Source organism: Bos taurus, chromosome Y, assembly GCF_002263795.3.
Source record: "Bos taurus isolate L1 Dominette 01449 registration number 42190680 breed Hereford chromosome Y, ARS-UCD2.0, whole genome shotgun sequence".
In the NCBI taxonomy this organism is placed as follows: domain Eukaryota; kingdom Metazoa; phylum Chordata; class Mammalia; order Artiodactyla; family Bovidae; genus Bos; species Bos taurus.
The window spans coordinates 51821027-51893115 of NC_082638.1; the positions used below are offsets into that span (position 1 = coordinate 51821027).

The following is a 72089-nucleotide window of genomic DNA, read 5'->3' on the forward strand; positions in this document are numbered from 1 at the left end:
GGAAGTAGTCAGGGACCATATCACTGGGACCTTTTTATTTGGCAATAAATACAACTTGTACTCCTTAGGAGCATACTTCAGAGCAAACAACAGTAACTGTATTCAAAATACTAAGCAACAATAAAAACATATAAAGAAAACATTTCATATTTTTACTATAGAAATAGAATAAAGGAGATAAGAATGCAATAGTCTGTACATTTATTTATACATAGAGTTTTCACCTGAGACCAGGACACACACACACACACACACACACACACACACACACACACACACACACTTTATACACCTAAAAGTGGTTTAAGCTGACATTTAGCAAAGTGCGTGGGCCCAAGCAAATTAACTGGAAAGGCTTAGTAATATATTCAAAGTGCAAATCAATCAATGAAGCATTGAATAAATAAATACAATCTACTTGTATTTGAATTTGCACTCAGGAAATTACCTAAAATGGAGACAATAGACTTACTACAGCTTAGTCATCTGTAGTCCATCCACTTCATGTCTGAGACGGATGCTAACACCTTGGTGATTACCACTTTCCAGCATTTTGTGAAAGCTTAGAGCATTTAAATAAATTGCGGAGGGGGAAAACAAAAGAGTGGGGAGAGACAAAGAGGAGGAGAAAGGAAGAGGAAACGGAGAGATTTCTCCTGGCATAGATATACAGCCAGGATCCCAGGTTCCTTGAATGGTGCACAGAGATTGCTAGGTACCTGTGCCAAAAGTGGAGAAGGTATGGTATTCAACTCGAGGAGGAGACTCAACTCCAGGAACCCACAGAGGAAGACAAGTGTGCTGATGTTCAGGAACCAGTACTTAGAGGGTACACCACAGGTCTGTGAAAGAGCTCTTGGAGACCCCCAGAAAAAAGGTTTCCACAAGTATAATCACAGACTAGATAGTTGGATAGAGTAGAGGAAGGATAATAACTCTATCACCTGATAATTACTGAAATAAACGAGAAAATTCCTGCACATCAGACTGTGTCAAGTAAGACTGAAAATCAGTATTAGTTTGATAAAATGGTAAATTACACACACAAAGAATTAGCTGTTAACTGCAATACATTCGTGTTCAAGGCAAGATAAGATACAAAACTGAAATCTTCACATGTTCAACTAGGGTAAGATACATGTAACTGGGAAAGGTAAGGAAAGGTTCTATAGAGGGTTTAATCACCCTGGACCCTTTGTATCCACTACATTTACTATTCTCAGACAACTCCATTGTAGCCTAAGGATAAGAGAACTAAATTTAGCCCAATTCATAAACTGAACAGATTCCCTGTGTTTGATCCTTTTCAGTTAAAACTATGGGTCCAGTGCAAATCAAACTGGATGTCAAGGCTTTTTTACTTGGGAATCTTAACTGGCTTTATTACAGTTACTGAGACAGATATGGCTACCTCACTGTGACTAAAGGCTAGCCAAATGGGAAAGGGGATGGAATGAATCCAATTCCCCTTTTGATCACTCAACAGGAGGTCCACAGGCACCAGGTCCCATTCTCTTAACTATCTCTGCTTCTCCAACTGCAGTCAATGATAACACAGGGCCTGCTTGATGCTTGCAGGGGCCTCTCACCAAACACAGGCATTTAAATGGTTGGCTTCCTTGAGATGTCCCTGGGCTAGGTAAAGACACTCTGAGACAGTGTTCCTTCTGCCTTGGCTCCATGGCTGGAGTGAATGCATACCTCTTCCTCCAAAGGGACAAGGAGCCACAGCTCTGCATTGACTAAATCCCATGTCTGGTCCCAACTCACATCATAGCTTCTCCATCAACTTCTCCACACCAGGCTTTTGGAGCCAGGGCCCTAGATCAGCAAAACAGAGACACTTCAGAGAGTTCAGCACCACAAGGGACCATACCATAACAAAGCCATTCTAATCTGGCTATACGAACTCTTCCATATTTTCCCAAGGCAGCTTGAAGCTGCTTCCAGTGCAGCGTGTATGGTGGTGGTGAGATGCCGAGTGGTGAATGTGGAAATTCACAGAAGATCCCAAAGTCAGCACAGAGGTGCACTGGGAGCCTGGAGTGGACACCCTTTCAATGATATGCCTTCCCAGGGTAAGGGGAAGGAGTGAAGTGCCCAAGCAATCTCAAACTCAGTGAGTAAAAGGAGCCAGGGGATGGCAGGACCCATGGAACAATGATTCTGAAAAAGATACTTAATTCACCCTCCCTCTAATTGTATCACCTGGACTTTGGCACTGCAACCACAGCTAATTTGAGGTACATTTGCTTCACTCATGGACACACCGAATCCCCAAATCCACAGTCTCAGGAGGTCACCTGCACATGTCCGACCCAAATTCAGGCTCCACAGCCAGCTTGCATGAGTCTGAGCATCCCCATGGGAAAGGACAGTGTCCTAGATACTACACGACTCTCCCTTCAGGGCCCACCTCCACACCTCCTCTCCACATATGTTTCCGTCAGTTACGCTCATGGAAGAACCTTCCTCCCCAGGGTACTATTTCAGGGGATCATTCCACACATCTTTGCTGATGATCTGCTGGCACAAAGAGTAAGGTGAACCAGCAACCAAGAATTCCATAATCAATCATTAACTGTGCAGGTCTCAAACCACCACTCCTCAACAATCCTGTTCGATTCTGGGCAGTTTTGGCCTGACAATCAGCTGAGAAAGTTAAGGCTCCTAGTGTCCAGCCTGTGGCAGGGTTCTCCCCGTTTGAAGCCCCAGAATCAGTCGACAGGAGTTGAATGACCTGCCCTATACCCTGCAGAAGACAGGAGAGATGGGTGCGGATCCCACAGGTGGATCATCCACACCCTTGCACACCCACACTCTTCACCCCGGGAGCCATGTTTTACAAACAATGTCAAGGTAACCATACGTAGTGATCACCGTGCTCAAGAAGTAGGGGTGGTCCTGAAAGGAGAAGATCACCTTGCAGTGGGACCATGGATGGCTCTGCAACTGCACCTGCCAGGGTAGGGAGGAGGGAAAAGTTTCCTGCTCCTCCTCCTCCTCCTCCTGAGCAGTGGACTCCAAGGAGCAGCAGAAAGGATACAGCTATGGCCCAGAAGCAAGGGATGCCCTGCAAAATGGCGCTCCTCCGAGCCAAGTCAGGCTTCCTCCTCTGATGGTTCTTGCTCATGCACCGAAAGTAGGCCCCACAGTTTTTCTCATGCTCAGACCTCAGTTCCACCTTCAGGGTGGCCAGTGCCTGCAATGCATCTTGCCCCGGAAGCTCAGTCGATCTCCCAGGCCTTTCCTGGCCCTGTTCCTCCACCATCTTCTCTTCAGCTCCTGGGAGGACCCCTATTGCTGCTCTTCATCTGCCAGAATTTCCACCTCCTCCGTGATGTATTCTGCAGGCAGCTGGACCCCCTGCCCAATACCCGCTGCATCTCCATCCACCAGGGGCTCAGTGTCTTCCACCGCCTCCAACCTGAAGAGGGTGGCCTCTTTTCCTGGCATTACAACTGGTAGCTCCAAGGTCCCAGCCACGAAAAGCATCAGGAAGGCAGGCCATGGGCCCCAGCACCCTGAACACCAGGGCTTACAACTAAGATGGCCTGGGGCCCCAGGAAACTCCTGCATTCCTCTGAACGCCTCTGACGCTCCTCTTGGCCCTGGTCGCGAACCCAGGCTGGGGCAGATACAAAGGGATGGGTCATAATAGCACAACAAGTGGTGCACAAATGCGGATCAGGCTGCAGTAATCCTGTGGGACCCACTAGCTCTTTGGGCGCACAGAGTGAGGGGGATGGTAGGGAGGTGGGGCTGGTGTGTGTAGGGTGGACTGAGGCTGAAGAATGGGTTGGCAGACAGCACAGGACATAGTGAAAGGGCCCTGGGGAGATCAGCCAAATAGGCGGGGCACAAGGCTATGAGCCATTCTCTGGCTGCTGGCCCAAATTAGTGCAAAGGCTGAGAGTGTGGTGGGCGGCACCCTTATGGACATGTTCCTAGACCAGACGGCATCTTCGACGGTCCCTGGGCTCCAGCCCACCGATGTGAAATATTCTGCTCCAGGGGGGTAGTGGGTTTTGCATCTGCCACTAGCCCAGGCGCAGTCATTGATCAGGCTCTGGAAATTCCAACCACAGGTTCCTGCTCCACAGTCCAAACAACACACTCCCGTGTCCCTCGGGCCTGTTAATAACTGGGAACTCTCCCTGAGTATCCAAAGGTTAAGCAGGGGCGCCACGTGCCTGGATACTTTTCTCCATGGGATAGAGAACCTGTTGCTGTCCGGATGCTAGAGAAGTAGGGAAAAACCCCACTGTTTGCTACAGTTGATTTTCACTGTTCAGGGACACCAGAGTCTTAGGGTACAGAGCTCAATCTGTGTCTCTTTATCTCTGCTTCTGGTACAGCACTGTTTTGGGCAATCTTTCTATGTATGTACCAAGGGCTGGTGTCTGTGTGTCTCCGTCTCTCCATGTTGTGCTGTTGCTGTCTGGCACTCTCTGGACACCAGCGCTCATATGAGAAGCTAATCCATGGCGTGAAGGCAAGCTCTTCTCCTTCTTAGTGAGTTGCACCAATGGGAGATCCAATTTTTTTAGTCCACGCGTTCAGATAGTTCTTTCTCAAACTTGAAAGCCAACAGTCGGTGGTCAATGCTGAACTGCAGAAGGGGCTTGGACCTTCCTTCCTTTGCTGGACAGATGTGAATGCTGCACAGGCCTGAGGTGGCTTGGCCACTCTTGGCACAGATTGAGAAATGGGGCATGCTCTCCTGGCATAAGGGAACTCCATGAACATCACTTGAAAACCTGCCAGGCAGACGGTAAGGACAGCTCCCCTTTAAGTTCCACGACCCACCGGTGCCAGAGACATGCATGGCTACCCATTTACACTATCGAGGCCCTTTCAACTTGTGCCGGTGTCCAGCTCCAGCACCATTCAGGGATACCCTCAGGAAAAATGGTGTCAGCAAGAGAGAAAAGTAAAGGAGAGAAAAAGAGGCTGATATTCCCTGGTTTACACAGAAAGCCAATAAACCCCTTACACAGGACTTGCTGTGTTCACAGAGGCCACAGCCGCCCTCTAAATGGAGCGAAGATGCAGAGCGCCTTCTCTATTGGGTTTTAGATGCCCAGGCAAAAAAGTGAACTCAGAGAGCCTCTGTGCTCACGGGAATCTGCCTGAGAAAAAGAGAGAAAGAGAAAGAAAGAATGTCTCAGGGAGACTCAGCTTAGGTGAAATGGGTCTGCAGCTTTATTTTCAAAAGGGGCTTTTATACCCCGAGTTACACATTTCCAGGAGTGAAAGATACAAAGTCATGCAGAATCAGCTCAACATTCCATCAGTTTTACCTTTAACGAAACCAGGACATTTTCTGCATAACTTTCCCCAAAAAAGGGTCTTATGTTATGTACATTATCTTCTGGCCCTGTGGCCTGTTAACATTTTGTGACTCTTTCTTGATAAAGTTTGGTCAACCAGAAAACCTGATTTCCCTTTATCTTTCCAGTTTGCAGTCCCCCTCAGGAAACAGAGTTACATTCTCATGAAGCAAAGGTGCAGTGGGTTACAACAAAGAAAGTACTTATTAACTCAAGGGTTTTATGTTGCTAATACCAAGGCTACTGCTTGTTTTTCTTGCATACCAACTATACTAGCTAATGCACTTCCGGCTGCACACTGGGTAAAGGACAAGGAAACTTGGCAACAAACATTGGCTCAACAATGCAGTATTATTCTAATAAAGCTTTTTTTTTAAATAACTCGAAGGTTAGGCTTGGGGTGTTGTGAACAATCATGTACGTTAGTTACAAGAGTCTGGATAAAACTGCCAAGCAAGCTTAAATAGTAACAGAGGGGTTAGAATTAAAATGTTCCTTTCAAGCCCAGGAGAACTATTAACTAGAGCCTTAAATTGATTTTCTTCAGAGAAAGGTGGTCGGGGAGAGCCCCCTGTTAATGTCAAAAGAATTGGTGAAAGGCATGATATAATAAACAGTAGACAGACAGATTTTGGTTTCGGGACAGATGGTTTAGCAGGTCCAGGCAATCCCTCGAGTCCTGATCTGCCTTTGCCTGTCAGATCTTCTCCGCATGACCTTTGTCATGGGTGGGATCTCCCGTTGTGGCTCCTGACATCTCTCCTTTTTGTATTTTTTAAAACAGCCAGATGTAACTCAGTCGCGAGCTTCTGAGTACTCTGACAAAGAGTTCTGACAATACAAGGAAGAATAATTATGAGAAGCAGAATTAGAGTGGCCACAGTGGCATAGCTAAAAATCATAGACAGAATGTTGTTTTCCTGAAATAAGGTTTGAAAATGTATGAAAAATGGTCATTTGCTGCTCCTGTGGCAGTAAAATCCAATCGGGAATGTCCCATGGTCTTTATCTTAGTGTGAAGTTTTCCTAAATCTACACTAATGCTGGAGCTATTCCATACCCCCGAAATATGATTTCTAATTTTCTCCCAGTTATAATCTGTCTCGTTTACTTTCAGGGGTGTTACAAAAATCCACAGGTAGTTGGCATGATAGGACAATGACAATTTTTCTTTAATGCCTGTAATTCAGTCCCAATATGCATTACAACTTCAGGGCATCTACCTCCATTTCTAGTTTCCTATCTATAACTTCCTGACAAAGCTAAAGAGCCATTTTTAGACATGAATGTGAATGTGAACGTGAAGTCGCTCAGTCGTGTCCGACTCTTTGTGATGCCATGGACTGTAGCCTACCAGGCTCCTCTGTCCATGGGATTTTTCCAGGCAATTTTAGACATAATATTAAAATATTGAGCAGTATGCACTTTTTGAGTCAATGATATTGACGCCACAGTGACAGAGGTAATTGCAGTTATTAAAGCTGATATTCTCAAGAAAAGCAAGCTCACAAACCTTCACGATCACATCAAATCTTGTAATCGTTGCAACACAGCAAGACTGCAGTTATCATACCAATAAGTGATTACAGTCACCGGCACTATAAGATAGGGTGGACTTTGCAACACTGCAGAGGAGCAAACATTATATTGAGGGTTCAAACAAGATGAGAGCATACATTGTTCACAAGATACTATGTTAGGTCCACCTGAATAATTTATTTGTATATTAAGTCCTTTGGAGTCATTAGTGAAGAGAAAAACATAGGGAGAGGGTAGGCAAGCTAAAATAAAATAAGTAGACTCATTTTTTGGTCGGGATAGGGTTACATCAATTTGCCAGAGAGCATTAGGCTTAAGGCCTCGGAGATTTACTCCTAACGGTGGATATGGATTAAATAGTGGGCAATTTGAACATAACTTAACTCTTTGTCTAGCTGTTTCTTTTAGGGATATGAAATTCATACCTTAAACCAGCTGCATTTTGATGGTGAATTTTGTGAGAATTTTTGGCTTTGTCCATCTTTTTCTGTAAGTTTAAAGCAATTAATTTAGTCAATGCATCTGCCAAAGCATTTCCTTCATGTAAAGGGCCAGACAAGCCAGAATGGGCTCTAATATGTCCCACAAAATATTTGTTATCTCTGTGTTTAATCTATTTCTGTAAATCAGATAACAAGGAGAATATAGTAGTTTTTTTTTTTTTTTTGGAATATTAACAGTCCCTATATGAGGAAACAACCCTACAATATATTGGCAGTCAGTCAAAAAATTGAAGGTGTGGTCTCTTAAATGTTGAAGAGCCCAAATAACTGTTCATAACTCAGCTCTCTGGACAGATGTCTCTTCAGTTACCTGAACATGGGATATTTTATCAATAATTGTGTCTGCTTTAACGTTAGAGGAATCATCTGTGAAAACTAAAATTGTCCCTTCTAAAGGTTAAAGTCCAGCAATGGTAGAGACGTCTGCTCCAGTATCTAACAACCCTATTTCATTTCCTTGAATTAAAAGGTCTTTTGAAGGCCTAGAAGCTGTAATTTCCTGAACCCAAAAAGCTAGATCACTAGATCCAAATACTCTGTGGCCTCTAGCTTGAGAAGTCAAGTTTTTTACCTTTCTGATAATAACTTAAAAGCAAAAGCTGTGTTATTCTTTGACCTTTATTAATTTGCACAGTTTTGGTAAGTGGCAAGATCAAAACTTTAATTTCCCCAATATAATCAGAACCTACTACAACAGGCACCAGTGAAATTCCTTGAAAAGACAGCGAGCTACGCCCAAGCACAAATCGTACAATACCCTCAGGTAGGGGGCCAGCCACTCCCGTTGCAATTGGAGTAACCAGCATGTCCGGGGTTAATATTGTTGTTAAAACCCCTTACCATTCCGCTTCTCTCCTAGCCTGGGTGAGGCCCCCCTGAGGGGTTTTCTCCAAGGAGTATGCTCTGCATATTGTGTATGCGTATGCTTTAATAGTTCTGTTGTGCAAAACACTTTTTATCTTCTTCAGCTTTAGACAAGACCTTTGCAGGCTTTGGGAGGCGCAAACGGAAGGTGGCGGCGATCACCTTAAATCAGAAAGTGGTAGATAAGTCTTTAAAGGTTTGTGCAGAGGGGGAGGGGGCTCACCAGGGCGCCTGACCGTAGGGTCCTGTAAGCCCCCTCCTGTTCATCAATGGCAGAAAATATGATCTGCGCAAAAGTGGAGACCCACCACCGACCGCTATAGCCTCCCATATAGGCTGTCTAACAGCCTCATGACAAGGGTCCAGGACATTTCTAATCATGTTTCACAGAGCAAACGCATCGAAAGGAATATTTTCTGGCCTATGCAAAGTATAAAACAAACATAGAAATTTAGACAGTCTTCCTGTGGTTTTTTTAATGCCTCTATTGGCCAACATGTGAAGTAATACTTCAATAAACATTTGTCTATTCTTAGATGCAGAGAAACCTATTTTTCTAGATAATATTCTTATTCATTCTGTACCCTCTTCACCCTGCTGGCAGTTAGGCAGGTACAATCCTAACCGCCCCACATTATGGTCTCAAATTATTTACTCTTCAGATTTATGAGCATGATCTAAAGCATCCTTAATCATATTAAAAAGAGAAAGGGTGTCAGTGGTTACCTTTTCTGGGCAATGCAAAGTGTAATAAATTTTTACCTGTTTCCCTACATTTTCCCAGGTATCTAGGTTATCAGTGCCCTCTTCTGGAAATCAAAGACATTGCTCTTGTACAAATGTAAAAAAGGATTGAATACTAGCCTTCTTAACTTTAATTCCTCTTTTATTTAACAATTGCAAGATTACTCCTATAAAGGGTTGTTGTTCTTTTGATTTGTTGTTACCCGTGTCAGTGATTTCTGTCTTCAAGGAAAGATTCAACACTACCCACTCTTCCTCACCCTACCTATCTTATGCAAAGTGGTTTGCAGCACCCTAAGTGGAGTCCTAGCCGCCCCAAAACTGGACAATGGGGAGACTTAACTTCAGGTTCCTGTTCTGGGCGCCACTTGCTGGGGTCCAGCCCCAGCAGGATTCAGGGATACCCTCAGCAAGAGAGAAAGTAAAGGAGAGAAAAAGAGGCTGATACTCCTTGGTTTACACAGAAAGGCAATAAAGCCCCTGACACAGCACTTGCTGTGTTCATGGAGGTCACAGGCACCCTCTCGATGGAGCAAAGTTGCAGAGCACCTTCTCGATTGGGTGTTAGAAGCCCGGGCAAAAAGAGAGAACGTAAAGGAGAGAAAAAGAGGCTGATATTCCTTGGTTTACACAGAAAGGCAATAAAGCCCTTGACACAGCACTTGCTGTGTTCATGGAGGTCACAGGCACCCTCTCGATGGAGCGAAGTTGCAGAGCACCTTCTCGATTGGGTGTTAGAAGCCTGGGCAAAAAAGTGAACTCAGAGAGCCTCTGTGCTCTAGGGAATCTGGCTGAGAAAAAGAGAGAGAGAGAAAGAGAGAGAGAGAGAAGAGAGACAGAATGACACAGGGGAGACCCAGCTTAGGTGAAACGGGTCTTGCAGCTTTATTTTCAAAAGGGGCTTTTATACTCTGAGTTACATATTTCCAGAAGTGAAAGATACAAAGTCATGCAGAATCAGCTCAACATTCCATCAGTTTTACCTTTATCGAAACCAGGACATTTTTTGCAAAGCTTTCACAAACAAGGGTCTTATGTTATGTACATTATCTTCTGGCCCCATGGCCTGTTAACATTTTGTGACTCTTTCTTGATAAATGTTGGTCAACCTGAAAACCTACTTTCCCTTTATCTTTCCAGTCTGTAGTCCCCCTCAGGAAACAGAGTTACATTCTTATGAAGCAAAGGTGCAGTGGGTTACAACAAAGAAAGTACTTATTAACTCAAGGGTCTTATGTTGCTAATACCAAGGCTACTGCTTGTTTTTCTTGCATACCAACTATATTAGCTAATATCCTCCCAGGCGCAAATTGGGTAAAGGACAAGGAAATTCGGGAGGAAACATTGGCTCAACAATGCAGTATTATTCTAATAAAGTTTTTTTTTTTTTTTTACTAAAATATTATGCTTGGGGTGTTGTGAACAATCATGTGCATTAGTTACAAGAGTGTAGATAAACCTGCCAAGGAAGCCAAAATAGTAACAGAGGGGTTAGAATTAAAATGTTCCTTTCAAGCCCAGGAGACTTATTAACTAGAGCCTTACGTTGATTTTCTTCAGAGAAAGGTGGTCGGGGAGAGCCCCCTGTTAATGTCAAAATAATTGGTGAAAGGCATAATATAGTAAACAGTAGAGACAGATTTTGGTTTCGGGCAGATGCTTGAGCAGGTCCAGGTAATCCCTCGAGTCCTGATCCACCTTTGCCTGTCAGGTCTTCTCTGCATGACCTTTGCATGCATGGGATCTCCTGAGGTGGTTCACAGCAAATGTGGTTCTGTTCTCCATGTGAGAACACACCCAAGCCTGCCTAGTTGCCCAAGCCTGTGGGGCCAGGAGCAGTAAGAGGATCAAGCTAAGCCATCCATCCTGTAGTCCTGATACCAATATATGTGTTCTGCAAAGAGTTCAATTAGTGATGTTTCAAACTGGAAGACTCTGCAGGTAGCAGGTCCTTATGCTGCACTTCTGGTCCATCACTGAAAGCACACAAAAAAGGCAAACCTTAATCATGCTCATGGCAATGTCAGGGAAAGTATGCCTGGCACTTCAGAAGGACAGAACGGCCCTTGTAGCCGGGTGGTCAAGGGGTTGTGTGGTCACCCACTTTGGCTTCTTTGTCTGAGGTTGCTGTCTGTTCTGTGTCTTGGAATCTTTGAACTCTCACTGGTCGCCCACAGGCACTTTCCTCCTGCCTCTCCTTTCTGCCAGGCATCCTTGGTGCACCATTCTGATTCCACTTAGAACTTGCTTGCTCGGTGGGATAACAGAGATTGGTACCCTGACTTCAGTGCTTTTGCTGGCTGGAGTCTAGGTGGAGTCTTTCCCTATGACGTTCATGCTTTGCTATTCAACTCCCATTACCTGGTTAGGTCACTTCCGACAGCTCATACTCATAAACGTACTGGCAGGTGGTTCTTTGTGTGCATGTGCATGTACACAGTAACATCCCTGAGAGGAAATTTGCACATATGCAGAAGTACACGCTTTCTTCTCCAGGAACATGAACTTTGGTAAGCACCCAACTTTCTTTGTCCTGGTTATTTTCTTTCACTTGCTCATCTCAGGTTGCACTTCTGACTCTGTAACTTAGCACCAACTGTGTTAGAACCACCCAGACATCACTGATTGACTAAATGCCAAGACTCCCTTTCAGTTGCTCTCATTAGGCCCAGGTAGGTCTTCATACAATCAGGTATATCTGCTTTCCTAACAGCCAAAGTGCCAAAGAAGCCTGTCCCTGGTTGGGCCCAAAGACATCCAAGACAGTCACCTGGAAGGCAGGGTCCCACTGAGTGTCACCTGGTGCAAATCCCCTATGACAAAATCAGAGAATCTGCTCCAGAGAGAGAGCCACAATCCTCTCTCAGATGCAGATGCACACCTTTAACCCTCTAGACCCCAGAGCCAGGGGCATGACCCTAGAGGAAAGAAGGAATTCACGTCAGGACTTTCAGCACACACCATGGGGTATCTTTGGCAGGACCGCTATTGCCTAGACCCTGGACCCTGAAAACCAGCAGGCTTCAAATTACCCCCAGGGGCTTCCCCATCTCCCCTCCCCTGAGTTCCCTTGGGACATGCAATAAGCCCACCACCCTTGCTTCCTCCCTGTTCCCTCCCTCACAGGCACAACCCAGCGGAGGGCCACACACGTACACTAGGCCCTGCACTTTCTTTGCCTACCTGCACTGCCAGGGAGGCTGGAAGTGCCTGGAGGCATGCCACGCTCACATCCTGTCTCTCCTAGGAGGCCTGTCATTTTGCACAGACAGCCTGCCTTACCTTATCTTCCATTTTGTGTCACATTGTGTCAGTGTGTGCCACTCTCATGGACATAGCATGCTGGCTTTTGGGCTGATCCTGGGCAGTACAGCCCAGGACCTTTCCAGTTCTCCTTACGTGTGTGGAACAAGTCTCCAGTGCAGCAGACAATCTGTGGCTCTTTCTCCTTCAGGTCTCTGCCCTTTTCTGCAGGACCTTAGCCTCCTCACCATCCCAGTCCTGCCATAGCCACATCCACCATTTCCAAAGGCCGGCCCATGTGACCACAGGCTGAGGGCTCCAAAGCCAGTGGTCCAAAGCCCTACCCCACCTGATTTGTCCTGGGTGAATCCTCAGGCCATGCATCCCCTCTTCCCGGTCCAAACACACACAACAACACAGTAGAAATGGTGAGCTTGTTTTATATTTGGTCTAATTGCAGATTTCTGGAGCCACGGTCTGGAGTTATCACTGGCCATCCTTTCCCCGTTCCCATCCTGTACAGGGTACTGCAGAGATACGGCGACCGACCACCCTTAGACTGGGGACGCCTCGTGCCTCCTCTTTTGGTTGCTTGGCACCTCCTCTCCTGTCTCCTTCATCTCTGTGTCTGCCCTGGGCCAGACACACACACACACACACACACACACACACACACACACACACACACACATAAACACAGCCGACACAAGCACACACATGTATACACACAAATGCTCGGCACAGGAACACAAATGCAAACAGGAAACTCATGTGTTTCAGAAGCCCGTGTTCCCTGATTGTGTTTGTGTCTCCGTGCCGAGCATGTGTGTGTATACACGCATGTGCCTATGTCGGCTGTGTTTGTGAGTGTGTGTGTTTGTGTGTGTAGCCCAGGGAAGACACAGAGATGAAGGTGACAGGAGAGGAGGAGCCTAGTTACCATAAGTGGAGGCATGAGGTGTCCCCAGTCTAAGGGTGGGTGGTCTCTGCAATATCAGGGATGTAGTCGGTGGGCACCATGCCCTGCCCTTGTGGCTCCCTGTTCATGTCCTCCACGAGCTCTTTCCTGTTCACCTCCTCCACGAGCTCTTTCATATTTTCCCAAGGTAGCCTGAAGCCGCTTCCAGCGCAGCATGTGTGGTGCTTGTGAGCCACCAAGCGGTGCATGTGGAAATTCACAGAAGAACCCAACGTCAGCACACAGGTGCACTGGGATCCCAGACAGGATGCCCTTTCAATGATAGACCTTCCCAGGTTAAGGGACAGGAATGAAGGGCCCAAGCAATGTCAAACTCAGTGAGCAACAGGAGGCCAGAAGATGGGAGGACCCACAACAGGATGATTCTGAAAAAGAAACTTACTTCACCCTGCCTATAGTAGTATCACCTAGGAGTCTTATGCTACAACCACAACTGATTTGAGGGAGACTTGTTTCACTCACAGACACACTGAATGCTCAGGCCCTAGCCTCAGCAGGCGACCTGCTATATGCATGGCCCAAATTCATGCTCCTCAGCCAGCTTGCATGAGCCTGAGCATCCCCATTTGGGAAAGGACAGTGTCACGACTCCAACATGGCTGTCCCTTCACGGCCCACCTCCAGACCCTTTACCACATGTGTCTCTGTCAGTTACCACTCACGGCAGAATCTTCCCTGCTGGGGTAGTACTTCAGGGGATCACCCTACTCGTCTTAGCTGATTATCTGGTGGCAACACAAGGAATGTCACCTCTGGGCTGACCAGGACCCGAACCTTCCCATGAGCAGCCAAGAACTCCAACATCAAGCATCAACTGTATGCAGGACCAAAACTAGTCCACCTCAACAACCCTGTTTGATTCTGGGCAGTTGTGGCCTGACATCCAGTTGAGAAAATTAAGGTTCCTGGTGACCAGCCTGCAGCTGGGTCCTCCCTGTTCAAAGTCCCAGAACCAATGGACTGGTGTGGAATGATGTGCCCTTTACCCTGAAGAAAGACAGGGGAGACAGGTGCGGATCCCGCAGGTGAATCATGCACACCCTTGCACACCCACACTCATCACCCCAGGAGCCACGTTTTATCAGTGATGTCAAGGTAATACTCCTTAATGATCACTGTGTTCAAAAAGTAGGGGTTATACCTAAAGGAAAAGATCAACTTGCTGTGGGACCAGGGATGGCTCGCACCTGTACCTGCTAGGATAGGGAGAAGAGAAAGGTGCAAGCTTCTAGGGACCTCAGCTTGCCTCCCATTAACAGCTTCCACGAAGCCTCTCCAAACTCTCACAGTGTAGGAACATGGATAACATGATCCTCCCACTCCCCACCAAGTCCCATACCCACCCATCTTCAGTCTCCCTCACTGACCTGCAAATTGATCAGGTAGCTGAGAAAGTCTTTATCTTGGTCGCTGATGATGACAGAAACTTGAGGGTGGTTCATAATCTGCTTTAGGTTAAGGAGCCATATTAGCCACATACTAGGCCAAGAAGAGCCAGGAACATCAGCCCTAGTCTGGGGTGGAAGGACACTGGAACAGTCATCATCAAGGATTCTGGGCACTTCTGCTTGCCCAGCCACCACGGTTGTCCTCAGGCCCTGCCATACCATCAGGCACGCTCATGGCTCTGGGTTCCTTGTGGTGTTCTGTATCTGAGGTGGTCTGCATTCCCCAAGAAGGGGCTGTTTCTGATCCCTACTCTTCTCCAGACTTGTGTATGCTGAGTAGTGGCATGTCATTGCTTACGTGGTCAAACAACTTGCAGTCGTTGTAACAAATCATGTCCGAAAGCAAAGGAGTTGGTGTGTGTTTGTGTATGTTTATGTGTGTGTGTGTGTGACTCCCATGTCAGTTATTTTTGGGATCATCCACATTTATAATAACTGTCTGCTGAGGCTGCTCTGGGGTACTGACTCTGGTCATTCCTGACTTAGAGGCTTCGGAGCTGCTCCTCCTCAGATGCAGGCCTGAAGTAGACACACAAAGTCATGACTGCAACACTCACAGGTGAGGCCCTGCCTGAACTCTACTCAGCTGTACCTGTGGAGCCTGCCAATTGCCCAGTACCACACTTCCTTCAGGGTCCACCAGCACGCATCCTGCGCCCTCGCCCCCACCCATCCTCCTGCTCCTGCCCCTGCACCTCCTCCTCCTCCTGAGCAGCAGACCCCAAGGAGCAGCAGAAAGGATACCACTTTGACCCAGAAGCCAGGGATGCCCTGGATAATGGCACTCCTCTGAGCCAAGTCACACTTCCTCCTCTGATGGCTCTTGCACATGAACTAAACTTAGGCCCTGCAGTTTTTCTCATGGTCAGAGCTCAGTTCCACTTGCAGGGTGGCCAGAGCCCGAAGCGCATCTAGCGCCAGAAGTTCATTCAGGCCTCCCGGCCGTTGCTGGCCTTGTTCCTCTAATATCTTCTCATCCAAGTCTTGGGAGGACCCCTGTTGCTGCTTCTCATCAGCCAAAACCTCCACCTCCTCCATGATGTCTTCCACAAGCAGCTGGAACATCCGCCTGATCTGCGCCATGTCTCTGTCCACCAGGGCAGGGGTCCTGTCCAGCAGGTCCCCTGCTGCCTCCACACTGAAGAGAGTGGCATCTTCGCCTGGTGTGACAACTGGTGGCTGCAAGGTCGCAGCCATGCACAGCATCACAAGGGCAGGCTTCAGGGCCCCATCCCCATGAGCACCCGGGCTCACAATTAAGAAGGTCTGGGGTCCCAGGACACTCCGACATTCCTCTGACCACCTCTCATGCTCTTCTTGGCCCTGACCATGACCCCAGGCTGGGTCAGATATGAAAGGATGGGACATAAGAGCACCAAAGCAAGTGGTGTGCAATGGCGGCCCAGGCTGCAAAAAACCTGTGGGGCCAACTTGCTTTTTCGGGGTGGGGAGTGAGAGGCATGGTCGGGAGGCAGTGGTTGGTGTGTCTGTGGTGGACTGAGGCTGAAGAAAGGGGTGGTGGTCAGCCCAGGACGGGGTGAACAGGCTCTGATACATCAGCCAAACAGGCACTGCCCTAGGCTGTGAGCCACGCACATGCTGCTGGCCCAAATCTAGACCAATGGCTGAGAGGGTACTGGAGGGCACCCTTATGGACATGCCCCTAGACCGGAGGACATCTTCCGCGGTTCCTGGGCTCCAGCTCCACCACGTGGCCAGATTCTGCTTTAGGGAGATAGCAGATTTTGCATCTGCCGCTACCCCAGGTGCTGTCATTGACCTGCATTTGGAAATTTCAACCACGGATTCCTGCTCCGCAATCTGAACAACACACTCCTGTGTCCCACAGGACCTTCAATAACCGAGAGCTCTCCCTGAGTATCCAAATGATAGACAGGGGCTCCAAGTGGCTGGATACTTTTCTCCATGGGACAGAGTACCTGTTGCTGTCCAGATGCTAGCGGAGTGGGGAAAAACCCGACGGTTTGCAACAGTTGATCCCCATTGTTCAGGGACACCAGAGCCTTAGGGTACAGAGCTCACTCTGTGTTTCTTTATCTCTGCTTCTGGCATAGCACTGTTTTGGGCAATCCTTCTATGTATGTACCAGGGCTGGTGTATATGAGTCTCTGTCTCTTTAAGTGGTGCTGTTCCCCTTTGCCACTGTCTGGACACCAGCACTCATACAAGAAGCTTATCCTTGCCGTGAAGGCAAGCCCTTCTCCTCCTGAGTGATTTGCACTAACCTGAGATCCGACTTTTTTTTTTTTTTTTAATGTATTTAAGAAAACAAGAGCTGCTTCTTGGAAAAACAAAATCAGAAACACTGATAAAACTGTGGCAATCTAATAAGGGGAAGAGGAGGTTAATTCCAGTACTAGAAATGAGAAATGGAATGTGGTTCTGAAACGATAATGTTCAAATCTGAGTGGAATTACTTTTGTTTCAGGAAAGATCCAGTAAAGCAAAACCCTGGGGAATGAAAAGGAAGGAAAGAAAGAGGAAGAGAGTCAGGGGAAGAAAGGAAGAAAAGGAAAGGAAGGGAGAAAGATAGAAAAGGAAATGTCTCAACAGATAATGTAAACTTCCCAATAAAACAATTCTCTTTAAAATCTAAAAACAGAAATAGAAATTCATTAAGCCATATCCTCATTGCCCTTGATGGTACTAAGAACAAGAAAACCCATTTACACATCAGTGTTTAGAATTTGTGGCAAACACAATAAGATTATGAAAAAAAAATAGAAATATGCCATGTTATTTGTAAAAATATGGACAGCAGAAATATTTTTGTAAAAAACATTTTATTTCTATAAATAGTAATTTTACTTAGAATGTTTTGGCAACATTAATAAAACAATAAATTTTACCTGAAAGAACAAGCAAAGTAGACAAGGAATTCACAAAGGGCAATAACAAAATAGTGATCTTGACAGATATTCAATACATTTGTAAACAAAACAAAGTGTCATTGCCTGAAAAAAATACAGAGGTATCAACAGAAAAACAGAGGAAGCTCCTGAAAGAACTCAACTCACTATTAACTATATTTTATTTGCAGGCACAGAAACTGACTCAAGCTAATTATAAGCAAAGCCCTGATGTTATTATCTCTTCTCAGTTTGTGTGTGTGTGTGTGTGTGTGTGTGTGTGTAAAGTAGGAAATTTAGGCTGGAGAGGTAAGCAGAGAGTAGAGACTTAAAGTGCCTTTAAGGAGGAGGAGGAAATGGAGGGGGTTGAGGATTTCATTGTGTGATTTGAACACCACTGGTGTAGCTCAAACAAGGGAGGTAGCAAGCCATGCAGGCCTAGGGGAAGAGCATTTCCAGAAGAACAGCAGTTGCAAAGTTTTTGGGTTGGGAAGAAATGTATTTGCTTAAGGAAAAGCAAGGCCAGTGTTGTCAAAAACAGGGCACCAGTGGGGAAAATAGTAGAGTAGAACGACAGAGAATGGAAGAGAGGAAGTAGTCAGGGACCATATCACTGGGACCTTTTTATTTGGCAATAAATACAACTTGTACTCCTTAGGAGCATACTTCAGTGCAAACAACAGTAACTGTGTTCAAAATACTAAGCAACAATAAAAACATATAAAGAAAACATTTCATATTTTTACTATAGAAATAGAATAAAGGAGATAAGAATGCAATAGTCTGTACATTTATTTATACATAGAGTTCTCACATAAGATCAGAACACACACACACACACACACACACACACACACTTTATACACCTAAAAGTGGTTTAAGCTGACACTTTGCAAAGTGCATGGGCCCAAGAAAATTAACTGGAAAGGCCTAGTAATATATTCAAAGTGCAAACCAATCAATCAAGCATTGAATAAATAAATACAATCTACTTGTATTTGAATTTACACTCAAGAAATTACCTAAAATGGAGACAATAGGCTTACTCTAGTTTAGTCATCTGTAGTCCTTCCTCTTCCGTTCTGAGATGGATGCTAATACCTTGGTGATTACCACTTTCCAGGGTTCTGTGAAAGCTTAGAGCATTTAAATAAATTGTGGAGGGGGAAAAATAGTGGGGAGAGACAAAGAGGAGGAGAAAGGAAGAGGAAATGGAGAGATTTCTCCTGGCATAGGTATACAGCCAGGATCCCAGTTTCCTTGAATGGTGCACAGAGATTGCTAGGTAACTGTGCCAGAAGTGGAGAAAGTATGGCATTCAACTCCAGGAGGAGACTCAACTCCAGGAACACACAGAGGAAGCCAAGTGTGCTGATGTTCAGGAACCAATATTTAGAGGGCACCCTGCAGGTCTGTGAAAGAGCTCTTGGAGACCGCAAGAAAAAAGGTTTCCACAAGTATAATCACAGACTAGATAGCTGGATAGAGTAGAGGAAGGATAATAATTCTATGACGTGATAATTACACAAATAAATGAGACAATTCCTGCACATCAGACGGTGTCAAGAAAGACTGAAAATCAGTATTAGTTTGATAAAATGGGAAATTACCCACACAAAGAATTAGCTGTTAACTGCAATACATTCGTGTTCAAGGCAAGATAAGATACAAAACTGAAATCTTCACATGTTCAACTAGGGTAAGATACATGTAACTGGAAAAGGTAAGGAAAAGTTCTATAGAGGGTTTAATCACCCTGGACCCTCTGTATCCACTACATTTACTATTCTCACACAACTCCATTGTAGCTTAAGGGTAAGAGAACTAAATTTAGCCCAATTCAGAAACTGAACAGATTCCCTGTGTTTGATCCTTTTCAGTTAAAACTATGGGTCCAGTACAAATCAAACTGGATGTCAAGGCTTTTTCACTTGGGAATCTTAACTTGCTTTACTTTTGTGACTGAGACAGATATGGCTACTTCACTGTGACTAAAGGCTAGCCAAATGGGAAAGGGGATGGAATGAATCAAATTCCCCTTTTGATCACTCAACAGGAGGTCCACAGGAACCATGCCTCATTCTATTAACTATCTCTGCTTCCCCAACTGCAGTCAATGATAACACAGGGGCTGCTTGATGCTTGCAGGGGCCTCTCACCAAACACAGGCATTTAAATGGTTGGCTTCCTTGAGATGTCCCTGGGCTAGGTAAAGACACTCTGAGACAGTGTTCCTTCTGCCTTGGCTCCATGCCTGGAGGGAATGCATACCTCTTCCTCCAATGGGACAAGAAGCCACAGCTCTCGACTGACTAAATCCCATGTCTGGTCCCAACTCACATCATAGCTTCTCCATCAACTTCTCCACACCAGGCTTTTGGAGCCAGGTTATCGTAGATCAGCACAACAGAGGCACTTCGGAGAGTTCAGCAGCACAAGGGAACATACAATAACAAAGCCATTCCAATCTGGCTATATAGTTAATATTGAGATAGTCAAGGCATGAAAACAGTTGAAAATTACGTTGCTAAAACACTCTACAGATTATACGTATAGCAGAGCTTTCAAACTTACAAATAACATGAAATACCAAAATAGGCTGTTACTTTTCCTTTCGCCACCTCTCTCGTTCTCTCTCTCTCTCTCACGCACACACGCACACATACTTTTTAGTGCTAAGACAACTGTATGAAAAAGAGGTAACATATTTTTAAATAACATCTCAATATTCAAACAAAACTATACTTCATGTATTTAAAACAAAAACACATAAATTACACATTGGTTTCTCTGTATTTATTATTGAATAATGCTATAGTTGAATTTTTTGTTTTTAATGGAGTTTATAACTTTGAAATACTTGCTTCAGACTTACTTAAAGTAGACTTAACCGGGTTTTTTTGACCTCCTACTTTTAGATTTGGGGGGTGATGGTTCATAATCAGATGCGTTCACAGTAATGGATGCTACTTCCACCAATCCTGGTTGAAGGGGTTCCAGTGATACCTGAATAACAACTTTTGTTTTAGGAGGTAATCCTTCTAGCTGCTTAGGCTTCTTAAACATTTGATGACACTGGGTCTTGTGCTCCCTTTTCTCTTTACAAGTTAAAAATTGTAGCCGACATTTGGAACACTGGTGAAAACGCTTTGCCCAGTGCTGTCTATAATGACATATGTATAGTGCTTCAGTTTTAAAAATTTGGAGACAAAAGGGGCAAAGTAAGTTCTTAGTGTTACCATGGTATGCTCTGAAATGTGCATCCACATCTGCAAAGAATGATGATCTGTAACTGCAAACCTGGCATACATAGGGCATTTCACCAGGCTTATGATTATCTTTCATGTGCTGTAAGAGAATCTGATCTGCCTCAAAGGACAATTCACAGATTTTACAGACTGTGCAGGGCTCCTGGGAAGTGTGGACACTTTCAATATGACACTGCAGCTGGAAGGGCGTAGGAAACTGGCGGTGGCAGTGCTGGCAGGTGGTGTGGTATTTCCAGCTGTCACCTCTCAGCCTCTCAAGTTCCAAATGGTGCTTCATGTGATTCATAAACTCAACATTTTTTAGAACCTTCAAGCAGCTGTGGCATTTAAAGGCTGTGTGAGTTTTTGGTTCTGGCTGCCCATCTCCTATATGCTGTCCATAGTAGAAGTCACGAAGTAACACAATCAGATTGCCTTCTGTGGGATCAGCAAACTTATTTTGACTTGATACACTTGGAAAGTCAGTTTTTGTCAATACATTTCCCCCTACAGGACTTACAGGCTTGCAATGAACATTGTCCTTTGGAAAAGCTGTTGGACAAGGTTCTCCACTCTGAACATGGCTTAATGAGTTATGAACACTGTCTGGTGTGCTTTGCTGAGTAGTCACTGTATGAAAAGTACCTGAAAGGGACAAAGCTAAAGAATGTTCTCCTATAACTCCATCACTGAGTGTAGACCTTTTGGGACTTGTGCTATTTGTTTCAGAAGTGGAAAGTCGCTTTGATACACGAGGACTTTTATCCATATCTCCTGCAGAAACTGCTGTTTCTACTGGATGCTGCAATGAACTTGTGAAGGTAATCAAAGGAGAACATAACTCTGAAAAGCTATTAGGCATTATTTGTGGTGAAATATTTTTAGAATCTGCTTTGGACAAAGGCTCAATAATAATAGGACTATCTGTTGATCTTGATTCAGAGACAGAAAGTGGCAAGACAGTCTTTGCTTCTGATGTAGGAGTCACATGACTAACAGGCTGTAATTTCTGAGCATTATCTTTCCTGAAGTGACCATACCTATTTCTCCTTGAACAAGAACCTGGGGTAACTCTGTTCAGTATGTTTGAAATGACTGGTTTTGAATTTGAGGTCATCCCAACAAAGATCACATCATCATCCTCATGTACATGTTCCACTCCAACCAAGATGAGTTCAGCATCTTCATCATTTACTAGTTTGGTTTCTCCCTCGCTTTTCTGTGGTTCTGGCTCTTGTTTTTCTTCACATGACATCCATGGTGGTTCCATATTTTAAATACTTTTTTGTTCTTGGAGGGTGTGACCACAAGTCCCAGTGCTTCCTTTAAATAAACTGCCACCTAGGTATAAATATACTACATATTAGTTAAGTACAGAAAAATGTGCTATTTGGTTATCTCCAAAACTCTATGGTAGTTATAAACACCCTTATCTTACAAATAAAGATACTGAGCATCAAAGAGACTAAATGAAAGATGAATAACCTATGACTACAAGTCTACATGACTCAAGAATAATAGCTTTGTTCCATGTTGATTTTAATCTCTTCTAATTAAAAAAAAAAAAAGAAAGAAAAAGAAAAAACAGAATACCACCACTGATCATTAGGAGAAATCACATGTAAAGCACGAGTATTTTTACAACTGCACTATTGTACAGTGTTTAGAAACATGGACTTTGGAGTCAAAGAAGATTAAGCTGGAATTCTAAGTTAATCACACACCAGCTGCATCTTTTTGGGCAAATTTATAACTTTTAAATGTGTTTCCGCACCTTAAAGACAAACATGCTTATTTCTTAGACTTAAGGTTAAGCTCTTTTTAAAAAGCGTCAGCTATTTAATGGCATCTTGTTTTGTAGTAAAATTGGAAAAAAAGTTATCTTAAATGCACATTACAACTGATTCACACATACTAATTTCATAAATGTTAATACAGAAAATAGGTAGCAAATTCAAATATAAAGTATCTATACACAGTTAACAAACAGCATAATTCAATGTCAAGCACTTAACACAGGCCTAGAAAATTGAGAATGAACTCTCTTGATAATCTCACCCCCAAAGCCACACTTATACATCCTAAATTTCTCCCTCTAATCCTGACTAAACTTAAATCCAACAATGCTTCATCCTTCATTCCACATTTCTCTTCCCCACATATCAGGCAAAGTCATGACAGTATTTCTCTAATACCAATATCAGACAGAGACATCAAACACACACACACACACACACACACACAACGGATATTCTGTATGAATACAGATGCAAGAGTCCTCAACAAAATACTTGCAAACAAAACCTAACAACATATAAAAAAGATTATATACCATGATCACGTGGGATTTATGGAGGTATGCAAAGTTGGTTCATTATATGAAAGTCAATCGACATTATGCCATTTTAACACAATAAAGGACAAAAAACACATCTGCCTGCAGAAAAAGCATTTCCCTGAATCTAGCACCTTTTCATAATAGGGGTTAAAGTAAACCACTTAATAACTAAGAACAGAAGAGAACTTTCTCAAAGGGTACCTATAAACGACCCACAGCTAAATCATACTTAATAATGAAACACTGAAAGCTTTCCCTATAAGATTGGGAACAACATAAGGAAGTCTATTCCACACTTTGGTTCAATATTATACTGGCAGTTCTATAACCAGAGCAATCAGGTAAGAAAAAGGAATTGTTGTTGTTGCTTAAAACAAACAAACAAACAAAAAAACAGCCTTCAGAATGGAAAGGAAAAAGTCAAAGTATATTGGAGATACCATACTTTTATATATAGAAAATCCCAAAGAAACCACAGGTATTAGAATTAATAAAAAGCTTGAAGAATATAAGATAAATATTTTAAAAGTCAATCACATTTCTATACAGTAGCAACAAATGTTCTGAAAATGAAGTCAAGTAAACACTTGACTCTACATTAGCATTAAAAATAATACTTAGGATGTCAGAAAGAGAAAGACAAATATCATATGGTATCACTTACATGTGGACTATAAACTATAACACAAATGAACTTATCTGTGAAACAGAAACAGACTCACAGACATAGTGAGCAGACTATGTGATTACCAAGAGAGGAAGGGTGGGAGAGGCATAGACTGGGAGCTGGTGACTAGCAGATGCAAACTATAATGTTAATATATAGAATAGATAAAAAAAGATCCTACTGTGTAGCACAAGGAACTATATTCATAATTTGTGATAAACAGTAATGGGAAAGGATATGAAAAAAATTGTTCGTGCATGTGTGTGTGTTTACATATGAAGGAAAGGAAAGGTAAAAGGAAGGAAAGGAAAGGAAAACTCTTGGCAAGTATGTACAGAAACTGGACCTTGTGTGTTATGGATAGATTTTAAAATGGTGCAACTGCTACAGAAAACAGTCTAAAGCCTCCTCAAAAAATTAAAAATAGAACTACCACATGATTCATCAATTCCACTTCTGAATATAAATTCAAAAGAAGTTAACATGGGGTCTTGAGATATTTGCATAGCCATGCTCAAAGCAGCACTAATCACAACAACTAAGAGGTGGAAGCATCTAAACATCTATCAAATGTGATACATACATATAATGGAACATTATTAAGCCATATAAAGGAAATTCTGCCCCAAGCTACAACTTCATGATCACTTAAGACATCAAGCCAAAGGAAATAAGCCAGTCATAAAAAAGACAAAAGTGTATGTTTCCACTTATATGAAACATCTAATATAGTCAAGCAATAGAAAGGAACAAAGTGGAATGATGGAGTCCAGGGTCCATGGAAACAGGGAAGAAAAGAGGAGTTGTTGTTTAATGGGACAGGTGATGGGTACAGAGTTTCAATTTTGCAAGATGAAAAGGTGTAGAGATCTATTTCATAGCAATGTGATAAGGAATTCCATGATATTTCAGAGGTTAGGACTCCAAACTTTCCTATCAGGGGCCTGGGTATGATTCTCAACCAGGAAACTGTCATTTAAGCTGCATAGAACAGCTAAAAAAATGACAACAACAACAACAAAACAACACTGTGACTCTGTGTGTGTGTGTGTGTGTGTGTGTGTGTGTGTGTGTGTACTTGTGTGAGTTGCTCAGTCGTGTATGACTCATTGTGTCCCCATGGACTGTAGCCCACCAGGCTCCTTTGTCGATGGGATTCTCCAGGCAAGAATACTGGAGTGGGCTGCCATTTCTTTCTCCAAAAAGGCTGATGAAATTGTGTGATATACTTAGCATGTAAAAATGGTTAAAATGGTAAAAATTTAAGTTAGATGTTTGGTTTTTTTACAACAATTAAAAAAAAAATCTAACAACCAGGAAAATAATTTGAATGGACTTTTCACCAAATATGATATGCAAATGGCCAACAATCACAAAAAATACTGCTTAACATGATTGAAAGTGAAAGAAAGTGAAGTCACTCAGTCATGTCTGACTCTTTGCGACCCCATGGATGGTAGCCTATAACGCTCCTCCATCCATGGGATTTTCCAGGCAAGAATGCTGGAGTGGATTGTCATTTCCTTCTCCAGAGGATCTTCCCAACCCAGGAATCGAACCCAGGTCTCCTGCATTGCAGGCAGACATCTTACCTTCTGAGCCACCAAGGAAGCCCGTAACAAAATGTAAATCAGTCTCAGTGAGATACTACTTCACACCTATTAGGTTGCTGCTGCTGCTAAGTCGCTTCAGTCCTGTCTGACTCTGTGCGACCCCATAGACGGCAGCCCACCAGGCTCCCCTGTCCCTGGGATTCTCCAGGTAAGAACACTTGAGTGGGTTGTCATTTCCTTCTCCAATGCATGAAAGTGAAAAGTGAAAGTGAAGTCGCTCAGCCATGTCTGACTCTTAGTGACCCCATGGACTGTAGCCCACCAGGCTACTCCATCCATGGGATTTTCCAGGCAAGAGTACTGGAGTGGGGTGCCATTGCCTTCTCCTACCATTAGGTTGGCTGTAATCAAAAAGAGGAATAATAACAAGTGCTGCAGAGGATGTGGAGAAAAGGAATCTTCATATATTGTTGATGTAATTGCTGTAAAATAGTACAATCACTTTGGAAAAGTGTTTTGTCAGTACCTCAAAAATTAATATAGAGTAGCCATATGATCCAGAAATTTCACTCTTTTGTATATATCCATAAAAAATGAAAATGTTGAGTCCATGCAAAAACAGTGTTCACAGCAACATTATTCACAATAGCCACAAAGAATACACCATCCAAATATTATCCATTAGTTGATGAATGGATAAATAAATGGTGGTATATGCTCACAATGGACTACAGGTAAGCCACATACCATATTGTTATACCATATTCAGCCATAAAAAAAAATGTGCTGCTATACAGCCAAGAAATGGATGAATCTTGAAAATACACAAACTAGGGGACTTTCCTGGAGATCCAGTGTTTAAGACTCTGCACAGGTTCCATCCCTGGGCTAGGAACTAAGATCCCACATGCCACATAGCTAGATAAATAAATATTTGAAAAGAAAACATGGCATCTGAATAAAGCCAGACACAAAGGTCACACATTGTATCTGGAAGAACTGTACATAGAAGAGAAGCAGGAAAGACAAGCATTCTATAATCCAAATGAAACATTTTTTTTTTCCCAGGGAGGAGGAAATGAACTGCTCTAATAAAGGCTGCCAATAAATTAAATAAAATAACAACCTCAGGCTCTACTACAAAGCCACAATCATCAAGACAATATGGTACTGGCACAGAGACAGAAATATAGATCAATGGAAAAAAAACCAGAAAGCCCAGAGGTAAACCCACACACCTATGGACACCTTATCTTTGACAAAGGAGGCAAGAATATACAATGGAGAAAAGACAATCTCTTTAACAAGTGGTGCTGGAAAACTTGTCAATCACTTGTAAAAGAATGAAAGCAGAACACTTTTTGGAGAAGGCAATGGCACCTGACTCCAGTACTCTTGCCTGGAAAATACCATGGACAGAGGAGCCTGGAAGGCTGCAGTTCATGGGGTCGCTAAGGGTCAGCCATGACTGAGTGATTTCACTTTCACTTTTCACTTTCATGCACTGGAGAAGAAAATGGCAACCAACTCCAGTGTTCTTGCCTCGAGAATCCCAGGGCCTGTGGAGCTTGGTGGGCTGTCGTCTATGGGGTCGCACAGAGTCGGACACGACTGAAGTGACTTAGCAGCAGTAGCAGAACACTTTTTAACACCATACACAAAAATAAACTCAAAATGGATTAAAGATCTAAACATAAGACCAGAAATTATAAAACTCCTAGAGGAGAACATAGGCAAAACACTCGCTGACATACATCACAGCAGGATTCTCTATGACCCACATCCCAGAATATTGGAAGTCAAAGCAAAAATAAACAAATGGGACCTAATTAAACTTAAAAGCTTCAGCACAACAAAGGAAACTATAAGCAAGGTGAAAAGGCAGCCCTCAGAATGGGAGAAAATAATAGCACATGAAGAAACTGACAAACAGCTAATCTCAAAAATATACAAGCAACTCCTGCAGCTCAATTCCAGAAAAATAAACATCCCAATCAAAAAATGGGCCAAAGAACTAAATATACATTTCTCCAAAGAAGACATACAGATGGCTAACAAACACATGAAAAAATGCTCAACAATCACTCATTATCAGAGAAATGCAAATCAAAATCCACAATGAGGTACCATGTTATGCCAGTCAGAATGACTGCAATTCAAAAGTCTACAAGCAATACATGCTGGAGAGGGTGTGGAGAAAAGGGAACCCTCCTACACTATTGATGGGAATGCAAATTAATACAGCCACTATGGAGAACAGTGTGGAGATTCCTTAAAAAAAATAAGAAAAAAAAAAACCTGGAAATAGAACTGCCATACAACCCAGTGATCCCACTGCTGGGCACACACACTGAGGAAACCAGAATTGAAAGAGACATGTGTACCCCAATGTTCATCGCAGCACTGTTTCTAATAGCCAGGACATGGAAGCAGCCTAGATGACCATCAGCAGATGAATGAATCAGAAAGCCATGGTACGTATAAACAATGGAGTATTACTCAGCCATTTAAAAGAATACATTTGAATCAGTTCTAATGAGGTGAATTAAACTGGAGCCTATTATAAAGACTGAAGTAAGCCAGAAAGAAAAACACCAATACAGTATACTAACACATATATATGGAATTTAGAATGATGTAACAACAACACTGTATGCAAGACAGCAAAAGAGACACAGATGTATAGTGTTTTGGACTGTGTGGGAGAGGGAGGGGAGAATGATTTGGGAGAATGGCATTAAAACATGTATAATATCATATTCGAAATGAATCACCAGTCCAGGTTGAATGCAGGATACAGGAGGCTTGGGGCTGCTGCACTGGGATGACCCAGAGGAATGGTATGGGGTGGGAGGTGGGAGGAGGGTTCAGGATGGGGAATACGTGTACACCCATGATGGGTTCATGTTGATATGGCAAAACCAATACAATATTGTAAATTTAAAATAATAATAATAATAATAAAAATTTTTTAAAATAAAAAAAAATAAAAATTGACCACTGAGTTAAACATTTGGAATTCACTGGTGACCTTGACAAGAGTGGATTTAAAGGAAAATGAGAGAAATGGAGATAAAAAATTCTACAAACAACTCTGCAGAAGTCCATAATAAGAAAACATAAAATAAAAAAAAGCAGAAGCAGGATGTGTCACAAAAGACAAATTTTTAATGAGAGGTGACATTATAGTCAGTCTGTTTGCTGATGGGAACCGTCCAGAGAAACAGAAAACTTAATCCAGGACAAAGAAGAGACTTGCTAGAATATCACTGAATAAACAAGAATTGAGTAGAAAATGGCAACCCACACCAGTACTCTTGCCTGGAAAATCCCATGGACGGAGGAGCCTGGTAGGCCACAGTCCTGGGGTTTTCGAAGAGTCAGACAGGGCTAAGAGACTTCACTTTCACTTTTCACTCTCAGGAATTGGAGAAGGAAATGCCAACCCACTCCAGTGTTCTTGCCTGGAGAATCCCAGGGCTGGGGGACCCTGGTGGGCTGCTGTCTATGGGATTGCACAGAGTCAGACATGACTGAAGTGACTTAGCAGCAGAAGCAGCAGCACACAAGAAGTGAACACAAGCCAAATAATTTGCTCACAGTAACAAGACTGAGATCATATGCAGAAAGGCTGTCATGGTGGATTACTGGGTATGGTCACCAGCCTTCAAGATGACCCTGTGAATCACATGTCCTGATATTCCCACCCCTATGTAGTTCTCTCTCAAACTATCACAGGGTTGACCTGTGAGACTAAGCAAATACAGAAGTGAAGATGTGTAACGTCTGAAAAAAGACTGCACTTTATCATGGGTGCAAGTTCTTTCCTGAATCACTCATTCTGGGAAAAGACAGCAGCCTCCACACGAGCAGCCCCTTGGAGAGGCCCACAGAAGGAGGAACTGAGGCCTCATGAGTACAGCCAAGTGAGAGAACTTACATTCAATAAGCCAAGTTTTCAGAGGTTGCCAAACCAGATAAAAGCTTGACTACCACCTCAGGAGGGACCCTGAGGCTAAACTACCCAACTGGATTCTAGACCAATAGATATCAAGTGTAAGTTTTTTCAAACTATTCAATTTTGAGATAATATGTACAACACAAACAGTTCGAGGTATAATATCATTCACATCATACTTACACACAGAAGAGTTCTCCTATAAATATGGTAAAACTTAAAAAACACAAAACAAACCAAAACACCTAAAAACAGGAGTTGCCTGGCAGTCCAGTGGTTTGATTAGGACTCAGCCCTCTCACTGCCAGGATCCTGTGTTCGATCCCTGGTTGGGGAACTAATATCCTATGAAGCCACATGTTGTGACCAAAACCAAACATGCTGTCAAGTTCAAAGCTGTACCAGCAATAGATAACTATGCAACAGAGCTGTAGGCACAAGTTGCTGGGCATAAAGCTACCTATCATCTTTTTTACTGGCATGAAATGAACTCAGATGCTCCCCCACCCCCATCCAGTGGAGTTCAATTACTTAATGAAATGAAGCTCTTACAGGTGCAAAAATGAGCAAGTAATCCCATGTAAACATGTTAAATCACAACACATTTTCTTTGAATGAACCACTTTATTCATTTGGCCGTGCTGCTTGGCTTGTGGGGTCCCAGTTCCCTGACCAGAAGTTAAATCCAGACCACTGCAGTGAAAGCCAAGAATCCTAATCTCCAGGCCACAAGGGAATTCCCATACCTTCATTACTTTGCTTTTGTAGCTAAAACCTTAGGATATGTGCATTGCTCCATTTTAGCCTCACCAAGTGGTAGGAGTCAGCTCTACACAGCTTAAAACCCATGGTGCTCTTACTTTTTTTTTCTTTCAAGAATGCAGGAGAAAGCAAGCCAGTAGCCTCCCTGCCTGCTTTTAATGTTTCAACTCAGAGAGCTTCAGAGTGACCTGAAACCATGATTGCCCTGAAGTCACCACCCGCAATCAGGGTCAGCTAATCCCCAGGAGAACTCTCTCTCCACAGCAACATGTCAGCCCATGAATGAAAGGAGAAAAACGGAAGGCAAGAAAGACACAACTTTGTTCCTTATTGTAAAAATGTCTGTCACCTTACCTCAGGGGCACATTGAAAACCTGAGTGCCCTTCCCAGGCAGGAGAAGGTCACATCCTGGGGTCGGGCAGAGGGAAAGGTCAGGGTGAGTCACCTCTTCCTGAAACATTCTATCCCCCAGGCCCTACCTGGTCCTACCCTACAGATGCTGACCAGGTGTCTCACACTCAACCAGAGCAAGTGATTGAACTCCTCTTCCCTGAGCTTCTTCCTCCCACCTCCCTTCTCTCAGTAACAAACAAACAAACAAACAAACAAACAAATACCTCATCTGCCACCTTTCCGAACCAAAGGCCTGAATCTCGGGGCCCCCAGGGACAGGGGCAGCCCTGGAGTCCGAGGAGAGGCAGAGCAAACAGGAAAACGACCAAAGCGCCGCGGCAGTGGAGAGGCCACTAGATTGATTTTTTTTTTTTTTGCTGTGCCCGCCTGACTGTGTCTGGTTGCAGAACCGGGTTGGGCCCGAGTCATAAACCCGCGTGAAGATTTGTATATGTGTGTGTGTTTAAATATATTAAGTTCCACAGGAGACCTGGGAGGGGCGGGGGGCTGGGGGCATGACAGGCCCTTTCCGCGAGCTGGCTTGTCCCACCCCTAGGACAGGAAGGCTGCTGGAGAGCTGCTCCCACCCAGACTAGAGAGGGGAGAGGGCGAAAGGGGCCTGGGGCCTGTAGGCCCGGCCTCAAGCTCCCTTGGCCCTCAGAGGCCGTCTCGCCGAGCAAGGCCCCGCCAGATTGGGGATCTGAGAAACCCTTCCCTGGGCACTCTGGCACCGCTTTGGCCGCACCAGGCCCCAGTCCTTACCGGTCCCCGTGGGCGGCGATGCCAGAACTGCCGGCAGCTCACCTGCACCAAAACAGTCCCTGGGTTAAGTCTGAGGAGGCAGGCCCGAGGGAACAATGCCTCCTCAGGCCTGGGACGCCGCTTCAACTGCCGGCGTGTCCGCTGCCAAGGACGATTGGTTGCCAGGTGTTGACGCCTGCAATCGGATTGGCCGCTAGGCCGAGTTCCGCGCATGCGCGCGCGGTGGCCCCCTCTGGAGGCAACTGCTGGGGGCGTAGTCAGGCTGAACCTGAATCTGAAGTGTCTTGGGTCTGTCAAGATTGCGCAGCTCACCAAAGGGGAAAAAAGAAAATAGATTGCACAGTCGCCAGGGCACAGGGCTGAGAACGACCTCCGAGTCTACCAGGGGACTTCAATGATGGTGTCTAGCACTCACAGCCCTCAGGGGTGACCTGCCCCTTGCTTAAGAAACTTGACCGTACACCTGGATCTTGAAGCCCCTTCTCTTGGAATTCCATTTTGCTCAATGCAGGGCAGCCTGCCCCCGATTTTGCACAGCTAGAGTGAGCTGAGCCGAGAAGACAACGGCAACCCACTCCAGTACTCTTGCCTGGAAAATCCCATGGACGGAGGAGCCTGGTAGGCTGCAGCGCATGCGGTCGCTAAGAGTCGGGCACGACTGAGCGATTTCACTTTCACTTTTCACTTTCATGCATTGGAGAAGGGAAGGGCAACCCACTCCAGTATTCCTGCCTGGAGAATGCCAGGGACAGAGGAGCCTAGTGGGCTGCTGTCTATGGGGTCGCACAGAGTCAGACGGGACTGAAGCGACTTAGCAGCAGCCTAGTGAGCTGAGAATGAGCTTTACTTCTTTTTCTTTTTCTTTTTTTTTAATTTTAGAGCCTACAGTTTTTAATGGCTGAGGAAAACCGAAAAGCATATTATTTTCTGACGTGAAAATTGTGTGAAGTTCAATTTTTGGTGTCCTTAAAGTTGAAACAGGGACTTGCCAGTTCCTTTGGTTATTGTCTATGACTGAAAACTTGATCAATCGTCAAAGATCATATTCGCAAAGCCTAAAATAGTTCTTTTTGGGCCCTTTACAGAGTCTTTTTAAAATGCTCTGTTCTGCTGGAAGTCTCCTAGTAGTCATATGGGGGAATAAAGTCTTGGTTTTGTTACAATATTTTCTTCTCTATTATATTCATTTTTCATTCTTTATTAATTGCATTCCTTCTTATCGCTATAAGTTTGTTCTGTTGCGCATCTTTACAACTTTTTGAGATAGTTATTTGTAACTCTTATTTCTCTTATATGTAATGCTATAAGTTTACTTTAATTTGTTGTTGTTGTTGTTCAGTCTGTCAATCATGTAGGACTCTTTGCAACCCCATGCACTGCACGCAGCACACCAGGCTTCGCTGTCCTTCACTATCTCCTGGAGTTTGCTCAGACTCATGTCCATTTAGTTGGTGATACTATCCAACCATCTCATCCTTTGCTGCCCACTTCTTCCTGCCCTCAGTCTTTCCCAGCATCAAGGTCTTTTCCAATGAGTTGGCTTTTCACATCAGGTGGCCAAACTATTGGATCTTCAGCTTCAGCATCAGTCCTTCCAGTGAATATTCAGAGTTGATTTCCTTTACGATTGACTGCTGAATCTTGCTGTCCAAGGGACTCTCAAGAGTCTTCGCCAACACCACAGATCAAGAGCATCAATTCTTTGGCACTCAGCCTTCTTTATGATCCAACTGTCACATCCATACATGACTGCTGGAAAAACCATAGCTGTGACCAGATGGACTTTGTCAGCAAAGTAATGTCTCTGTGTTTTAATATGCTGTCCAGGTTTGTCATAGCTTTTCTTCCAAGGAGCAAATATCTTTTAATTCTGTGGCTGCAGTCACCACCCACAATCATTTTGGACCCCAGGAAAATAAAGTCTGTCACTGTTTCCATCGTTTCTCCATACAACTTTAACTGTGTCTCACAATTTTTGCTGCATAGTTTGTTCATTATCATTCACTTCAAGTATATCCTAATATTCTCTTCTTAAGACAAAGATTATATATTGTATGGGCTTCCCTGGTACCTCAACTGGGAAAGAACTTTCCAGCCAATGCAGGAGACACAAGAGGCCTGGGTTCGATCCTGGGTCAGGAAGATTCCCCTGGAGAAAATAATGGCAATCTGCTCCAGTAGTCTTGCCTGAAAATTCCATGGAGATATATATTATGGATTAATGTAGTTAGTGATATTTTCCAAATGAATGGCATTTTAAAAGATGTTTCTTTGTCAATTTCTCATGATTGCATATGGTCAGATCACACAATATAAATATTATTGATCCTTTGTATTTGAAGATTTCAATTCAGTTAAGTGTACCATACTTTAGATTTCCATTCCAGTGAAGTCAAAATGAAGAGGGTGTGATGTAGACAAAATACTTGCAATGTCTAAAATATATATCTGTGAAATGACCTCCATTAAGCCTCACAATTATTCCAGCATCTTTCAGTAGGGTACCTTTAACTAAGTTCCAGGTTTTATGCAAATTTTACCAGCTTTTCCAAAAATGTTCTTTTCCAGTTTCATATTCCCATACAGGATACTGAACTGCATGAGGATATATAGCCAAAAGCTACAGATACCTCCCTTAGTTTACTCTGGTCTATAGCAGTTTCCTAAACTTTCCTTGCTTTACATGACTTTTGACAATTTTCAGGAGTCCTTCAGGGACAGGCATTTTGCACAATGACTCTCAATATGGGTTTGATATGTTTCTCCTGGTTGCACTGGGGTTTATATATTTTTAGAACTATACCTCCAAGGCAAAATATCTTTCTTATCACTTCCCATCAAGGATTCATACTATCAATATGACTTACCACTAGTTCCTCTGCTATAAAGTTATCTCCTTCCCTCTGACATATTCTGTTCTTTAGAAACAAGTCACTAAACCCAGCCTACACTTGGGGAGGGGCATGGACTCTCATCTTGAGGAAAATATCTAAGAGAAACACAAGTTACTGAGTATACAAATTAATTGAAACTCATTTATAAGGAAGATCTTGTTCTTCTAGCCATATCTTTTCATTTTAAATTAATTTAATTAAATTAAAGTAAAGATTTAAGAGGTTTCCCAGGTGGTGCTAGTGGTAAAGAACTTGCCTCCCAATGCAGGAGATGTAAAAGACACCCAGGTTCAGGAAGATCCCCTGGAAAGGGAAATGGCGACCCCTGCCCATATTATTGCCTGGGTAATCCCATGGAGAGAGGAGCCTGGCAGGCTACACTGATGAGGTCACAAAGAGTCAGACAGGACTGAAGCTGCTGAACACACACAAAGATTTAATACCTCAGTCACACTAGCTACATTTTAACATCTCCAAAGTGGCATATTAGACAAGGACATAGAAAACATATTCATTGAGAATTCCCTAGTGATCTGGTTGTTAGGGCTTTGTGCTTCCACTGCAGGGAGCAGAGATTCCATCCCTGGTTGAAGATCTAAATCCCTTAATCCTCACAGCAAAGCCAAAAAAAAAAAAAAAATCCTACCAGATGAACACTCCATCTGAAAATTCAGATAAAGGATATAAACAGGTAACCTCAGAGAAGAGAAACATAGGCATTTATATATGTGAAAAGCTTGTTGTCCTTATTAGGGCATACATGTAACAATTATTTAAAAGTTTTCTATTGCTGCAGAAACTTCTGGGAATAGCACTGACTTAGATCATTGTTTTGCCAACCTTTCTTCTTTTCAAATGTAATGCACATTAACACATGAAACTGCTTTATCTCCATCTCAAAAATTTTCTGTTTTCAATATCATTCAGCTTAAGTATTTTATTTTTCCCATAACAATTTCTCTCAGGACCAGTAAGTTATTCAGGTTCAGAAGCAGGAGTAGGAGGAGCCTAAACCACAATATTAAAGAAGCTTGTGAGTTACAGATGGAGAAGGTAATGGCACCCCACTCCAGTACTCTTGCCTGGAAAACCCCATGCTCAGAGGAGCCTAGTAGGCTGCAGTCCATGGGATCCCTAAGAATCTGACATGACTGAGCGACTTCACTTTCACTTTTCTCTTTCATGCATTGGAGAAGGAAATGGCAACCCACTCCAGTGTTCCCAGGGATGGGGGAACCTGGTGGGCTGTGCGACCTATGGGGTTGCACAGAGTCAAACACGACTGAAGTGACTTAGAAGCAGTAGTGAATTACAGAGGTGCCACTTTCACACTTTGGGTTCCTGGCAATCCTTAATCTATCCTCAGACTGGGTGAAGTTATATTGCTTCATTTTCAAACTTTGGGAGTTATTTCCTCCGTATTTATCTTTCTAGGTTTTTGTTTGGCCATGCCACGGAACCTGTGGGATCTTAGTTCCATAACCAGGGTGTTGAACCCTGGCCATTGGCAGTGAAAGCATCAAGTCCTAACCACTGAACCACCAGGGAATTCTCATATCTTTTTCTTTCTTTCTTTCAAATATTTATTCATTTACTTGGCTGTGCTTGGTTTTAGTTCCAGCACAAGGACTCTTCAGTCTTCACTGTAGCATGTGGGAGGCAGGATTTTTAACTGTCACATGCAGTATTTCTAGCAGCAGTATGTGGGATCTAATGCCCTGACCAGGGAATGAATTTGGACTCCCTAATGGGGGAGCACTGAGTCTTACTACTGGACTACAGAGATGTCCTTCCCATGGTCAAACCCAGGTCTCCCACATTACAAGTGAATTCCTTACTGTCTGAGCCACTGTAGCTTTGACTATAACAACTTTGGTCAGCAGAGTGATGCATTTGCTTTTTTTTGATGCTATCTATGTTTGTCATAGCTTTTCTTCCAAGGAGCTAGCTACTTTTAATTTTGTGGTTACATTCACCATCCACAGTGATTTTGGAGTTCAAGAAAATAAGATCTGCTGTTATTTTCACTTTTTCTCCATTTGTTTGCCATGAAGTGATGGGACCAGATGTCACAATGTTCATTTTTTGAATATTGAGTTTTAAGCCTGCCTTTTCACTCTCCTCTTTCCCTGTCATCAAGAGGATCTTCATTTTCTGTTATTAGTGTGGCAGCATCTGCATGTCTGAGGTTGTCGCTATTTCTCCCAGAAATCTTGATTCCAGATTGTGCTTCATCCAGCCCAGCATTTTTAATGATGTACTCTGCATATAAGTTAAATAAGTAGGGCAACAGTACACAATCTTGACATACTCCTTTCCCTATTCAGAACCAGTCTCTTGTTCCATGTCCAGTTCTAACTGTTGCTTCTTGACCTGCATACAGATTTCTCAAAAGGCATGTCAGATGGTCTGGTATTCCCATCTCTTTAAGAATTTTCCAGAGTTTGTTGTGGTCCACACAGTCAAAGGTCTCATCACTTCATGGCAAATAGACAAGGAAACAAAGAATCAGTGACAGACTTTATTTTCTTGAGCTCCAAAATCACTGCAGATGGTGACTGCAGCCACGAATTTAAAAGATGCTTGCTCCTTGGAATAAAAGCTGTGACAAACCTAGATGGCATATTAAAAAGCAGAGACATTACTTTGCCAACAAAGGTCAGTGGAGTCAAGGCTATGGTTCTTCCACTAGTCATGTATGGATGTGAGAGTTGGACCATAAAGAAGCCTGAGCACCAAAGACTGGACACTTTTGAACTGTGATGTTGGACAAGACTCTTGAGAGTCCCTTGGACTGGAAGGAGATCCAACCAGTCAATCCTAAGGGAAATCAACCCTGAATATTCAGTGGAAGAACTGATGCTGAATGTCCAATACTTTGGCCTCCTGATGGGAAGAGTCAACTCATTGGGAAAAAAACAAACAAACAAACAAACAAACCTGATACTGGGAACTATTGAAGGCAGGAGCAGAAGGTGTGACAGAGGACATGATGGTTGGATGGCATCAGCAACCCAACGGAACGAGTTTGAGCAAGCTTCGGGAAATGGTGATGGACAGGAAAGCCTGGCATACTGAAGTTCATAGGGTCACAGGGAGTCAGACACGACTGAGAAACTGAACAACAAAAGCCAGGCAGGGTCTCTATGTACAGCTGGCTGAACCTCAATAGGGCTTTTTTGAATTTCTGGAGGTGGGTAGAACTTAATTTTTAGCCAGATCCCTTGCTGCAACACGTCTGGAATATTTTGTGTTTGTAGTCAATCTTCTTTGTAGTTTTTCTGGGTGACACTTGGGAGTCAGTGTTCCTCACAATGATGGATGCTGTCTCTCTCAGTCCCAGCTGAACTGAAGTTTGGATCATGACCTCTGTTTCAGGAGGCAACCCTCACAATTGCTCTGGCTTTTTGAAAGACTGATGATTCTTTGTTTGGTGCTCTGTCTTTTCCTTCATTTTCAAACACTGTAGCCAGCACTTGGAATATGGAAAGACCCTCTTATTTCAGTGCCTCCAAGTGTGATTTATGAAGGATGTCACCAGTTTGAAAATTTCGAAGCAAAACAGACAAAGCAAATTGTTCATGTTTCCATGCCATATTCTAAAACGTACCTCTACATTGGCCAAGGCTGACAGTCTGTAATTGCAAACACGGCACACATAGGGCATTTTGCCAGGTTTGTGACTGTCCTTCATGTGCTATAAGAGAACCTGATCTGTTTTGAAGGACAATTCACAGATATAACAGACCGTGGAGGGCTCCCGGGAAGCATGGACACTTTCAATGTGACACTGCAACTGGAACAGGGTGGGAAACTGGTGGTGGCAGTGCTGGCAGGTAGTGTGGATTTCCCAGCTGTCACCCTTCTGCCTCTCCAGGTCCAGATGGTTCCTCACATGGGTCATAAACTTGACATTTTTTAGAACTCTCAAGCAACTGAGGCATTTAAAGACTGTGTGAGTCTTCTGTTCTGACTGCCCATCTCTTGTATGCTGTCCATAGTAAAAGTCATCAAGTAACATGATCAGATTTCCTTTCATGGGATCAACAGTCTTGCTCTGACTTGCAAGAGTCAAAAAGTCCGTTTTCTCCAGCCCATCCAACTACATGTTCTGTCTGGATCCATAAGACTGAAGCATGCCTGGTCATTTGCGTGAGTCTGTGAAAATGATGCCCCACGGTGAACATGGCTCGGTGAGGTCAGGAGACCTTCCAAGGTCATAATCGTGTCCTTTGTAGGAGAAATACCTACAGGGGCCATGGTGGAGGCAGGTCCCCCTGGGATTCCATTGCTGAGTTTGGGTCTTTTGGGATTCCCACTGTTACATTTTACATCTGAAGTGGGACATTGCTTTGAATTAAGAGGACTTTCATCCTTGCCTGCTATTGAGAGACTAGCTCCAGATAGACAATGAGGCCGCAGAGAGAGCAATTCTTAATTGTGAAGCACAGCTTCCAGAGAGCTCGTTTTATAATCAGGTTTAGATGAAGGCTCAAAAATAACAGGACTGTTTTTTCTTCCCCATTCAGACTGAGAAGCTAATGATACAGCCACTGGTTCTGATGCTGGGGTCCTGAGATTTGCAGGTTGCAATGTGCAGGAGGGATCTGGACTCACATGGCCCTTCTTTCTTCTTGAAGATGCATCCCTGGTCACTCTGTTCAAAATGTTAGAAATGACTGGCTTTGAACTTGAAATCACTCTGACAAAGAGAGTTTCAGCATCCTCATTGACATGCTGCACTCCAACAAAGATGACCTCAGCATCATCATTATCCTCATCTCTGGGTTTGGACCCTGCGGTCTTTGTCTCGGGTTGTGGTCATGCTTGTGCTTCCTCACATAGGAAGAGATGGGCCATTTTACAATCACTTTTGGCTTCAAGTGGCCCCTTCCAGTGTTTTTTCCACCTAAAGGCAACCACAGAACAAGGTCATCCCCTCTGATCTCAGGTGTCACTTTCTGTGGTTTCAGTTAACCCTCAGTTGTTCACTGAAAATATTAAATGGAAAACTCCAGAAATACATAACTCATAAGTTTTAAATTGCATGTCATTCTGAGGAGTAGGATTGGAATCTCACACCATCCTGTTTCCTCCTGCCCAGAAATGTGAATCGAACTTAGTCCTGCACATCTCACCCATTTGTCACTCGGTTACCACAATGACTGTTGAGATGTCACAGAGCTTGTGACCAAGTCACCCTTATTTTACTCAATAATGGCCCCAAACCGTAAGTGGAGTGATGTTGGTTATTTAGACATGCCAGAGAGAATCCTTTAAGTGCTACCTTTAAGTGAAAAGATCAAAGTTCTCAATTTGATATAAAAAGAAAAAAAAGTATGCTGAGGTTGCTAATATCTGTGGTGAATGTGAAGCAGAGAAAAGAAATCTGGGTTAGTTTTGCTGTCAAACTGCAAACTGCAAAAGGTATGGCCACAGAGCATAGTGCATAGTTAGGGTGAAAAAAAAATCACAAAATTAGTTCAGTAATATATTTTACATAGAGACTACATTCACAAAACTGTTATAAAAATATGTTGTTATAATTGTTCTATGTTATTATTACACCTTCCCTGGTGGCTCAGATGGTAAAGTGTCTGCTACTATTCAGGAGACCTGGGTTCCATCCCTGGAGAAGGAAATGGCAACCCAATCCAGAATTCTTGCCTGGGAAATCCCATCACAGAGGAGCATAGTAAGCTGCAGTCCATCAGGTTGCAAAGAGTTGGACACGACTGAGCAACTTCACTTTCACTTTCCTGTTATTATTAGGAAGTTGCCAATCTCTTACTGTTCTTTTATAAAATAAACTGCATCACAGGTATGTTTGTATAGAAAAACCATTGTGTATATAGGGTTTGATACTATGTGTGGTTACAGATGTCCACTGGGGGTCTTGGAACTTATTCTCTGCAGATAAGTGGTGATGATTATATTTCTTCCAAAAGACAAAATTAGTACCTGATTTAATCATCAGCTGAAACATTGAGATAACTATTAACACCCTTAGACATAAGGAAACATCTCAAACTCAGTTAAGTGACATGATCATTTTAAACTTCCTTCTCCAGACCCTACTTTTGCCTTGTCTCCCCATAGTGGCCCCAGTGCTCCTGTTAAACTCTACAGGAGAGCTGGTAGGCACCACTTTGCTTATAGATCTCCAATCTCACTCAGAAATGCTGACCAACATAAAATGTCCAAAAGAGCCCCCAGCTGTCCCTTGGGGGTGCCCCTCACTCCCTCCATTCTCTGAGTCCAGAAGGCACCAGATTCTATACATGGATCAAAAATATATATAAAAAAAAAAAAAATTCCAGAAAGTTCTCATAGCAAAACTTGAACCTGCCTCATGCTGGCAACTATATATACACATACATACACACACACACATACATACATACAAAATACCAAAATACATACATATGCATATATACACATACATGTATATGCATATACATATATGTGTATATATATAGCATGTACATTGTACTTGAAACTATTTACACAGCATTGGCATTGTATTAGGTATTACAAGGAATGTGGAGATGATTTAAAGTATGTGGGAGCATCCCCTTAAGTTACGTGCAAAGACTATACCATTTTATATAAGGAACTTGAGCATCCATGGATTTTGGTATCTGTGGGTGCAGGGTTCCCAGACCCAATCTCCCAAGGGTACCAAGGAGAGAGGACAGGGCCTTCTCAGGACTTCTGCTACTCCCCCTGCCTTGGACACTGTCTCAAGTACTGTCACCCAACTCCTGACCTGCTTCAGTCCACAGTTTCTCTGCCAGGCTTCCCTGACCCTGATGTCAGAAATCACAGCCTCCCCCAACTCACATGCCATATTCAACTCCAGAGCTATTGGGTTGCTGTATTGTTGTTTCTAGAACAAGTTCTGGTGTCTGTCAGTGCTACATGTCTGCTGCATAAATAAACAGTAGCTGTTATGAATACAATCTTTTATCTGTACCACAGGCTTGACCCACTAATTCCTGGCTCCCCAGGTTCTTACACTTGATCTTAGCAAAGAAGCTGACAAGCAATTTCTCCAAGCATTTAATGAATTCCAAATCTTAATGAATTAAAAGTATCATGCAAGGGAGAAAGTCAGCCAGTATGTAGTTGGATGCTGACAGGGGCAGTAGTGGTCATTGAAATAAAAGGTTTGTAACACAATTTCTCTCCATATAATACATTTGTTGATAGCTTCCATGCTGTTAACACGTTTCATTGACATTAAGGGACATTCTACAGTTTACATTTGACCATTTCTGATACCAGATCACATTTCATCAGCAGCATATTATAGTTTGTTTGGTTGTGTATAAATGATAGCCCTAGCGGTAAAGGTCTCTCCTGACAATGCAAAAGATGTAAGAGATGCAGGTTCCATCTCTGGGTCAGGACGACCCCCTGGAGGAGGGCATGGCAACCCACTGCAGTATTCCTGCCTGAAGAATCCTATGGACAGAGGAGCCGGGTGGGCTACAGTCCATAGCGTTGCTGCTGCTGCTGCTGCTACTAAGTGGCTTCAGTCGTGTCCGACTCTGTGTGACCCCAGAGACAGCAGCCCACCAGGCTCCACTGTCCCTGGGATTCTCCAGGCAAGAACACGAGTGGGTTGCCATTTCCTTCTCCAATGCATGAAAGTGAAAAGTCAAAGTGAAGTCGCTCAGTCGTGCCCGACTCCCAGCGACCCCATGGACTGCAGCCCACCAGGGTCCTCCGTCCATGAGATTTTCCAGGCAAGAGTACTGGAGTGGGGTGCCATTGCCTTCTCCAAGTCCATAGTGTTGCAAGGAGTCAAACATTACTGAAGCAACTGAACACACACACATACATATGTATATATGTGTATATTTTATAGTGGTATGAAAAATAATTCTGTGGGACTTCCCTGGTGATCCAGTATTTAAGACTCCTCACTTCCAGGCCAGGGTCATGGCTTCAATCCCTGTCAGAGACCTATGATCCCACATGCCACTGGGTGTGGCAGAAAAAAAAAGAAAGAAAAGGAATAATGCTGCATTTTACAGCTGATGTCATCTTAGATTTAATGGAAATTTCTGTTTTTCATAAGCACAATCCAGCCTACTAAATTCATGTCACAAGTCACTAATGGGATGCTAGCTGCATTATATAGGCAAATGGTTTAAACAGGAATTTACAAATTGGCTTGCTTCCTGTTTGCTTTTTCTCCCAACGAGCAAGCTAAGAATGATTTTTAGGTTTTAGTTTTTTTTTTTTTTTTAACTTTTAAAAATATATTTAATATTTTTACATTTTTTTAATTTGGGGGCAAACAAAGGAATATTTTGCGATATGTGAAAATTATAGGATATCTAAATTTCAGTGTCACAAATAAAGTTTTATTGGAACACAGCCGTGATCATTTGCTGCTGCTGCTGCTGCTAAGTCACTTCAGTCGTGTCCGACTCTGTGTGGCCCCATAGACAGCAGCCCACCAGGTTCCCCTGTCCCTGGGATTCTCCCGGCAAGAACACTGGAGTGGGTACCCGAGGCTATTTCACTCTGCTAATGGCAGAGACTGCATTGGCGCTTAATGCCCGTTTACTCTCTAGGCCTTTACAGAGCAATTTTGCACACTCATGGCTGTAGAGAACAAAATGAAGCATTCCAAACCCCATGGCTCACCAGCTCCTGAAGTCCAGTTGACTCAGTGCAGCTAAACACTTCTTATTCTGAGTCCCACTGGAGGATGAAGCTGGAGTATCTCTGTCTCCACGCCCCAGAAAGATTTCTCTGGAAATATCAGCACTGCTTCCTGTGTCCAGTGTCCATGAAACTCCTACCTGGCTCTCCAAAAGCCTTTTTTCAGTGAGGCTGGATCAGGAGATTCCAAGCCTTTGAAAGCCCATTCTAATCCAATCCATAGTATCCAAATGGTGCTCCAATCAGGTTTCTGAGCCAGTTTTTCCCCATGGGATCTTTCAACTAGAAACCTTTCTACCAAATTGTTAAAGAGAGGAAAGAATGTGGGTGCGGCTGCAGGGCCCCACCCAGGGGCTGTTTTCCAGGTCTCAGGGTGGTGAGAGTCCCCACTTCCCTCTCTGGCATCCAGAGGCCCACCATCTTATCTCCAGTTTATCTGCATCTTTAGTTATTTGGGATTCAATAGCTTAAGGGCAGGGGAAGGTGGTCCACATAGCTATTCCAACAGAGCTCGGGCTGGTATCAGGAATGGAAAAATCAGGGGTTCACCTCCAATACCAGAAAATTCTCCAGCTGCAAACAGCAAACCCCTGTCCTCTTCTGGGAGCAAGGGTGGTGGGTTGGGGGCGTGTGGGCATGGTGAGGAGAGCAGAAAGCAAGCTTACTCCCAAATGATCTGCACTTGAAGACTCAGCACCTGCTGGATTTCAGGGGTCCTCACTGTGGATCTTCATGCTGAACCCCAGGAGCTTTTTCTAGGCAGGGGCTCATGCTTTCTTAAACCAGGTCAGGGGTGTCAGGTCACACCCTGGTCCCCATCCTTCTGCCTTCCTCACTCACTCCCCGTCTTCTCTCTCCTTCCCCTTTGCACCACCAAGATTATATCTCAAGCTTTCCTTCCCACTGCCTTTACAACCCTGTGCACACAGATACATAGAGGGAGGGAGGGTTTCAGAGTAGAAATATGTGTATTTCCATTCCTTATAAGGTAACAGAGTCACTGAATTAGAACAAAAATGAACTTCACTGATGAACGTGATCTCAAGTGTTGTAACCAGATATAACATCAAAAACACTGTTCTTATCAAATCAACATGTGTTCACCTTAAATTTACACAATATGTGTCCATTACATCTCAATGAAGCAGGGGAAAAAAATACAGAACCGACCATTAGAAAGAGCTCGTTTTAGACTCTTTTAAGACAGTTGATGGTGAGTGCTGTGCCTAGTTGCTCAGTTGTGTCTGACTTCTTGCGACCCCATAGACTGTAGCCAGCCAGGCTCCTCTATCCATGGACTTCTCCAGGCAAAAATGCTGGATTGCCTTGCCATGGCCTTCTGCAATGTTGGTGAGTATCAAAACCCAAGGCTAGGGACTTCCCTCGTGGTCCATGGGTTGAGAATCTGCCTTCCAATGTAGGGAATGTGCGTTTAATACATGGTGGTTAAGATCCCATATACCAGAGGGCAGTAGAAAGGACAAAGGATCCTGCATGCCATGACTAAGACTCGAGGCAGCCAAATAAATGAATAAAAATATATATATTTTTGAACTCTATGCTCTTTACATTCTTCTGGATGTATTTGTAAGCATGATATTAACAGTTTTATTTATTTATGGATACACCATGAGACTTCCTGCAGGATCTTAGTTTCCTGACCGGGGACTGAACCCAGATCACCAGAGTGATAGCATTGAGCAGTAAACGCTGGCTTGCCAGGGAATTCCTAGTTTGATTACTTAAAGGGTTTATTTTTATTGTATGCCCAAAGGTACATCCTTTGCTGTGTTTACACTTACAATAAAAACATTTTGGATGTCAATTTTAAAATGTTTGCAAAAACTTAGGGGAAAGGAAGGAAAATGTTGACTACATATTTATGCTTCTAGGCTTCCCTAATGGCTCAGACAGTAAAAAGTCTGCCTGCAGTAGAGGAGACCGGAGTTTGATCCCTGGTTCAGGAAGATCTCCTGGAGAAGGGAATGGCTATCCACTTCAGTATGCTTGCCTCGAGAATTCCATGGATAGAGGAGCCTGGGGAACTACTATCCATGGGTTTGCAAAGAGTCAAACACAACTGGATGACTAACACTTTCATTTTCATATGCTTCTAAAGATTGTTCAAATCTCAGAATCACCTGGGACATTATTAAACATAGAGATTCCAGGGCTGCATATCATACCTAAGAAACTAAAATTGCCTGAGGAGGGGGCCTGGGCATCTGAAAGTTCAATGTTTGCCTCACTTGATTCTGATGTGACGTGAGTCCCAGGGTGTAAAATCATCCAATACTTTGGGAAAGATTGATCTCTGGTGGTTCAGCAGTTAAGAATCCACCTGTTAATGCAGAAGACCTGGTTTCAATGAAAGGGTTGGAAAGATCTCCTGGAGGAAGAAATGGCAACCCAGTCCAGTATTCTTGCCTGGGAAATACCATGGACAGAGGGGCCTGGCAGGCTACAGTCTATGGGGTCACAAAAGACTCAGACACAACTTAGCAACTAAACCACAACAGTGAAAGTGAAAGTTCCTCAGTCGTGTCTGACCCTTCCTGACCCCATGGACTATATACAGTCCATGGAATCGTCCAGGCTAGAATACTGGACTGGGTAGCCTTTCCTGTCTCCAGGGGATTTTCCCAACCCAGGGATCAAACTCAGGTCTCCCACATTGCAGGCAGATTCTTTACCAGCTGAGGCACAAGGGGAACCCAAACAACAGTAAAAACATGCTTAAAATATCCAAGAATCTACTCCTTCAGGAGACCCTGAGGGTTGAGGGTCAGGAATTAATTTTTTCTTCATGTGACACACTGAGCACCTGCCTTGGGAGAAGCGTGTTATTGGTAATTCAATAAACCAATCAGATGTTGTACCTTGAGCTGGGAGCTTCATCCTCCCCACCACTCTTCAGAGATTCTAGGACCTCCACACTCTGTCCTGGGGCTTCTGGATGTCCTTCGTACTAAAGGAAGTTAGGGTATAAGCAAAGCTCAGAGATCTGGATCCAAACTTCTCAGTTTGGGCCACACTTGCAAATCTCCTGGGCTGTGCTTTGTAACCCTCAGTGAATCTAAGGATTTCCCTACGTGTCTTGTGTAAAAACATATTCTCGTCCAACAGTTGTGAGTGGGGCCTGAGAGTCTTGCGTTTCTCACAAACTCCAGGTGTTGCCCAGGCTGCTTAAGGTGTCCATATTAAACAGTGAGTACTAGAGAGTTTTGAAAAGTACTGATTGATTTTGAAAAGTTCTGGTTGATTTTGCCGATCTTACTCCATACCCACAGAATAAGTATCTCCAGGAATGGGACCAGGGAGTCAACGTTACTAAGCGTCTCAGATATTTGTAAGGAGCAGGTAGGGTGCAACGTGAAGCTACACCACAATGTGTAGCCAGGCACATCACCCTACCATCAACCCTGTTTTGGGCTTCATTGTGTCCTACAAAATCCATAAGTGGAGGGGACTTTCCCAATGATCCAGTGGCTAAAGCTCTCCACTCCCAGTGCAGGGGGCTGGACTTCAGTCCCTGGTCAGGGAACTAGATCCCACGTGCTGCCAGGAAGTCCAAAGACCCCACATGCCACAACTAACAATTGGTGCCATCAAATAAATTAATTCATTTAAAAAATTATCTGTAGAAGTCCTATCCCCCTACACTTTGGAATGTGACTATATTTGTAGATGATATTCTTAACAAGGTAGTTAAACTCAACGAAGGCACTAGGGTAAGCCCTAGTCCAATCTGATGGTTCTCTACATAAAAAGAGAGAGCAGAATTCCCTGCAAGGCCAGTGGTTAGGGCTCAGAATTTTCACGGCCAAGGGCCCCATTTCAATCCCTGGACTGGAAACTAAGACCCAGAAGTGAAGCAGCATGGCCAGAAAAAAAAAAAAAAAAAGGAAATTAGGACACACAAGACATCAAGGATGCATGGACATAAAGGGACAGGAGGACACAAGAATGCAGCTGTTTGTGCATCAGGGAAAGAGATCTCCCGAGAAACCACACTGTCAACACCTTGATCCTGGACTTCTAGCCTCCAGAACTGGGAGAAAACAATTTCCTGTTGTTTAGGTCTCTTGTATATCTTGTGGCTACCTTAGTACATTAATGCGTTCTTTAGATCAGGAGTCCCTGGAGAGGGCTCACCTCAAGGACAGGTGGGGAGTATGCAGGTGATGACTCAGCTCCCAGGTGACTTCTAAACATCAACAAATGCCCACCCACCCAGATTTTCCAGGACACAGCCTGCTCCTGTGGACCCCTTCTTGCAGACCACTGCTGCTAAAAGTCCCCACCCAACTCTCGTTCTGGCCCCAACTTTCTTTACTTCTCTCCTAGACTGTGAGGGACAGAGCCTTGAGAACAGAGCAAGGCCTGTGCTCAAACCATCCTGGTTGTGAAGGGGAGTATGTGTTTTAACAAAAAATAAAAAAAAAAAAAAGGAAGAAAACCCATAGCTGTCTAGCATAAGCTTAACACTGGATGTACAGAAAAGCCTTCACATGTTATGTTAGGAAGAAGCAGAGGACATGATTTCAACCTTTTCTTCAGGGAAGGTTTCCAGGAAGGAGGACAGCATGCTTTCTGTAGATGGGTTGAGAGCAGATGAATTTATTGGAAGGCCTTTGGGTCTGTAGCCAGGAAAGGAATATGAGTGGGGAGGGGGTATGTCGTCCTTCAGTTCTCTCTACCTCCAGAAGTTTCTATGATATGGGCCATGGTCACAGGGCTCCCAGAGATCAGGGAGAGAGGGATGTTTTGTGACTTCACCCAAGCCTCACCCATAGAAGGCTGCCTCTCAGCAGCCAACGTCAGACTTCTGGGCCATCTGCCAGGCTCAAGAAATGACCTACTAGGAACTCTCTGGTAGTCCTGGAGTGGTTAGGACTCTGCACTTTCACTGCTGAGGGCAGGGATTCTATACATAGTTGGGGAACTAAGATCCTGCAAGCTGCACTGGCTGGCCAACAATAGAAAACAAACAAACAAACAAACAAAAGACAGACATGACCTTTCCCACCTTTCCTTCCATAGACAACCCCAAGGCTGAGTCCAGTTCAGGTCCATTGCTGTGGTCAAGGAGGAAGCTCCCTTGGGCTTGTGGCTGTGGAGTGACATGTGGTCAGCCTGAGCATCCACCAACAGGGCTGGGCATCTCACACCAACTGAGAACCTGGTACCCAGTAGGAGGTCAGGCCCTCAGGACACATGCTGGTGCCTGCTGACTACAGATCAGGGCTGTGTGAGAAGTGGACTCTACAAGGTGGCCAGAAGGCACACCTTTCAGGAGAGCACTAATCCAGGTGGCCAGACTCTTCCCACTTCCTCCGTCTCTAGGGGAGAACTTGGCGCTTCCATTGTTCTCACAAATGTTTTCCTCTTCTACTCCCCCTGGAACAGCTTTATCTCAAGAAATTGTTGTTGTTCATTTGCCCAGTTGTATCTGCAACTCCATGGACCACAGTGTGCCAGACCTCCCTGTCCCTCACCATTTCCTGAAGTTTGCCCAAGTTCGTGTCCATTGCATTGGTGATGCAATCCAGCCATCTCATTCTCTGTCACCCTTTCTCCTTCAGGCCATCTCCACATAGCCAACAACAGTCCTCTCCCAGGATGGCACTCTAAATCCTGTGTCCAGCTTCCAGACCCCATGCACACTGGTTGAGCTGCATTGCAGTTTGGGCCATATAGAGCCACGACACACATTATCTGTGTAACTTTTGCTCTATATAAATAATATTTCATCAGCTGTCTTACCTTGCTTCCTTTCAGTCCAAAGCAATTTACCCTTTACTGAAGGGGCTTGCCTCATTCTGGAAATCTCTTCCCTGCTTCTCCATCTCCCACCACAAGGCTCAGGTTTTGTTTTGCTTCCTCTTATACTTCTTTTCCCATCTTAATTCCTTCCCACCCAGGTATGTCTGAAACCCACATGGAACACTCTGGGGACTAGGGTCTTCTGCTAGTATTTATCTGATGCTCTGGGACAACTATTGACCATGTAGAAGTGTTACTTCTGATCTATACATTGAGAGAGGTGCATTTCATATCCTTCTACATTTCTGCCTTCTTTGAACTTCTCAGTGTTTCCTGGAAAGCTCTATTATTCTTTTTCCTTGACAGCAAAACATGAAACATTAGTGGACATGAATTACTCTGTTTGATGGGACGTTGCTTACGTACACACGTAACTGGTATTACTTTGACTTCCAACATGCAATCAAGCACATTTGTTGTTGTTGTTGTTTTCCCCCTAGAAAATTTCTCTTAATGATAAATTGTCATCAGCATGAAGAAATGCAGAACATTCCACATAAAATATAATAGCACAACTGGGCTCAAAAAGTCAGCACTTGAATATATCTAGCTATATTTTGAATGTTCCTGACATTTTCCCAGAGTACCGATGTCTGATTTCAAATCTCAAAGCTTAATTCCATTCAGCGAGTCTCAAGGGTCAGAGACTGCCATGGGCATAATTTAATTCCTGTAGAATAAGTTGGCAAGTTCATACTTGACTTGACTACTTGGTACTTGACTACTTGATAAAGAGAGAAAACAACAATAACAACAATGACCAAAAAATAAACAAACAAAAAAACACAGAAATGTGTAGTTAGTGATTCAGTCATAACAGGTACACATAAATTGATGTATAGACTATACAATCATCTATATCTGCTTAATTGTTTCTGCTAATGACTTGGACACTGTGAATCACACACAAACCATTGAAAAAGAAAAGTAATTTTGGAAAATTCTTAGAGAAAAGAACATCAGAATTCCTTACCTGTCTCCTGGGAAATGTGTACGCTATTAAATTTGCAACAGTTAGACCTGGACACGGGACAATGAAGTGATTCAAAATCGGGAAAGGAATAAGTCAAAGCTATCTAGTGTTGCCCTGGTTATTTGACTTCTGTGCAGAGGACCTCATGAAAAAATAAAATCCTAGATGAATCTCAAGCTAGACACAAAATTTATGTGGGCGATATGATAACTTAGTTATCCAGATGACAACACCCAAATGACAGAAGAATAATAGGAATTAAGGCGCCTCTTGATGAAGGTATTATCTGTTTCAAGTACAGACATCTGAAATGACATAGTCCTTCATAAAAGATGAAATTCTCAGTTTCACATTTGAAAATCTAGATGTATCTTCCAGAATGTGAAATATAAAATTCTCTATTAGTCACATATACAAATCTGGGGACAATTTTTCCAACTTGAAATGTGGAATTCTCTGTACATCTCACATAAAAGTATACATACAATATTTTCTTATTAAAATGTGGAATTTTTCACATTAGAGATATGAAAATCAGGATGCAGATTCTTTGACAGGAAATATGAAAATGTCTATTTCACATATCAAAATATGGTCACAGGATTTCTCACATGAGATATGGAATTTTTTCATATTTCTCATTTGAAAATCTTTGTGCTGTCTTTCCTTCATGAAATATTGAATACTGTCTACTTCACATTTGAAAAAAGTGCATTCATTCTCCTACAAGAAATGTAGAATTTTCCCACAGATTTTCATGCTTGAGCTCTGAAATTCTGTATATTTCCATCAAGAAAGCTTGAATGAAGGTCTTCTGATATGAGACTTGGAATTCTGTGTATTTCACATTTAACAATCTGGGGAGAAATGTTCTCATATGAAATATGAAATCTCGACTATTCACATATGAAACTTTTTCTAGATTTGTACACATGAAACCTATATGCAGGTTAGGAAAAAACAGTTAGAACTGGACATGGAACAACAGACTGGTTCCAATTAGGAAAAGGAGGATCGCAAGCCTATATATTGTCACCCTGCTTATTTAAATTACATGCAGAGTGCATCATGTGAAACAGTGGGCTGGAAGAAGTGCAAGCTGGAATCAAGATTTCTGGGAGAAATATCAATAACCTCAGATATACAGATGACACCACCCTTATGGCAGAGAAGAGGAACTAAAAAGCCTCTAGAAGAAAGTGAAAGAGGAGAGTGAAAAAGTTGGCTTAAAGCTCAACATTAAGACAACGAAGATCATCGCATCTGGTTCCATCACTTCATGGGAAATAGATGGTGAAACAGTGGAAACAGTGTCAGACTTTATTTTTGGGGGCTGCAAAATCACTGCAGATGATGACTGCAGCCATGAAATTAAAAGACGTTTACTCCTTGGAAGAAAAGTTATGACCAAGCTAGATAGCATATTCAAAAGCAGAGACATTACTTTGCCAAGAAAGGTTCGTCTAGTCAAGGCTATGGTTTTTCCAGTCTTCATATATGGATGTGAGAGTTGGACTGTGAAGATTGCTGAGCACTGAAGAATTGATGCTTTTGATCTGTGGTGTTGGAGAAGACTCTTGAGAGTCCCTTGGACTGCAAGGGGATCCAACCAGTGCATTTGGAAGGAGATCAGCCCTGGGATTTCTTTGGAAGGACTGATGCTACAGCTGAAACTCTAGTACTTTGGCCACCTCATGGGAAGAGTTGACTCATTGGAAAAGACTCTGATGATGGGAGAGATTGGGGACAGAAGGAAAAGGGGATGACAGAGTATGAGACGGTTGGACGGCATCACTGACTCGATGGAAGTGAGTTAGAATGAACTCCGGGAGATGGTGATGGATAGGGAAGCCTGGCATACTGCAATTCATGGGGTCGCAAAGAGTCAGACATGACTGAGTGACTGAACTAAACTGAACTGAGCTGTACACATGAAATAGAGAATTTTCAATGAATCAGAAATTGATATCTGAGCTAAAACATCAAATAGGTACAGCTATATTTCATGTATTTCCTGAATAACAGAAAGAGTTCTCTGTATTTCTTTGAAAAAAGTCTGGGTGACGATTTCTCTGCATGAAATAGGGGATTAGCATATTTTACAGGTGCAAAATCAAAACGCTTATGATTATACAGTGGAAGTGATAAATAGATTCAGGGGATTCTATCTGATAGACAGAGTGCCTGAAGACCTATGGGTGGAGGTGTGACATTGTACAGGAATCAGGGATAAAGACCATTCCCATATAAAAGAAATGCAAAATAACAAAGTGATAAGGCCTTACAAAGATCTGAAAAGACCAAAGACGCTAAACAAAAACGAGAAAATGAAAACAATACCCATTTGAATGCAGAGTCCCAAAGAATAGCAAGGAGAGATTAAACCTTCCTCAGTTATCAATACCAGTTCATACAGGAAATAAATAGAATGGGAAATCCTACAGATCTCTTCGAGAAAATCAGAGATACCAAGGGCAAATTTCATGCAAAGAGGGGCACAATAAAGGACAGAAATGGTACGGATGTAACAGAAGCAGAAGCTATTAAGAAGAGGAGGGAAGAATACACAGATGAAATATGCACAAAAGATCTGAATGATCCAGTTAAGCACAATGGTGTGATCACTCACCTAGAGCCAGACGTCCTGGAATGCAAAGTCAAGTCGGACTTTAGAAGCATAACTACAAACAAAGCTCGTGGAGGTGGTGGAATTCAGTTGAGCTCTTTCAAATTCTAAAAGATGATGTTGTGAGTGTGCTGCCCTCTATATGCCAGCAGATTTGGAAGACACAGCTGTGGCCAGACCACTGGAAAAGTTCAGTTTTCATTCCAACTGCAATAAAAGGCAATCCATCGAGTGTGCAAACTACTACTTAACTTCACTCATCTCACACATTCGCAAAGTACTGCTCAAAATTCCCAAAGCCAGGCTTCAATAGAATGTGAACCATGAGCTTCCAGATGTTCAAGCTGGATTTAGAAAGGTCAGAAGAACCTGAGATCAAATTACCAACACCCATTGGGTTATCAAAAAAGCCAGAGGAGGAGGAGCCAATATGGCGGAGGAGTAGGACGGGGAGAACACTTTCTCCCCCACAAATTCATTAAAAGAGCATTTAAACGTCGACTAAATTCCACAAAACAATTTCTGAATGCCGGCAGAGGACATCCGGCACCCAGAAAAGCAATCCAACTCTTCGAAAGGAGGTAGGAAAAAATATAAAAGACAAAAAAAGTGACAAAAGAGGGAGGGATGGAGTTCCGTCCCGGGAAGGGAGTCTTAAAAAGAGAAGTTTCCAAACACCAGGAAACCTTCTCACTGCCGAATCTGTGCCGAGCTTTGGAAGCACAGAGGGCAACATAACAGGAAGAAAAAATAAATAAACAATTAAAACTCGAAGATTGCGAGTCCTACGGTAACTCCCCCAGCGGAGAAGCAGCGTAGACGCCTGCACGCGCCATTAACAAGCGGGGCTGGACAGGGAGGTGCAGCACGGGCTGGCATCGCTTAGAGTAAGAATCTGGCCTGAATACCCTGAGCACTATCTGAGCAAAATAATTTGGGCGAGCAAACCAGACTGTGGGATATCTACCACGTGAAAAGCCAGCCCCAACCTAAGACACTGCCAGGCCCGCGCACGGAACAAAGAATTGATCAGAGATAGCCGGCTGCAGACCTTCCCCCTCTGGTGACAGGCAGCCAGAGCCGGAAGGGGGCAATCGCAGCCCCAGAGAGACATTATCTATAAAACTGTAAGCAGGCTTCTTTGCTAACTAAAACTTCTTGGGGGTCTGGACGGTTAACATCTGCCTGAGAAGGTGCGCCGGTTTTATACCCAGATAACCGAGTGGCGGGGAGGCGATAAGTCGCAGCATTGGCGCTCACCAAACACCTCATCACTTGAGCTGCTCATTCCAAACTCATTCTATGAGGCTACCATCACCCTAATACCAAAACCTGACAAAGATCCCACAAAAAAAAAGAAAACTACAGGCCAATATCACTGATGAACATAGATGCAAAAATCCTAAACAAAATTCTAGCAATCAGAATTCAACAACATATTAAAAAGATCATACACCATGACCAAGTGGGCTTTATCCCAGGGATGCAAGGATTCTTCAATATCCGCAAATCAATCAATGTAATACACCACATTAACAAATTGAAAAACAAAAACCATATGATTATCTCAAAAGATGCAGAGAAAGCCTTTGACAAAATTCAACACCCATTTATGATAAAAACTCTCCAGAAAGCAGGAATAGAAGGAACATACCTCAACATAATAAAAGCTATATATGACAAACCCACAGCAAACATTATCCTCAATGGTGAAAAATTGAAAGCATTTCCTCTAAAGTCAGGAACAAGACAAGGGTGCCCACTTTCACCATTACTATTCAACATAGTTTTGGAAGTTTTGGCCACAGCAATCAGAGCAGAAAAAGACATAAAAGGAATCCAAATTGGAAAAGAAGAAGTAAAACTCTCACTATTTGCAGATGACATGATCCTCTACATAGAAAACCCTAAAGACTCCACCAGAAAATTACTAGAACTAATCAATGATTATAGTAAAGTTGCAGGATATAAAATCAACACACAGAAATCCCTTGCATTCCTATACACTAATAATGAGAAAACAGAAAGAGAAATTAAGGAAACAATTCCATTCACCATTGCAACGGAAAGAATAAAATACTTAGGAATATATCTACCTAAAGAAACTAAAGACCTATATATATAAAACTATAAAACACTGGTGAAAGAAATCAAAGAGGACACTAATAGATGGAGAAATATACCATGTTCATAGATTGGAAGAATCAATATAGTGAAAATGAGTATACTACCCAAAGCAATTTATAGATTCAATGCAATCCCTATCAAGCTGCCAACAGTATTCTTCACAGAGCTAGAACAAATAATTTCACAATTTGTATGGAAATACAAAAAAACTCGAATAGCCAAAGCGATCTTGAGAAAGAAGAATGGAACTGGAGGAATCAACCTACCTGACTTCAGGCTCTACTACAAAGCCACAGTTATCAAGTCAGTATGGTACTGGCACAAAGACAGAAATATAGATCAATGGAACAAAATAGAAAGCCCAGAGATAAATCCACGCACATATGGACACCTTATCTTTGACAAAGGAGGCAAGAATATACAATGGATTAAAGACAATCTCTTTAACAAGTGGTGCTGGGAAATCTGGTCAACCACTTGTAAAAGAATGAAACTAGAACACTTTCTAACACCATATACAAAAATAAACTCAAAATGGATTAAAGATCTCAACGTAAGACCAGAAACTATAAAACTCCTAGAGGAGAACATAGGCAAAACACTCTCTGACATACATCACAGCAGGATCCTCTATGACCCACCTCCCAGAATATTGGAAATCAAAGCAAAAATAAACAAATGGGACCTAATTAAACTTAAAAGCTTCTGCACAACAAAGGAAACTATTAGCAAGGTAAAAAGACAGCCTTCAGAATGGGAGAAAATAATAGCAAATGAAGCAACCGACAAACAACTAATCTCAAAAATATACAAGCAACTCCTCCAGCTCAACTCCAGAAAAATAAATGACCCAATCAAAAAATGGGCCAAAGAACTAAATAGACATTTCTCCAAAGAAGACATACAGATGGCTAACAAACACATGAAAAGATGCTCAACATCACTCATTATCAGAGAAATGCAAATCAAAACCACTATGAGATACCATTTCACACCAGTCAGAATGGCTGCGATCCAAAAGTCTACAAATAATAAATGCTGGAGAGGGTGTGGAGAAAAGGGAACCCTCTTACACTGTTGGTGGGAATGCAAACTAGTACAGCCACTATGGAGAACAGTGTGGAGATTCCTTAAACAACTGGAAATAGAACTGTCTTATGATCCAGCAATCCCACTGCTGGGCATACACACGGAGGAAACCAGAAGGGAAAGAGACACGTGTACCCCAATGTTCATCGCAGCACTGTTTATAATAGCCAGGACATGGAAACAACCTAGATGTCCATCAGCAGATGAATGGATAAGAAAGCTGTGGTAAATATACACAATGGAGTATTACTCAGCCATTAAAAAGAATACATTTGAATCAGTTCTAATGAGGTGGATGAAACTGGAGCCTATTATACAGAGTGAAGTAAGCCAGAAGGACAAACACCAATACAGTATACTAACGCATATATACGGAATTTAGAAAGATGGTTACGATAACCCTGTATACGAGACAGCAAAAGAGACACTGATGTATAGAACAGGCTTATGGACTCCGTGGGAGAGGGAGAGGGTGGCAAGATTTGGGAGAATGGCATTGAAACATGTGAAATGTCATGTATGAAATGAGATGCCAGTCCAGGTTCAATGCGCGATGCTGGATGCTTGGGACTGGTGCACTGGGATGACCCAGAGGGATGGTATCGGGAGGGAGGAGGGAGGAGGGTTCAGGATGGATTTTCTTTTAAAAATAAATAAAAAAATAAATAAAATAAAATATTTGATACAAAAAAAAAAAAAAAGAAAAAAAAAAAGCCAGAGAGCACCAAAAAAACATCTACTCCTTTTTGACTATGCCAAAGACTTGTTTGTGTAGATCACAACAAAACATTTTAAATTCTTCTAAACATGGGACTACTAGAGTATGTTATATGCCTCCTGATAAATCTGTATGCAGCTCAAGAAGCAACAGTCAGAAAAGGAAATGGAACAACAGACAGGTTCTGAGTTGGGAAAGGAATATTTCAAGGCTGTACTGTCAACCTCTTTATTGAACTTACATGAAGAGTTCATCACACAAAATGCCAGACTGAATGCAACAGGGTTTGGAATCAACTTTGCTGGGAGAAATATCAATAACATCAGATATGCAGATGACACGATTCATGTGGCAGAACATGGAAAGAACTACGGAGTCTCTTGAGGAAAGTAAAAGAGGAGAGTGATTAAGGTGACTTAAAACTCAACATTCAAAATGAGATTCATGGCATCTGGTCCCATCACTTCGTGACATAAAGATGGGAAACCAATGGAAACAGTGAGAAACTATTTGGGGGGAGCAGGTTCCAAAATCACTGAAGATGGTGACTCTGTTCAGGAAATTAAAATATGCTTTCTCCTTAGAAGAAAAGTTACAACCAGGCTGGACAGCACATTATAAAGCAGACAAAGGTCAGTCTAGTCAAAGCTATGTAAAGAGATGAGAATTGGACCTAAAGAATCTTGACCTCCAAGGAATCGATGCTATTGATATGTGGTGTTAGAGAAAACACTTGAGAGTCCCTTGGACTGCAAGGAAATGAAAGGAGTCAATTCTAAAGGAAATCAGTTCAGAATATTGATTGGAAGGGCTGATGCTGGAACTGGATCCTGGATATTTTGGCCACCTGAAATGAAAGGCTGACTCATTGGGAAAGAACCTGATGCTGAGAAAGATTGAAGGCTGGAGGAGAGGGTGACGACAGAAGATGAAATGCATGGTGGCATCAGGGAATCAGTGGTTATGGGTTTGAGCAGGCTCTATGAGTTGGTGATTGACAGGGAAGCCTGTTATGCTGCAATCCATGGGATCAGGAAGAGTCGGACTTAATGATACTCACCAAACTTACTTAGGTTCTCAGCGAAGTGAAAATGGTAAAGAACTCTCTTACCCATCAATTGATAATCCTCACAGATTCCTAATGCCCCCTAAGATTTTTAACTGTTTCTTCAGAGATTCAGCAAGGATGGCCATTCTTTCCATTATATGGGTAAATATCCCCTAGGAAATAATGGAAGGGGCATAATTTACAGAAAGTTGTAGAAGAAAGTACACACATCAGCAAGTCAGCATGACCTTGTCAAAAACTTATAGTATGATCCTTTAATCCTTCACACTGATTTCCTTCTGAAACCTGATGATAGGACCTCACCAATCCTGAGGAATGGTCATTGCAAAGGGATGTTATCTAGAACAATTTCTGCCTATTACTTTAGTGATGACACAAAGCAGGCACATTATGGTAATCATGCCTCCGTTAACCTCCCCTAACCAAGACAATAGGCTGCACTAGCCATTGGGGAGCTTACAGGATCACAAGGTCTCCTGTAAATGGTTGGAGCCACCTGGGCCTTTCCCACAGAGGGTTTGCAGGTATGATGAGGTCCCCTTTCCATGGCAAAAATTCTTATCTATGGCCACCAGTCTTACTGCCAGTCCTCTGGATTTGTGAGAACCCCACAAGACCAACTCTAGCTTGCAAAGTATACATCTGCTTAAAAAACAAACAAAAGGATAAAATCCAGTCCAAACTGAAGTGCCTAAGGATAATCAAATGGTCCTCAGTTCTATGAAGGGCCATTAGGGCCACAAAAGCACGGGTCCAGGCAAGTTCATTGTTAACACCTGCAGCCCTTCAAAGGACGTGTCCTGGTAATGGATAAAGATTGTAGATTGTAAGTCCTCTACCAATTTGAGAAATTGTGTCAACAAGACCTCTGAACCTCCCATCGTAGCTAAGCCTAAAAGACGGAATATGTGCATATCAGGCCCAAGGCACATTCAACTGGGAATATTTGGAGGTAACAGTACCAGATATAGGACCCTATAGAGAAGGTGTACACAAAAATGAAATAAGAAAAAAAAAAAAGCCTTTTGTGCCAGTTTCAGACTGAAAATGTGCATTTCCCAGATGACCAAGTGAACAGGATTCAAGTCAGTAATAACACTCAACGTAGCCACATGTCAATGCAGATTCCCACTAGGTAACTTCAGAAGCTTCTGTGCAGGCCTGTCTTCAGCCTCTGCTTTCCATTCATAAATTGTGTTCATTCAATCAGCAGACAGTATGAAATATAGGCAATGGGTAGGCACTCAAGGAAGATGATGAAGACTGTAAGAACAAAGTATCTTTCCAGGGTAAGGGACAGACAACACCACAGGTTGGTGATAAGATGGAGGAAGTTGGAGAGGAGAATGGAGGGCAGATTTCAGATCTAGCTTCTGGACATTTAGGGTGATGGCAGCTGCCCCAGACCTGGCTGCAGACCTTGAGGAGATACTTCCAAATGTAATAAATTAATGTGGTCTCTGTCCTCTATGAGCTTTTACAACCTTAAAGCCTCAGCCTATGATACTATACCAAGTAGAGAGTCATAGCTCAGAAATTCAAGATATTAATTTAGGAAGGGTGTGTGAGACTTGAAGGAGATGTGTTCTATCAGACATGTTCTAACATTTAGCATAATTAACTGGGCTTGAGCCAGGACTTACTTATATGCATGTAGACTGCTATCTTCGGAAAATTCCCATTATGAGATCATATAACCTGATATCTGGGATTTCACTTTCTTGGTGAGTACTTCTCCACTTATGAAAAAGGAAGATAGCACTAGTTTAGAAGGTACATCTTTGTATTAGGACTTTTCTATCAATTTCCCAACTCTACCAATTGTTCTAGGTAACTTCCTGACAGTAGGAAATATGGACAACTATATAGTATCTCCTCCTGCCATACTAGAGGCACTATAGTAAGTGTAAAGACGGATAACACACAAAAGTACATTTACAGCTCATGATTCTTTGCTAATTTTCTTTTCAGTTGATGTATCCATAGGTGTGAGTGGGGTATTAAAGTCCCCTATTATAATTGTGGTACTGTGAATTCCCCCTTTCCTACTTCCTTGCATTTGCCTTGCATCTTGAGGTGCTCCTAAATGGCACAATGGACTAGTTACACCTAATTGTTATATATAGGCATTACACTCATTAGGAATGGAATCATGTTTTTTTCCAGTGCAATCCTGAGCCCACATCTTGGTCCCTGCACAAAAGCAGGCTGTATCCTTCCCATGTTCAAGCCCTGAGAAACATTCCTGAGCCCACATCTCTGTCACTGCACTGAACTAGGCTGGGTCCAGCACTTGCTCAAACCCCTGGAAAATACTCATGAGTCCACATCTCGGTCACTGCACTGAACCAGTCTAGGTTCTGCCCTAGTTAGTCCCCTGACACATACCTCTGAACCAACATCTCGGGCTCTGCCCTGAAGCAGGCTGGTCCTTCCCATGTTCAAGCCCCGACAAATGCTCCTGAGCCAAACTCTTGGTCACTGCACTGAACTAGGCTCTGTCCTACACTTGTTCATGACCCCGGCAAACACTGCTGCGCCCAAATCTCATGCCCTGCACATGATCCAGTCTGTGTCTTGCCCTTGTTAGATTCCCCCAACACATACACCTGAGCCCACATCTCAGTCCCCGCACTGAAGCAGGCTGAGTCCTGCCTTTGTTCAAGCCTCCGGCAAACAACCGTGAGCCCACAACTCGCTCCCTGCCCCTGAAATTAGGTCTGTCTTGCTCTTGTTCAATCCCCCAGAAAACACTCCTGATCCCACATCTCACTCCCTGCCCTGAACCCGCCAGGGTCCTGCCCTTGTTCAAGACCCCGACAAATACTCCTGAACCTACATCTTGGTTCATGCACTGAACCAGTCTAGGTCATGCCCTTGTTAGATCCACCAACACATACTGCTGAGCGCACATCTCAGTCCCTGCACTACACTAGGCTGGGTCCTGCCCTTGTTTAAGACCCCAACAAACACTCCTGTATCCATATCACATCCCCGGCCCTGAACCAGTCTAGGTCATGCCCTTGTTAGATCCCCCAACACATACTCCTGAACCCACATCTCGGTCCCTGCACAAAAGCAGTCTGGGTCCTGCCCTTGTTGAAGACCCTGACAAACACTCCTGAGCCTGCATCTCAGTCCCTGCACTGAACTAGGCTGGGTCCTTCCCTTGTTCAAACCCCCGACAAACATTCCAGAGCCAACATCTCTGTCCATGCACTGAACCAGGATGGTTCCTGCTTTTGTTCAAGCCCCAGGCAAACAATCCTGAGCCGACACCTAGCTCCCTGCCCCTGAACTAAGGTGTGCCCTCCCCTTGTTCAACTCCCTGCCCCCCAGGAAACACCCCTGATCCAACATCTCACTCCCTGCACTGAAGCCACCTGGGTCCTACCCTTGTTCAAAACCCTGACAAATACTCTGGAACCCACATGTCAGTCCCTGAACTGAAGCAGATGAGTCCTTGCCCATGTTCAAGCCACAACAAATACTCCTGAGCCCACATATAACTCACTACAATGAACTAGGCTGGGTCCTACACTTGTTGAAGACCCTGACAAACACTCCTGAGCCTGCATCTCAGTCCCTGCACTGAACTAGGCTGGGTCCTTCCCTTGTTCAAACCCCCGACAAACATTCCAGAGCCAACATCTCTGTCCATGCACTGAACCAGGATGGTTCCTGCTTTTGTTCAAGCCCCCGGCAAACAATCCTGAGCCGACACCTAGCTCCCTGACCCTGAACTAAGGTGTGTCCTCCCCTTGTTCAACTCCCTGCCCCCCAGGAAACACCCCTGATCCCACATCTCACTCCCTGCACTGAAGCCACCTGGGTCCTACCCTTGTTCAAAACCCTGACAAATACTCTGGAACCCACATGTCAGTCCCTGAACTGAAGCAGATGAGTCCTTGCCCATGTTCAAGCCACAACAAATACTCCTGAGCCCACATATCACTCACTACAATGAACTAGGCTGGGTCCTACACTTGTTCAAGACCCTGACAAACACTCCTGAGCCCACATCTCGGTCACTGCACTGAACGAATCTGCTGCTACCACTGCTAAGTCTCTTCAGTTGTGTCCGACCCTGTGCGACCCCATACATGGCAGCCCACCAGGCTCCCCCATCCCTGGGATTCTCAAGACAAGAACACTAGAGTGGGTTGCCATTTCCTTTTCCAATGCATGAGAGTGAAAAATGAAAGTGAAGTCCGTCAGTCGTGTCCAACTCTTAGTGACCCTGTGGACTGTAGCCCACCAGGCTCCTCCATCCATGGGATTTTCCAGGCAAGAGTACTGGAGTGGGGTGCCATTGACTTCTCCGACTGAACGAGTCTAGGTCCTGCCATTGTTCGATTCCCCAACACATACTCCTGAACCCACATCTCGGTTTCAGCACTGAACTAGGCTGGGTCCTGACCTTGTTCAAACCCCCAACAAACACTCCTGAGCGTGCATCGCAGTCCATGCACTGGGTCCTGCCCATGTTCAAATCCCCGACAAACACTCCTGAGCCAACATCTCCATCCCTGCACTGAATCAGGATGGTTTCTGCCTTTGTTCAAGCCCTGACAAACAATCCTGAGCCAACAACTCGCTCCCTGCCCCTGAACTAAGGTGAGTCCTCCCCTTGTTCAAACCCCCAGAAACACTACTGAGCCCTCATCTCACGCACAGCACTGAACCAGGCTGGGTCCAGACCTTGTCAAAACCCCCGGCAAAAACTCCTAAGCCCACATCTCAGTCCCTGCACTAAAATAGGCTGGGTCAAGCCCTTGTTCAAACCCCTGACAAACACTCTTGAGCCTGCATCACCGTCCCTGCACTGAACTAGGCTGTGTCCTGCACTTGTTCAAGACTCTGACAAACACTCCTGAGCCAACATCTTGGTTCCTGCACTGAACCAGGATAGTTCCAGCATTTGTTCAAGTCCCGGCAAACAATCCTGAGCTGACAACTCTCTCCCTGCCACTGAAGTAAGGTGTGTCCTCCCCTTGACCAATACCCCAGGCAACACTACGATCCCATATCTCACTCACTGCACTGAAGTTCGCTGGTCCCTGCCCTCATGCAAATCCCTGACAAACACTCCTGAGCCAACATCTCCATCCCTGCACTGAACTAGAATGGTTTCTACTTTGTTCAAGCCCCAAGAAAAACATCCTGAGCTGACAACTCGCTGCCTGCCCCTGAACTAAGGTGTGTCCTCCCCTTTTTCAATCCCTCTGGAAACACTCCTGTACCCGCATCTCACGCCCTGCCTTGAAGCCGCCCGGTTCCTGCCCTTATTCAAGACTTTGATAAATGCTCCTGAAACCACATTTTGGTCCCTGCACTGAAGCAGGTGGGTCCTGCCCACGTTGAAGGTCTAACAAACACTTCTGAGCCCATATCTCGCTCTCTACACTGAACTGGGCTGAGTCCTACACTTGTTCAGATTAGATCAGTCGCTCAGTCGTGTCCGGCTCTTTGCGAACCCATGAATCTCAGTATGCCAGGCCTCCCTGTCGAACACCAACACCCGGAGTTCACTGAGACTCACGTCCATCCAGTCAGTGATGCCATCCAGCCATCTCATCCTCTGTGGTCCCCTTCTCCTCCTGCTCCAATCCCTCCAAGCATCAGAGTCTTTTCCAATGAGTCAACTCTTCGCATGAGGTGGCCAAAGGACTGGAATTTCAGCTTTAGCATCATTCTTCCAAAGAAATTCCAGGGCTGATTTCCTTCAGAATGGACTGGTTGGATCTCCTTGCAGTCCAAGGGACTCTCAAGAGTCTTCTCCAACACCACAGTTCAAAAGCATCAATTCTTTGGCGCTCAGGCTTCTTCACAGTCCAACTCTCACATCCATACATGACTACAGGAAAAACCATAGCCTTGACTAGACGAAATTTTGTTGGCAATATAATGTCTCCGCTTTTGAATATGCTATTTAGGTTGGTCATAACTTTCCTTCCAAGGAGTAAGCGTCTTTTAATATCGTGGCTGCAGTCACCATCTGCAGTGATTTGGAGCCCAGAAAAATAATGTTTGCCTCTGTTTCCACTGTTTCTTCATCTATTTCCCATGAAGTGATGGGGCTGGAGGCCATGATCTTCGTTTTCTGAATGTTGAGCTTTAAGCCAACTTTTTCACTCTCCACTTTTACTTTCATCAAGAGTCTTTTCAGTTTCTCTTCACTTTCTGCCACAAGGCTGGTGCCATCTGCATATCTGAGGTTATTAATATTTCTCCTGGCAATCTTGATTCCAGCTTGTGTTTCTTCCAGTCCAGCGTTTCTCATGATGTACTCTGCATGTAAGTTAAATAAACAGTGTGACGATATACAGCCTTCGCATATTCCTTTTCCTATTTGGAACCAGTCTGTTGTTCCATGTGCAGTTCTAACTGTTGCTTCCTGACCTGCATACACATTTCTCAAGAGGCAGATCAGGTGGTCTGGTATTCCCATCTCTTTCAGAATTTTCCACAGTTTATTGTGATCCACACACTTGTTCAAGACCCTGACAAACACTCCTGTGCCAATATCTTGTTCCCTGCACTGAACTAGGCTGGGTTCAGCACTTTCTGAAGTCCCCTGCAAATACCTCTGAGCCAACATCCTGGTCCCTGCACTGAAGCAGACGGGGTCCTGCCCTTTTTGAAACCCCTGACAAACACTCCTGAGCCCACACATCAGAAACTGCACTGAACCAGGCCAGAAACTACACATGTTCAAGCCCCCAACCAACTGTTCTGGGCCTGCATCTGACTCAAAGGCTGGTTTCTGGTCTTATTTAAGCCCGCAGCAAGCAATCCTGAGCCCACAAATCGCTCCCTGTCCCTGATCTAAGGTGTGTGCTCCCCTTGTTCAATCCACCAGGAAACACTACTGAGCCTGCATCTCACTCACTGCCCTGAACAAGGGTGGGTCCCGCCAAAGTTCAAGCCATGACAAATACTGTTGTGCCAACATCCCAGTCTCTGCACCAAACCAGCTGTTTCCTGCCCATATCAACCATGGCAAACACTCCTAAGACCACATCTTGGTTCCTGCACTGATAGCGGCTGAGATCCTGGCCATATTCAAGCCTAGACAAACACTCCTGACCCCATTTCTCGCCCCTGAACTGAACTAGGCTGTGTCCTACACATGTTCAAGACCCTGACAAACACTTCTTGGCCTTCATCTGACTCTCAGGCTGATCTCCCTCACTACACTGAACTAGGCTGGGTCCAGCACTTGCTGAAACCCGTGGGAAACACTCCTGAGCCCATATCTGGGTCCCTTCTCTGAACCAGGCCAGGTCCTGCCCTTGTTCAAGCACTCAAAAAACACTCCTGAGCCCACATCTCGATCCCTGCACTGATCGCGGCTGGATCCACCCCTTGTTCATCCCAACAGACACTCCTGAGGCCACATCTCAGTCGCTCCAATGAACCAGGCTGGGTCCTACCTTTGTTCAAGCCCCCAACAAACACTCTTGAGCCCACATCTCAGTCCTTGCACTGAATCAGGTGGGTCCTGCCCATATTCAAGCTCTTTGTAGAATGCATATATCATATATCAGGACTATAGGATGGCTGGCTTAGCTTGGTCCTCTTGCTGCTTCAGGCCCCACAGGCTTGTGTGATAGGGCAGGTTGGGATGTGTTCTCACATGGAGAACAGTACCACTTTGAAAGGGCCTCAATAGGGTAAATGGCAGACGTGCATGTCTCCGACACCGGTGAGTCATGGAACTTAAGGGGAACTGTCTTTAGAGTCTCCCTGGCAGGCATTCGAACAAGGTTCAGGGAGTTCCCTCATGCCAGCAGAGCGGGCCCCATTTCTCCCTCTGTGCAAAGTGTGGCCAAGCCACCTCAGGCCTGTGCAGTGTTCACATCTGTCCAGCGAGGGAGGGAGGGTCGCACGTCCAATTCTGCAGTTCAGCAGTGACCGCCCACTGTTGGCTCTCAAGGTTGAGAAAGCACTCTCCGAACGTGTGGACTAAAACCGTCTAATCTCCCATTGCTGCAACTCAGTCAGGACGCGAAGGGCTTGCAAAGGATAAGCGTCTTTTCTGAGAGCTGCTGTCCAGAGAGTGGCAGACGGCAACAGCACTACTTAGAGAGACAGAGACACACAGACATCAGTGCCTGGTACACACACAGAAGGATTGTCCAGAACAGTGCTATGCCGGAAGCAAAGATAGAGAGACAAAGAGCGAGCTCTGCACCCTAAACCTCTGGCCTCCCTGAACAGTGGAGATCAATGGTAGCAAATGTTGCGGTTTTTCCCTACTCCCCTAGTATCAGGACAGCAACAGGCTCTCTGTCCCATGAAGAAAAGTATCCAGCCACTTGGCACCCCTGCATATCCTTTGGATAGTCAGGGAGAGCTCCCAGCTATTGCCTGTCCCAGGGGACACAGGAGGGTATTGTTTGGATTGTGGAGCAGGAACCCGTGGTTGGAATTTCCAGGGCCAGGTCAATGACAGCACCTGGGGCTACCCCAGCCACATGCAAAACCCTCTACAATCCTGGTGCAGAATCTGGCCATGTGGGGGCACTGGAGCACAGGAACCGCAGAAGATGCCCTCCGGTCTAGGGGCATGTCCATAAGGGTGCCGCCCACTACCCTCTCCGCCCTTGGTCTAGATTTGGGCAAGGAGCCTGTGCTTGGCTCACAGCCTAGGCTCCTGCCTGTTTTCCGCTGATGTCCCAGGGCCCGTTCACCCTGGCCTGGGCTGTCCGGCACCCCTTTCCTTGGCCTCACGCCACCCCCAACACACCACTCCCCACCTCCCGACAATCCCCCTCACTCCCCGCCCCCAAAGAGCTAGTGGGTCCCACAGGTTCACTGCAGCCTGGGCCACCATTATGCACCATTCTCTGTGCTGTTATATCGTGTCCCTTCACATCTGCCCCAGCTTGGGCCAAGAGGAGCGTGAGAGGTGATCAAAGGAAGGTGGGAGCGTCCTGGGACCCTTAGCTGTGAGCCCCAGTACTCAGGGAGAAGCCCCCACCCCTCATCCCGCGACCTGCCATCCTGATGCTGTGCGCAGCTGGAACCTTGCAACCACCAGTTGTCACGCCAAGTGAAGAGGCCATCCTCTTTAGGGTGGAGGCAGTGCAAGACAGCCAGACCCTGGTGGACGGAGACGTGGCAGGGATCCGGCGGGAGTTCCGGCTGCTTGCAGAAGACATCATGGAAGAGGTGGAGGTTGTGGCAGATGAGGAGCAGAAACAGTGGTCCTCCCAGGAGCTGGAGGAGAAGACGGTGGAGGAGCAGGGCCAGGACAGGCCGGGAGGTCCGAGTGAGCACCAGGCGCTAGATGTCCTGAAGGCACTGGCCGCCCTGCAGGTGGAACTGAGCTCTGAGTGTGAGCAAAACCACAGGGCCTACCATCAGAGGAGGAAGCATCACTTGGCTTGGGGGAGTGCCATCATCCAGGGCATCCCTGGCTTCTGGGCCAAAACTGTATCCTTTCCGCTGCTCCTTTGGGTCCACTGCTCATGAGGAGGAGGAGAAGGGGCAGGAGCAGGAGGAGGGGGAGGGGGTGAGGGCACAGGAAGGGCGCTGGAGGCCCCTGAAGAAAATGTGGTCCTGGGCAATTGGCAAGCTCCAAAGGCCCAGCAGAGTAGGGTCTGGGCAGGGCTACAGATGTACGTGTTGCAGCCATGCCTTTGAGTGTCTCCTTCAGGCCTGCATCTGAGGAGGAGCAGCACCTGAGGCCTCCAAGTCAGGAATGACCAGAGATGGTACACAAGAGCAGCATCTGCACAGCTATTGCTGTAAATGCGGGTGATCCTGGCATATAGCTGAGACATGTGAGTCATTCACATACACACACAACACACACACACGTACACACATACACACACACACACACAACCCCTTTGCTTTCAAACACGGATTGTCACAGGACTGCAAATCTGACCATGTAAGCAGTGACATGCCACTACCAAGCATACACAGGTCTGGAGGAGAACAGTAGCTGTCAGAAACCAGTCCCTGCTCGGAGAATGCAGACCACCTCAGACGCACACCACCACAAGGGGCCCAGAGCCATGAGCGTGTCTGATGGTATGGCAAAGCCTGATGACATCAGGGGTGGCCAGGTAACAGGCAGTGCCCAGCTCCTTGCAGATGCCTTTTCCAATATCTTTGTTCCACCCCAGACTAGGACTGATGCTCCTGGCTCTTCTTGGCCTGGCATGTAGCTCCCTGAATGGCTCCTTGACCTAAAGCAGATTATGAGCCACCCTCAAGTTTCCGTCATGATCAGCGACCAAGATCAAGACTTTCTCGACTACATGATCGACTTGAAGATCAGTGAGGAAGACTGAGGAAGGATGGGTATGGGACCTGGCAGGGAGTGGGAAGATCCTGTTAGCCATGTTCCTGCACTGTGAGACTTTGGAGAGGAGTCATGGACGCTGTTAATGCCTGCCTGGGAGGCAAGCTGAGGCCCCTAGAAGTTTGCACCTTTTCCCTCCTCCCTATCCTGGCAGGTGCAGGTGCGGAGCCATCTGCAGTCCCACTGCAAGCTGATCTTTTCCTTTCAGGACAACCCCTACTTCTTGAACACCATGATCATTAAGGAGTATTACCTTGACATCACTGGTAACACGTGGCTCCCAGGGTGATGAGTGTGGGTGTGCAAGCATGTAGATGATCCACCTGTGGAGTCCACCCCAGTCTCCCCTGTCTTTCCGCAGGGAACAGGGCATGTCATTCCACTCCAGTACACTGGTTCTGGGACTTTGAATGGGCATCCCCCAGCCACAGTCTGGACACCAGGAGCCTTAATTTTCTCAACTGGCTGTCAGGCCACAATGGCCCAGAATTGAACACGATTGCTGATGTGGGGTTGCTTTGGGCCTGCACACAGGTGATGATTAATGTTGGAGTTCTTGGCTGCTCATGGGAGGGTTCAGGGCCTGGTCAGCCCTGGGTTGACCTTGCTCGTGTTGCCAGCAGCTCATCAGCAATGACATGTGGGACAATCCCCTGAAGTACTACCTCGGGGAGGATGATTCTTCCATCAGAGATAACTGACAGAAACACATGTGGTGAGGCGGTCAGGAGATAGGCCCTGAGGGACAGCCTTATCGTAGCTGGGACACTATCCTTTCCCAAATGGGGATGCATTTGGGATGCATCTCTCCTAGGATGCAAAACCACAGGCATCCTAGGAGAGACAGGATTTGAGTGTGGCATGCCTCCAGGCACTTCCAGCCTGCCTCCCTGGCAGTGCAGAAAGGCGAGGAAAGCACAGGTGGTTGTACGTGTTTGACCCTGTGCCCGGATGAGCCTGTGAGGGAGGGAATGGAGTGAGCAAGGAGTAATTGCATGTCCCAAAGGACCTCAGGAGAGTGGGAGACAGGGAAGCCCCTGGGGGCAGTTTGGGGCCTGCTGGTTTTCAGGGTCCAGGGTCTAGGCAATAGCAGTCCTGCCAAAGATACGCCATGGTGGGTGCTGATAGTCCTGACGTGAAGTTCTTCTTTCCTCTGGGGTCTTGCCACTGGCTTTGGGGGCCTGAGGGGCAAAAGTGTGCGTCTGCATCTGAGAGAATTCGAGCAGTCTCGCTGAAGCAAAATCTCCGATTTTGTCATAGGGGACCTGAAACCAGGTGATGCTCAGAGGGAAGCTGCGTTCCAGGTGACCGTCTTGGATGCTCCTGGGCCCAAATGGAGGCTGGCTTCCTTGGCATGTGGGCTGTGTAGGCAAGCAGAGATGTGTGACTGTAGGGAGTCCTACCTGGGCCTAATGAGAGCAACTGGAAGAGAGTCTTGACATCTAGCAAATCACTGTGGCCTTGGTGGTTCAAGCCGTCTTGGTGCCTTTGAGATAGAAAAGCTGCTTTCCGCCCAAGGGAGGCATGAGCTGTGGGCCCACAAAGGGAAGGTTTTGCAGGGCATCATCTGTTTGGGGACTCCATGTGCATGGGTAGTGTTAAACAGAAGGGAGGACGTGTAGGAATGCCACCTTACCTTTATGGCCTCAGGTTCCAATCTTTGTATCTGAAGAGACCCTGTATCCATGTGCACCTTTCTCACAACATTGGATAAGACCCAGGCCTATCACAGTCTCTTGGGGCTCTTGGAGGCTCAGGCATCTCTTTGGCCTTTTCCTGCTACATGGAGATAGCCCTTGGGGGCACATGTAGACAGGTGCACACATAAAGCTACACAGATAGGAAGAACAGAAGGCCTCACTCAGAATGTTGTTGTCCATAAAGGGTGGTAGGCTAGCAAGAGGGGCACAACATTGACAAGGAATGACCTAGATAGGTGCACACCGAGAGAGAGGTTCTCCAAGTCAGCTGAGCCCAAAGGTCCTTGTTTTCTGTCCCCACATGGATCAGGCCAATGTGACTGGTACTGTGAAGCTGTCCAAGGTGATGGGAGAATGCAGAACGCAGGCGCATGTCATACAGCTGTTCATGGCAAGTGCTTCCAACCCTGCTTGCTGCTCTGCAGGTCGGTCCGTGTCACTGGCAAATGCCAAGATTTTGTAACCTTTGAGGATAAGTCACAAAGTTAGATGGAGAAGGCAATGGCACCCTACTCCAGTACTCTTGCCTGGCAATTCCCATGGACAGAGGAGCCTGGTAGGCTGCAGTCCATGGGGTCACAAAGAGTCGGACATGACTAAGCGACTTCCCTCTCACTTTTCACTTTCATGCGTTGGAGAAGGAAATGGCAACCCACTCCAGTGTTCTTGCCTGGAGAATCCCAGGACGGGGGAGCCTGGTGGGCTGCTGTCTATGGGGTCACACAGACTCAGACTTGACTGAAGTGACTTAGCAGCAGTAGCAGCACAGAGTTAGAAGTGCAAGGTGACATGATTAATTAACAAGCGAAAGGAAATAACCAGGAAAAGAAAGTTACTTTTTGTTTGTGAGCACAAAGGTACTTACCAAAATTCATATTCCTAGAGAAGAAAGCTTGTAGTTTTGCACGTGTGCGTTTCCTCTCAGGGATGTTACTGTGTACACGCACATGTGTGTGCACACATGGGCATAGAAGTCCCTGCCAGTGTGCTTGTGAGTATGAGCTTCCGGAATTGACCTAGCCAGGTGATGGAAGTTGGATAGCAAAAACATGAAGGTGTTAGAGAAAGGTACATATGCTCTGGCCAGCAGAAGCACTGAAGCCAGGGATTCGATCCCCGTTATCTCACTGAGCAAACACGTTCTAAGTGGGATCACAGGGGTGCACCCAGGATGTCTGGCAGAAAGTAGAGGCAGGAAAAAAGAGCCTGGGGAATGTGCAGAGAAAAGTCCACTATATCTGCAGTTTATGAAAAGTAGAAATGTACCAGGAAGGAGAAACCGTACTTAATTAATTGAGATATCTAGCTAAGGAGATTTCCAGCCAAACAGCCAAAAGTGCTTCCTGGTTTCTTCTTGCTGCCTATAGTAAAATATAAAGGGAAATTAAAAAAATATATATTTAAGAGAAAATATTAAAAAATAAGACAGAACTTGCTGAATTGGAAATTTTCCAGTCTTTTAACATGACAGAGGATGCTAAAATTAATGGCTCTCAAACAAGGTTCTATCCAGGGCATTGAGATAAGGTGGTCTAAATATAACATTTTATAACACCTATACATCAATTCTTATTTATTTATTTATTTTTAATAAACGTGGTCTAAAGATGAGTGAGTGTAAAATTCTTTGTTAAGCCTCAGAAAGCTGGAAGGGGATGCTTCATGGCATTATTTAGGCAGGCCAATGCCTTCCAAAGAGTTCAGGGGTGTCACTCAGAGACATTTCAGTCACACAATAAGACTTGTACCAAGTTTCAGGGTGTTATCCCTCAGCTATCTCAGCAGAAAACCGAGACAGAGTAGGCCTTATTATGAAGACATGTGTGATGGTGGCTTTGGAGTGGAGTGCTTTACCATGAAAACCAGTAAGATTATCAGGAGACACACCAAGTTTTTAAGATAACATATTTAAGTTCAGCTTGGACTGAAAGGACCAGCAATAGTACAAAATAAGAGAGCTCTGAACTTCTACCTTTGACAAGCAGGAAGCAGGCTAGGGAGACTGTTTCACTGTAACCATATACTACCCACCTTTCCTGCAATGGAATCATGTCAGAGGGCAGAATTAAAAATTCAGAGACTGAAGCCTAGGAAGTTTCCAGGCCTTAAATCCTAATCAAAGGACTGCCAACAAGAACCCGTGGGATTTCAGAACTGCTACTGTTGACTCCCATCTCCCCTCCTCTTTCTGGAACAGGAGTGCCCATGAAGGTTATCTATGCCTGACCCAGCACTGTATGTTGGCTGTGAAAGTGAGCAGATTAACTCATCTCTTTTGTTCACAAATCATCAGGTCTAGAGGAACTACACGTGTATAATTTGAACTGATGTGTTGGAGATGACTTGAGAGTCTCCTGGACAGCAAGGAGATCAAAATAGTCAATCCTAAAGTAAAGCAGTCCTGAATATTCATTGGAAGGACTGATGCTGAAGCTGCAGCTCCAATACTTTGGCAACCTGATTCTAAGAACTGACGCATTAGAAAAGACCCTGATGCGGGAAAGATTGAAGGCCGGGGAAGGGCACAGCAGAGGATGAGATGGTTGGATGGCATCACCAGCTCAATGGACTTGAGTTTGAGCATGCCTCTGGAGTTGATGGTGGACAGGAAACCCTGGTGTGCGGCAGTCCATCAGGTCGCGGTCCATATCTGGACTTGACTTCGATGACAAGGTCCTGAACTTCAAGTTAATGCTATAATGGATAAATTATTTGAAAGCATTTGCAGGAAAATGCATTTTGGACATACAAGTATGTCAACAATTTGTGGCCATGGGTGTACCATGTGGTTTTAAAGTATGTCCACAAATCCTTTCCTTCAAGGGTGGTCCTTATACTCCCCTTTACATGTAGGCTGGACTT

General features: G+C 44.5%; 1 long non-coding RNA gene across 1 annotated transcript; it reads right to left on the reverse strand.

Annotated features, from left to right (window-relative positions):
• Window positions 1-20304: 20304 nt before the first annotated feature.
• On the reverse strand, window positions 20305-31356 carry LOC132344709 (uncharacterized). Its single transcript, XR_009493662.1, has 2 exons — window positions 31248-31356; window positions 20305-22112 (listed from the first exon to the last, which is right to left on the reverse strand). It is a non-coding gene; the product is annotated as an uncharacterized lncRNA (long non-coding RNA).
• Window positions 31357-72089: the final 40733 nt, after the last annotated feature.